Source organism: Pteronotus mesoamericanus, unplaced genomic scaffold (genome assembly GCF_021234165.1).
Source record: "Pteronotus mesoamericanus isolate MK-2021 breed Mesoamerican mustached bat unplaced genomic scaffold, CSHL_Meso_final contig_179, whole genome shotgun sequence".
Taxonomy (NCBI): Eukaryota; Metazoa; Chordata; class Mammalia; order Chiroptera; family Mormoopidae; genus Pteronotus; species Pteronotus mesoamericanus.
Genome location: NW_026555075.1, coordinates 76201 through 144552, shown reverse-complemented (window position 1 = coordinate 144552; position 68352 = coordinate 76201). Strand labels below are relative to the sequence as shown.

The following is a 68352-nucleotide window of genomic DNA, read 5'->3' as shown; positions in this document are numbered from 1 at the left end:
TCAAAGACATGAAAAAAAGTGAAAGGATCGGCTCTCTTCCTGTTTGTCTCTCTTTTATCAGAGAAAATTATCTTTCCTCGATACTCAACAGGTTTCCGTTTACATCTCAATGTTCAGTTTGAGTCACATGTCCAGCTACTCATGGCCATGAAGGCTGAAAACTAAAATCCATCATTTAGCCCCTTTGGTGGAAAGAGGACTCTGTCATGGAAAGAGGGCTCTGTCAGCAAGGAGAAGATCAGCTTAACAAAAACTGGGATCAGGGCTCAGGGATCAGCTGGGACCACACTGCCCAGGACAGGCGGCAAGACTCCTTCCGACCATGATGAGTTGCTACAACTGTTCCTCACCTCCCTTAGCCTTCCATGGTCTTCACCCCATGGATTGTTCATGAGGAAAACAGGCTCTGTTGTTCCAAACTATAATTGCTTGTAAACAGCATTTACATTTTACAAAAACTACAAAATACCTAGGAGTAGAAAAATTTTTATGAGAAATTTACAGGGCATAATTTTTCAATGCAAATTCAAGTTGAAGAGCTACATATATTTGCATAAATATAGGAACATACTATGTTTTTAGATATAAAACTGAATATTGTAAGGATATCAATTTATCACAAATAAATATATAGGTTTAACATGCTCCTATTTTTTAAACCCCATGGAATTTTTGGAGGAATCACAATAAGATTCAAAACTCATCTAGAAAAATGATTGAAAGTGTCAAAGAAAATTCATTAACCAATTCTTAAAAAACATTTTTATCTTGGAGGGATCCCACTCGAAACCATTACCCTTTGTGGTAAGAAAACTTCTCTGAAGTTTGGAAATTCCTTAAGTGTTACCAAAGCTTTTCCTTTTGATAAATTAAAGTAAAATGAAGCTCAACACTACTTTTGTTTAATTGAAAAAATAGAGTACTATCTCATTTTTAGAAAATGGTTTCATCTGTCCGTTCATTTCTGTGCGGGACACTGTTCCAGATGTAAGAATGAGTAGTGAACAGTACAAGCCTAAACCCCTGCCCCATCTTTCCACCTCTCTAGCTACCCAACGATTTTACATCTACTTACATGCACTAATGGATGGTAGGATTTTGTTTGATTTGTTCTTTTCTCTGTTGTATTTCTCTGAACTGCTTCATTGTTTAATTATAACTGTCATCTGTGTCCTCCAGGAAGCTGATGTCAAAGTGAAGCCAAAGGTGCCAGAGATTTGTTGAGAAAGACGATGCCTGTGAAAAATAAAGGGGAAAGGAAGCAGAAGAATCTCACTGTCAGAACGACGGCTGTGAAAGGAGGGGCAGCAGGAAGGAAGATGGGGGAGAATGAGCTCCAGACTGTGGCGCAGCCCTGAGGGAGTTTCACACAATCCAACAGGGGGCTCCCACACACAGATCGCTCACCCAGGGGTCCTGCGTCAGCAGACATGGCCCGGCCTCGTGCCCCCGCTGTGCTCAGTTATTGGTTGGGAGCTGCCTGGAAAGAGAGTGGTCTGGGCTCAAACACCAGCTGTGGCAGATCCTGAGGGCGTTGCAGCTGGGCTCACAGCTGGCCAGTGAGCTCCCTCCTGCCGTGAGGGCCAGGCAGGGCCTCCATGACTGTCACACTAACGATGCAAGATGTCTGCCTTTAGAAGTCATTTCTTATGTGTGGGCTTGAAGTTTCATTAGAACCAAAGTATCCCTAGTGGAATGAAAAAATAAATCTGTATATAAATTTTTTAAGAAATCATTTCTTAAAAAAAAGAAAAGTTTCCTAGCAGAAATAGGTCTGCTTTATTTTCTGCCAAATTTAAGAGCTATGAAAGAAAACACAAACTGAACTATAAAACATTTTATAATTTCTATGTCTATAAAAGAACAATAAACAGAATTAAGAGCAAGTAACCAAGCTGGGGAAAACATTTGAAATAAATATGACAGGCAAGTTAAGAGTCTTTTAGCTGGAAAGAATTCATACAATTGATTTAAAAAAAAAACCCAAAAAACAAAAACATTTGGATTCCAATCAAAATAACAGGTAAAAGCATAATTGGACAAATCTCAAAGAAGAAGATACAAAATAAATAAATTTGAATGTTTTTAACCTCACCAGTAATTAAAATTAAGTAATTTTAAACAAGACTTTTTTAACCTATGAAATTAACAGAAGTTTAAAAAAATTGTATTACTCAGTACTTGTGAGAGTATGGTGAAGTAAGTTATTCTTACACATTTCTGGAGATGGTGTAAATTGATGATAATTATGGAGCTCTTATTTTCCTTTAAAAGAATATGTGCTAAGGAAATGACTTTAAATAGAAAAAAGGCTTAAGGCACAAAAAGATTATTTCAGTCAGGACTCTTGATTATGAGAAATTCTGCTCAAGCGGCTTAAACCAAAAAGGGAAAATTACACGTTCATGTAAACAAACCATCAAACCATGAAAAGCAGGGTTTAGAGCAGGCCTCAGGGTAAGAACTCCACAGCATCTCTCTCTCCCCCCCCCCTCCACTGCTTCACACACACACACACACACACACACACACACACACACACACACACACACATCCATACTCCTCAGCATCTGATGTGTTTTGGCCTCGTTCTTGTAGCTCTGAGAGAAAAACAAAACAAAAACAATGGTGTACACATTAATTCTTAAGTATTGAAAGATTGTTTATCCCAACCACAATCAAAGTGTTTAAAAAGAGCTCAGGTACAGTCTCTACACGGTGTAGGAAAGGCAGCAACTGTCTTTGGGGCCACATCCTCACAGCTTGTGATCCGAAGGAAATGAGACTCTGCCCTGCCCAGCCCATCACAGAAGCAGCTCAGGGCCTGTTTTCCCTGTTTGCCCCCTCCTTCAGTAAACCACCACCTGCAGTCTCATTTCAGATCCTCGTAGTTTCTCTACTAGACCGTCTGTACTGGCTCCTAACAGGTCTCACAATTGCCATGACAACCCCTACCCCACACCCACATGCCACACGCCCCCATTGATCCATCCTGCACACTGTCGCCAGTGTTAGTAGCTTTTTTTTTTTCCTAAAACACAAGTCTGATTGGGTCACCCTTTTGCATCAACTTTTCACGGTGCTTGCTTTCAAGATGAAGTCCATATTCCTTGGCTCGGCCCACGGGGCTGCATGGCCTCATTCACCATTCTCCTCTCCCTCTGCTCTTTGACATATACGTTCTAGCAGACACTGCTATTTGCAAGTATCTCTGTTCTTGTACATACTGTTTTACAAGCCACTGCTGGGACAGCAAGGCCAGCCCCAGGCCACCTTGCCTGCGTTCCACAGCAGGGGCCTTTTGCTTTCTGCCTTGGGGCTTCTTTAACCTGGAGGAGGAGGATGTCCGTGAGAACCGTCTTAGATGACGAAACAAGGAGGTCCTTAGACTGAGGCGGCTCCCATGGCATGGGGGCCTGCTAAGTAAACAAAGTCTACACCTGTAAATATGCTTGAGCTTATAAAATCCAATCCTAAGGACAACCAATCACAGTCAATCAAATAATTTCTTTGCTTTATTTTTGCATCTCCTTGATAAATATCTCTCCCCACCGCCTACTGGCAAAGCGCTCCTAACCACTTCCAGTTTGGCATTGGCAGATTCTAATCAATTTTGGGGCAAATAAACTCAAAATTTTAAATGTGCCTCAGTTTATTTTTTAACAGTGCTCCATTCTCAAGCAGCCACCAGCCAAAAGCCCACACAAACCAAATCCTACGTTGCCACCCTTGACTAAAAGAAGATCAGAGAGAACAAATTTGAAGACACACTTCATAAAGCTCCTCAGAAGGTCCCACAGGATGGCATCAGCCACCTACACCAGTGCCACCCTCAGTGGCCATATCCATGCAGTGGCTGCTTCTCCCCGTTTCACTTCCTGTGGGGTTGCATTCACAAATAAGCAGCCCATACTCAAATCTTTGTCTCGGGATCTGCTTTGGGAAAACCCAGGCTAGACACGAAGCTATGTTCAGGTCAACAATTTCCTGAAGGGACATAATCTGACCTAATCAAGATGGAAAATCCAAAGCCTGAGGAAAGAAGAAAGGTTCTTCAATGAAAAAACAACAGCCTGGTCCCAATATCTAATTCCAGCTCAGCTTGAACTGGTGCCCCAAGAAGCTCGATCTCACAGCAGTCTGCACTCAAAGCAGCAGTCCAGCGTTGATGAGAACGGGCCACGCCCTCAATCTGACAGACTCAGGGCAGGCCAGCATGGTGGCCTTACAAACTCAGAGACTTGTAAGTAACCACATAAGATGGCCTGAAATTAAAACTTTCCAGTTAAAAGTAGTTCCTGGCAGGTCGTCCTGTGCTAGGGCAGTTTCTTCCCTGACAAAAGTCAATCTTTATCTTAACGGAGCCTGTCCATTGTCTTTTTGCATCTAGGACAAACATACCTTTGGAACGTCAGGGTCATTTTCGTCCCTCCCCACCCTCCACCTCTCAGGGCACAACCTCCCACCGGAGCAGAGACACAAATCCCCTCATCGATATCTTTATCGAGTTCATTGTTGAGTGCTGACTATCCCATACCCACCTACGTAAAAGGAGTATGTATCTATTTTTTTTACTTTTTATCCAATTCCAGAAGTTTCCCTGCTTTACTTTCTCCTACCTCCCTAATCTACCACCGATGGATTTCATGTAAACCACTCAGACCTCCTCCTTTCAACGTAATGTGTAAAATAAACCGCAGAACGGCCCTTCTTCAGAGCATTTTCTCAATCCATTGAGATTTGCTTCCCAGCAATTGTCATCAGTTTGGCTCAAATAAAATCATAAACATTCTTACAGGTTTGGATGTTTCTTATGTTAACTCCAGCAACCAAAGCAATGCCAATAAAATGATTGCTCTCAAATCATTTCTCTCAAAAAGCACCAAGGACAGAGAAATATATATTTAATACAAAACAAAACACAATTTTTTAAAAACCCTCTCTCATCTCCGCCATTTTCAGTGTCCTCCACATTGAAAAGAACTGCTCTTCAAGTTCACGTTCTCTCTCCTTTACCTTTTAATTATAAAGCTCCTCAGAAAAAGACGAAGTTATAATGTTCTGGACTTTCCTTTCTTCCCTCTATTTTCCCTCTTTCTTCTTTCCTGTTAGTAAATATTGGCCTTTTATCATAAAAATACCCTCAACCCATCTCTTCTATGTTCTATTTTTCTACCACCATCCCAATTCTGCCTCCCAGAGCCCAGAAACCAATCTGGCAAACAGCCCCCCTCAGCTGTCAGAGGAAAAAGAGAGGTGGGAGCTGCTGGACTCAGGATTCTCTTCAGTGTGTAAAAGAGGCTGAGAACAAACTTCAATACATTTGTTCCTAGTTACGCAATACACGGGCTACAAGGGCAAGCACGTTTCCAGGTTCCTCATTCCTCTGCAAAGACAAGAAAAGAGATGAATGAAGTAAACAGCCTTCCAAGATTGACGTTAACCCAGGAATTTTCATAGTCCATGTGCCATCTATCTACCTACACTTTTGCAGTCTGTTTTATACAATATTTTTTTATGTTTGTTAAATTTCTTAACATATCTTTGTGACTGGGAATTGTCTGAGAGTAGGGAATATCCTATGCAGCAATATTCCAATGACACTAATAGGAGGCAAGGGAAATTAATAGAAGATTAGCTGGATCACAGCGCTATGAACACTGGAAATCAGATTATAATCCCATGTTTTTGGTGAGCCTAAACTCAGGGCCAACCTGATTATGGAGCTATGATCACTGGACACTCCCAGCTCACCTCTGCCACACAGGGGTGTTCCCAGGTCAGGATGTGTGCTGTGCGAAAGAGAACTAACCAGGGTCTCTTTTCCTATCTTCTCCCTTCTCCAAGGACAAAAAAATCTCCTTGGTCAAGTCTGGTGCTCTCCTGGAGCCAGGGTGGCCAAGAGTGGATGTGGTTTGGGAATCACTTTCACAAAGGACATCGACTGGAGGAGGTTGTTCAGAGAACCAAGAGATACATTAATGGGTTTGAAGAAAGATGTGCATTGTCTATGACTTTATGCTTAAAGTTTATAAATCTCTACACTGTTTAGCTATATATTAAATAATTAATCTACACTGCCTGAGTACACTATGAAACAATAATTTAATAAATCCTTTAATTATCTTCTGAGTAGTGATGGGGAACTCAAGTGTTAAAGATTTTTGCTTCAGTCATAGTTAATAGGCTCAAGTGATTAATGCATGTGAAAAGCTGTTATTCCAGGAACTGGAATACATGACCTACGTGACTCCCAGGGGGTCTGCAAGCCGTGGAGATGGTATCCGAGCCATTGTGATCCAGTAAGGGAATGTCCATGAGGCAGATAAAGAATTGTTGATCAACAGATAAAGAAGTATTAGGAAAATGGCTGCTGAACTGCAACTCTTATCCAATTAACCTTTTTTCAAACCCCTTACCTATCCTTTCTTCTCCTTATGAAAATGTCAGCTCAAGATGAGATATTAAGATGGTTTTTGAAGGTACACATGCCACTGTCTTCTCAGATCACCAGCATCTGAATAAAGTGCCCATAAAGATTCAATTCTTGTCTCTACTTATTGGTTCTGGTAGTGACACATAGCATGAATGCTGACTTTTCCAGTTTTAGTAGCACAATTATAGTGCATTGTGTTGTATGTGTTCAAGTATTAATTACTTCAATGTAAGCAATAACACAATTTTTCTAAGTCTCTTTTGCATTTCTTTATTTCTTTTATTAAGTGGGAATAACTTGAGTCTCCCAAATTTTGAGCAGTCCTAGGTCAAGTAGCTCTTATCTGGACATTATGTCATTAGAGATGAACTTCATAGATCTCTACACTGTTAAGCTATGTGATTAGCAAATGAGATAAAATTAAACAACTGTTGCCTGACTGCCTACTCTTTGAAAGGCACTGGGGAAAAGTGAAAAAATAATAGACATCATTCATGCCCATATAGAGGAGACACAAACTTTCCTCTACCCTCATGGTTGTCTTGGCTGGTCTAATAATCAAATAGGTATGATAGATTAGCAAGAGAAAATAGCCAAATGTAATGTATACATATGTATGGGAACCCTGTGTATATGAGAGAGTCAGAGACCCCCCCGCTACATGAGAGGTTCAAAGGTAGAAAGGGTGATCTGCCCTGACCAGTGTGGCTCATTTGGTTGGGTGTCATCCAGCAAACCAAAAGGTCACCAGTTCGATTACTGGTCAGGACACATGCAGAGGTTGTGTGTTTGGTCCCCGGTCAGGGTACATGCGAGAGGCAGCCAGCCAATCGATGTTTCTCTCTCACATCAATGTTTCTCTCTCTCTCTTTCTCCCTCCCTTCTCTTCTCTATAAAAATAAATTTAAAAAATCATTTTCTTAAAAAAAAAGGGGGATCCAGGAATATAAGACATTCTGCTCTAAGGTTGAGGTAATGTACCTTGGGGGCTTCAAAGGGTCATTGTAGGATGGTAAGAAGAGCAGATGTTTAGAAAATGAAAGTTTGTCCTGTTCTATAGACAGATCAAAAGAGGTTCTCTCTGATAATATCCCATTACGGGCAGGGGCCCTGATTAACCTTCTTCCTGGTAGTCAAGGGAGGGGCAGGAGTTTCTCCTGAGCCTGAAGCTAAAGTTGCCCTTAACTCAAAACAATCTACATACCACAGAAGCATGTCTGGGGGTGACTAGCCCTGAACCCCAACACCCTCAAGGAGTTTACATTCCAGAGAGGCAGATGGACCCCAGTCATAACATCACATAATTAATCTAATATTACACACATGATAAGTTGCAGTAGGGGAATTTGATTTTGGTGGGAATCATCAAGGACAGAGATTAAACAGATATCTAAGTGGGGAATACAATTAGAGCAGGGAAAAGTGGCAGGAGCAGGAAAGCCGTGCTGAGAGGCAGCAGTGCAGGTTTGAAGCTTTGAAAGATAGCCTGAGCGGAGAGGCCGAGAGAACAGGGTCAAGATGAGGCTGATGGAAGATCACTTTGAATATCCAGGGCCATTTCTGTTTTTGATGTTGCTTTTGTTTTGAGGTGTGGTCATCTCACTTGCCCACCATTTTCAAGCCCCACCCAGAATACCACTGTCTCCTCCCATATCGAAATTCCACTTCTCAGAGCTCAGCTGGAACCTAAACTTTCCAGGATAAATCAAGCTAATCATTTATTGCCCTTGAAATAGGACTGTCTTGCTGTGCTTCAGATTTTGAACAGCAATAAAACAGAGAAAAGCAACAAGTTTGAGCCAAAGGAAGAGAATTCAAGCAAAAATATTAAAATGAATTTAAAGAAGTGGACAGAAAATAAGGAAATACACCCACACAGGAAATTTTTAAAAGTTTTTCCAGATAAGGGGACTTTTCATTTATTCAGAACAACAGCTTTGAGTTATCAGGGGAGTTTCACATACAAACATTGCAATGCATGCCAAGGGATGTGGTGTAAAGATGGATTATAAGAAAGAAACTAAAGTAAAAAAAAACAAGCGTCAAAATCTGGCTCTTTTAGAAGATTTGAAAAAATAGACAAAACCCTGACAAATTGGTAAAGAAATAAAAAGAGAAAGCATAAATAGACAATATTAGAAGTAAAAAGGGAGCATTAATATAAATACAACAAAGGCTTTTTTAAATTGATTTGAGAGAGAGAGAAACAACAATTTGTTGCTTCTTGTGTGTGCCCTGACTGGGGATCGAACCCACAACCTTGGTGTATGGGAATGATGCTAACTAATGGAGCTACCCAGACAGATGATACAACAAAGATTTTTTTTAAATAAGAGAATACTAAGAACAACTTTTTGGCAATAAATCTGATAATACAGTAAGTAAATAATTGACTAGAAAAAATATAATTCATCAAAACTAATTCAATAAGAAAATAGTCAGTTAGAGAATATATAACTGGAATTAGGCAAAGAGAGTAGACTTAACCTCAAATAATTCAGTGCCAGTTAGGGAAAATGACAGAAAAGGTATTCAGGAATTCCTAGTGCAGCAAAATGGGTCTTTCCCCCCTGCTTCTACCAACTGCCCATCCGTAATACACAAAAAGAAGACAGTAACCGGGATGATCCATGACTGAGGCAGATTTTTTTCCCCGCACTAATATCTTGTTGGCCTGCCAGTTTGCCAGAAATTTCCACCCATAACATTAAGCTGGGGTGTGCATGGTAACTGACCTAAAGCATTATGCAGGCAGTTCTGAATCCTTTTGGTCTACAGGGCATTTTTGAACACCACTGGCATACTTGAAAGAAGCCTTCAGACAGTACTAAACCAAATACCAATAATGACAATCATACTACAGTGTGACATGTCACTGTGACTGTCAAAGCAGCCACAGTTAGGATTGTCACCCTTCAGCACTCTACCTGTGATCTGTTACAGATTTTTAAAGCAATGACTCCCTCTCACATCCAAGCAGCAGAAGCCCTTCCTCTGGCACCAGCTTACACTTTCTCTTATCTCTCTCACATCGTACTGGCGGCAAGTGTTATTGCCATTGTCACACAACCCCCTCAGCCTATTCCAGTGGTCAGACAGTATACAAATATCTATCTATCTATCTCTATATCAATCTATCTCTAGATATAGAGATAGATAGATAGATAATTCCAAGAGAAATTATTGTTACACATTAGTGAAAATTGAACAATTCCCCCTACCTCCTTGTGAAGGGTTCAACTCATACCCCATATACCTGCTGATGACTACTATGAGCTGCATGCAAGCCAACACGCACCCAGAACTTCATTTCCCAAAGTGTGGCTTATGTCTTACTGGGGGGTCAAAGAGACAACTGTACACAGAATTTTTCCCATTTTAATAGTTATACATTTATCTTTAATACAGGGTCCAGCAGATGTAACACCTGCTTGAGTGTGGTTGGTAAGGTAATAAAAAGGGTGTAATAATAGTTTTAACTTGAACATTTCACCTAAAATGTCATATGGTCATAGGGTGTGCTTGAGTGTGATATTGTTATGTTATAGAATTACATGCTTATGAATTTGTAATAAAAGATTTTATAATAAAAAGGGGCGTTGTTTGTGTCAGACCCTACCCAGTAAATATAGGAAGAAATATAACTAGTACCTCAAACCTGGATTTTTATACATATTATTACTTAAAATAATTTATATTGACCTATCCAACAATTTATATATTTAAATTTACATAGCAAGTGATAATAGTGTGTGTTGTTTAAGAATTTGGTAAAAATCATGAAGATGGCATATGAGCAATGAAGTTCAAGAAACTGGTTTATCTGTTTCACTCATTAAAGCTCAATATTACGCAGCAGAGAGTAAAGACCACAGGGAAGGTTAACACATTACAGTAATGTACTTTCTCATAAATGAACTCATGTGACCACCCCTATATGATGAGCTGGGAGAGAAATGAGGCGTAATTAGAGTAACTGAGACTCAAGGAGGATAAACAACGTATGCATATCATTCAGTCACTTGGCTCTCCCAATTCCCTGTAGACATCAGTGGTGAGCACACCGTTAGATGGTGTGTAGACCATCTTCTGCGTGGTTCAGCTCTTTCCATTGAGCCACATATCTAACCCCCACACACCTATACCCAAGAGACAAAGCGGCAATAGGGGGCCCAGAGAACTAAGGAGCACTGTCAGAAGATGGAGGAGCTACAAAATGAGGTTCTCCGAAAATGACACTTGTCTATCTCATAATTCTGCCTTAGGCTGGTGGAGCTTAGAAATATGCCTTTATGCAGGATTATGATGTGAGTAACAAGTCCAAAATCAGTTCTCTCTTAAATTCCTAGTTCAAGGCAAATTAGCCTCTGTTTTCTCAAAAGAGATTTCAAATGGGGTAACACCGCTGCACAAAGTGGAGTGTTTTTTCAGTTAATGTCCTTTCTGGGCTTTCCGTTCTTCCTTTTAGTTATACAGCCAGTAGGGATTAAATTCTGAGATGAAAACAGCCTTCTGAGGAAGTTCTCCCACTATGCAGGCACCAGAAGGGGAAGCACATTGTCCCTGCCTAGTGAAATAAACTGAAGTTTCTAGGGCATCAAGATAAGAAGTGTTTAGATTTCTGCATCAAAAGATAAATGTGAAGGCCTGGAGAACTTGAGTATGTAAGGGAGAATAATTTAGGTATTCTAAGATATAAACAGGATTTGAATTTATCACACAAAATGGAGAACATTTCCCCCCTTGAAACCAGATCTGTTCTGTGTCTTACTCAGAAATACATTAACTCCAGATCTAGAAGCATAGCAGTACAAGAAACAGAACTGGTTTCTAAACTTAGTTTCCCAGATCTATTTTTGACCTTGAGCATGTTACTTCCCCTCCCTGGTTGGCCAGGTGATCTTTCAGAGGTTCTCTAGTTCCTGCACTGTGTGACTCCAATCAGAATGTTCCTGAGAACAAGAGAGAAGGAAAAATTCAGACTTCATAATCCCAAATGGATACAGCCTCTATAATAATCTACATTTGGGCCAGAACAGGGACCAGAGTGAAAACAGCACCACAAGGGTCCGCTTCAGAGAGCCTCCAGCCCAGTAGCTGACGTTGAATGCAAAGATCTTCACTAGGATCAGCAGTCCAAAGAGCCTCCTCTGGGACCCAGAGAGGACAGGATTTAACAAAATCTCAGGTTCCTAGAACTCGAAAATGAAAGTCAAGTTGCCTGGTCAGAACTGTAACAGTGAGACTCAGGAAATGGGACTTGCTGAAGGACTTGGAAGAGTGACAGTGGCTAGGCTCAATTAGCATGTTCAATCAGCATGGTAGTGCCACTTATAATACTGCCTTAGTCACTAATTTCGCCATTGTCTTGGGTCAGGTTTCCCAAAGGCTGACCCTGAGATGGGGATCTGTGTACAAGTAATTAATTAAGGAAGGGCTGCAAGGAGAAAAGGAGAACAAAGAGAGTGGGGAAGCAGGCCAGGAAAGGGGAAGGGAAGAAGCCAGAAGCCAGGCTGGTGGAGTTCCAGCCGCAGCCTGATCCTGAGGGAAAATTCTGGAAGGTCAGTTCCACCAAAGAATCTGTCCTGACTCAAGGCAAAGGAGCTGGGCTTTCTACTCCTACATTACTGCCTTGTGGCTGCACTGCAGGCATGAAAACTCCCCTGTACTTTCAGCCTGGCAAGTGGCAGGGTTCAGCTGCTCCAGTAGCCCCAGGGTAGTTCCCTCAAGAAGACTGCAGGTTTTTGGTGTTAGGAGTGAAGCCCTCACTGCTCGGCCAGTGTGACACAGTTGATCGGGGCATCGTAACCGAAGGGTTGCAGGTTGGATTCCAGTCAAGGCACATACCTAGGTCATGGGTTCAATCTTCAGTCCAGGCACTTATGGGAGTCAACCAAATGCTATTTCTCTTTCTCCCTTCCTCTCTCTAAAAGCAATGAAATAAAGTCTCAGGTGAGGATTTAAAAAAAAAAGAGTGAAGCCTTCAGAAGCTGAGGATGGAAGCTGTCCCAGAACTGATAAAGGTTGCTGAGAGGACAAGGTGAAACGCCAACAGTGTCCTTGATATCCTTATGTGACAGATGTTTCTCCCCATTCAGAGAATCAACTTATATGGAAAAAAAAACATGGGTTTTGGAGTCAGACCTGGGTTTGAGTTCCAGCTCCATCAGTTATGAGGTCTATGATCTTGAATGGCTCCACTGCTCTGAGTCTCAGTATTTTACATCTTCACAGTTGAATTGATTAACCTCAAATAAACGAAGTGCACTTTAATCTGTTCTAAGATGCACGTATTTTCAATCTGAAAACTAGGATACATCTTGTGACCCTGATTTGCCCGGCAGTAAATCACATCAAAGTCATCCCTGCGTGTGCTTGTGTGAACTCGGCCCTAGCTGCTCATAGCATTGTCACTTGAATTGAGTTATATGCTCTGTTGATAGTTACACGTTTTAATCACCATTTAAAATGACTTAAGAATGTTTGCATTGTGATTCAACATTGATATAATAAGTTTCAATACAAATAGCACAACGGAAAATGGAGACAACAGTAGAATGTGACTTTGGTACAAAAGATGCAAATATTCCATTTAGGAGGAATGACCATACTTATATATATATATATTTTTAGCAACGCAATAAACCAAGCAGAGCCTTTCTAGAACCTAAGAAAGAAAAATAGGTGCCCATAAGTACAAAGCTGCATTATGTTTCATCAAGGAGAAATGCGCAGGTTTGCCTACCATGCAACCAAAGGCCAAGAAATTGCCCATCCTTCAGAATAGATGAAATTTCAAAGTAACGAGAGGCTGGTGTGGCTGACTCGTAATGGCACAGCACCATCATGTGCCATCATTGAGTAAAAAAGTGTTTTTCTTTCTTCCTGGTACATAAAGGTGAGCCTCAGAGTCAATGATGCCTTAGATTTGAAGAAATTCCCTAAATTCCAAACGCCACAGTCACCTTTGGCTGTGACTGGCAATAGCAGTGGCAAGCAGGGCGTGGGGTAAAGGTGCCACCTGGAGAGAGGAGCCAGTAGTGAAAGGCGAGAGCTCGTGTCAGGGCCCTGGGGGGCAGCAAAGAGCTGAAGTGACCAGAAACCTTAATGTATAAAACAGAGTAACTAGAGATGAAACGTGACAAGCAAAGCGTAAGTTCTAGAGCTCACGGCCCTGCCTCTACCCTGCACTCACTAGGGATTTCCTCTCCTCAGGGAGATATAGACAGACATGATAATCCCCACACTGCCCAAGAAGAAAGCCCTGGAATGATCCTGAGGGCCTCGCTGGACCAGGTGTGACCCCCACCCTACTTGCTGCGTGGGGTTCCCGGGGACCAGAGGAGGGCAAGGGAAGGACACCGGGGCAAGGAGAGGGCAAGGGCAGCAGTTGTTTACCAGTTAGTGTGGAACTATCTTAAGGTTTAGAAAATCATCGCAGCCACATTGGTGGTGACTAGTTAAATATTAGCTCTGCCATGACCTGTCTTCTGTCTCTCGTTCTCTGTTTTATGCGAGAGAGCGTACAATGTGCAAAGAGCCGGGCTGTGGAGTCTGCCATGGGCCTGAATCTCTGCTGGATGACCTTAACTAAGCCATTCACTTCTCACTGTCTCAACTTTTTCACGTATCTAATGGAGAAAACACTCAACTTAAATGAAGTAGGGTGGATAGAGTGCTTAAGCATGGGGCCCAGCACGCAGCAAGTCCTCTACAAACTGAAGCCACTGGTATAGTATAGTAATTTGTTTCTCCGCACAAAGGAACCAGGTACTTTGTCCAGTCATAAGTGGATGACTCACTTGAGCTGGGCCCTGTTGAAGATGTGGGCTTTAGAATTTGACTGCTGGTAGCCATTAAAATACAACCACAATGAGAACATCTGGTTTCAATTGAAATTCTAATCCCTGTGTTCTTTGAATTAGTTTAGGGTTTCTTTTTTCTCCCCTCCAAAACAATTGAAAGCTTTGTACTAAATTCACCATTTCTAAGTTGGTTGAAAAAGTTCTTTATTTAAAAATGAATAGGCCCCAGGACAGTGCGGGAGAGAGCTGTCTATCTTGGCCAGTCGCCTTGACATTGTTAGCATCCCACAGTCCACTTGCGTCGTAAAGCAGTTGAGACATTTCTCGCTGACCTTTCTGGCCCTAATTATCTAATGCTGAATAAAGCTTTTATGGAACATATCAGCACAATTTACAATTAATGAGTGAGCTGAGCACTGTCTGTCTCTTTGAAATATACCTTCTTATCCTATTAACGCTCATTTAATGCTATTTGTCACGATTACGTGTATTATTACAGTAAACATGCTTGTAGTTACATCTCTGTGCCTTTGTCTAATTATTTCCTTAATAATTCTTGGAAACAGGATGTCTAGAATAAATGGTATACATATTTTTAATTGAATGTACATATATTGCCCCCCAGAAAGTTTTTACCAATCTACGCTTTTTGCAATACCACACAAAAGTATCTTTCCTCCTGTTCTCTTCAATATTTAAACCTTGCCCAATTTGGTAGATGAAAATGTCATCTTATTGGGTTTTTTAATTTTTTTATATGTTTATTGATTTTAGAGAGAGAGAAACATTGATTGGTTGCCTCCTTCATGCGCCTCATCTCAGGATCGAACCAGCAACCTAGGTATGTGCCCTGACCAGGAATTGAACCCCCGAATTTTGGTATGCAAGACAATGCTCCAAACAACTGAGCCACCCATCCAGGGCTTATCTTCTTGTTTTATTTGCATTTCTTCATTTATTCATTAGTTAAACATCTTTATATTTGCTTATTAACCATATGGATCATTTAGTCTGTTTGAATCTCTTGCTCATTTTTCTATAGACTTGCTGGCATTCTTATTGAGTTATAAGCATTTTTAAAAAAATATATAACAAATGAAGTATTCATAATTATATAGAGAAGGTATTTTAAGGTTTCAGCTATTATAATCTTGTCTGGTAGAAAGTAGTTAAGAGTTATTCTTATGTTTTAGTTTCAAATATATTGTTTGGAGTAAATTCAAGATAATTTTGTACTAGTCAACAAGACCTGGCCACAATATTTTGGTTACTACTTTAGGAATAAATCAAGATAAGACAATGATCTATTAGTTATTAGTCTTTGCTTCTCTGAGCAAGTTTAGGCATGAACCAGTAGACCTTCCCCTTGATGTAACAACCTTGGGGAAGGGAAAAGGAAAAGACGTTGCTGGTACTTCTCTGCTCTGAATCATGAGGGACTATGACAATATTCCCTCGGGAATAGTCATGAGAGACTATTGGTTCACAGCATGAGCGCCTAGAGCACTTGGCAGAGGGCGGCATAGCAGCACTCCCCCACCTGGCTTTGTCCTGAGTGGGGCTGAGCAGGTAAGGCTGGGAGCAGAGAGACAGGAGGCTGAGAGCAGGAATGGCAGTGAAGCAGAAAAGCTAAAGTGAGCCTCCTACGCGCTGGCCAGCTTCTTCCAGCTGTGTGCTGGACGCGGTCAGGCTGTGGACAGAGGGCAGTCCTCGCAGAGCCTCAAAGCCTTGGGAGGGCCCCAGTGGTAGTGACAGAAAATGTGTCCCCTCCTCTGGCAGTTAAGTCACCTTAAGGTAAATCGGTGTATGTGCTAAAGTCATGACTCCTCTCTGGTTTTGTTTCTATGTTGTTATGGAATATATAATTTTGGTTTTATTTTTTATTGCTCATAATTTTTTAAAAATTAATTGAGATATAATTGGCATATAACATTATATTAGTTTCAGGTCTACAACATAATGATTCAATATTTGTATATATTGCAAAATGATCACCACAATGTCTAGTTCCACACATAGTTACACGTTTTTTGTTCTTGTAATAAGGACTTTCAAGATCTACTCTCCTAGCAACTTTCAAATGCACAATGTAGTTATTATTTATAGTCACCATGGTGTACATTATATCCCATTTAATCTGTAATTGGAAGTTTGCTGATAATTTTTTCATCAGTTTATATTGTAATACATGAATCTCCATTCCTTTCTGACTGGATTATAACATCCTTCAAGGTGGAATTTCTTTGTAAAATTCTTAATGTTTAGCAAAGTTTTTAAGTACACAATAAATACACAAATACTTCTATGTACATATCACACAACCTACTAATATATCATGGAATTTTTAAACAGTAAATAATACTATATAAATTAAATATTTTATTACTGAACTATCATTTCATTTCCAGACTTGTAAAATGGGAAGGAAGAAGAGGAAACACATTGGAAGGCAAATGGAAACATGGTATTCGTTCTGGGTCACAGATTTTATAATTGGAGAGGGTCTTAGACATCATGAATATAGTACCTTCATTTATAGAAAAGGAAAATGAGATTCAGAGGCAGGGCGAATCTCTTTTGTTGTTGTTTGCTTAAATAAGATCACAATTTTACAGCATTTTTTTTCACTTATGGAAAATGAACAGTTCCCCATTTCATAAGATAGTCTTCTATGGCATCATTTACAATGATCGTGTGGTATGTTAGCGTAAGACTAGGCCACAGTTTATTTTAACCAGCGCTGGAAAAACATTTTAACTTACAAGAGAAATAATTCTGATGTTAAGTAATAAAAACAAGAACAAGAAAATGAATATTTGGTTTCTTGGTATAAAGACTTAAAAACTAGGTGCACCAGAGTTACCTGGCAGAGGCCACACTGGGATTTGGCTTTGACAGCACGTGATCGGTATGTAGAAGATGATTATCTCGGAATAAAAGGAAACCATGGGGTTCCCCCAGGGTTCCCTCTTTCGTCTTCTCTCTTCTCAGTCCGTGCACAATCTCATTCACTCCTACAGCTTAATTTACTCGAAAAAAATACTAGCAAACGCCAATTTGCTATTATTGGTACATTATGATGTAAGTCCATTCTTCGCCTGGTCTGGCCCTCCTCTCCCTTCATCTGTCATCTCACCTGCACTCCCCAGTCCTGTGCTCCAGCCACTGTCACCTTCCCACCTCCCACTTATTCTCCAGGTGACTTGCAAGTGCTGATCACTTTGCTAGCAAGCCCGTCCCCCATGCCTCATATGCCTGTCTTTCACTCAGCTCAGATACTATTTCACTCAAAGGCCTTTCATAACATTATACCAACTCCCACCTGGAGAAGGGCCAACCCCACTCAACGCTCTTCCACACTGTGTGCAACCTGTGCTCTCTCTCCAGGACTCATCCCATGGAATCGTAATGCTCTTCCTTTGTCCTTCTCACTCACTTGACTGTAAATCCTTAAGGATACTGGGATCCTCAGCATCTTGTACATGTCTGGTACAAAGTAAATTGCTCAATGAATATTTAGCGAATAAACTTGAAACTAGTCTTTTAAATTTCTCACATCATTTCATTCTTTGGCTCCCTCTTGAACCAAGTGCAAACATCCCTACCTGGTTTTCAATGTTGCAGTGGGCCCATCCAATAACCCTATTCCCCTCCACTCCTGGCACATACCCTCCCTCAACTGGACAATCTGCAATTCATCCCTGACCCCCAACCCCCTCATTCCCACCTCTAAGCTGCTCGCTAGCCTGGGTGGTCCTCCTCATAGCCAACATTCAAGGACAAAGTCAAGATCTTCCTCCTACTTGAAGTTGTCCGTGATGACTCTTTTCAGTTTGTTCATTTAGCAATTATACAGACCTTTTTCTAAGACAGTCTGATTTCAAGTACTTGGTTAGTAATCTTTGATTTGTGTTCTGATATTCTGTTTGTAAACCATGGACACTATGTTCACACTGCCCTCTTGTACTCTTATGGAATTTTACTGACGATTAGCACATGCCTATTTTCTAATTTCACTCTATTTTGTAAATATATAATATACAAATAATTATAATTTCTGGTTCACTTATTGCTTCATGGGTTTATCAGATCTTCCCATCTAACCATGTCTTCCCTGGGGAAATGCATTTCCTTGTATCCTGTTATTGTTCCATGAAACTGCTAGAATAGTGTTACACACATAATCAACAATAAATTATCTTAATTGATTTTAGTTAGTTAAAACATTTTTCTAGCCCTGGTTGGGTAGCTCAGTTGGTTAGAGCATTGTCCTGATATGCCAAGTTTGCGGGTTCAATCCCCGGTCAAGGCACATACAAGAATCAACCAGTGAATGCATAAATAAGTAGAATAACAAATCAATGCTTTTCTGTATCTCAAATCAATAATTAAATTTTTTTAATTTTCTAAATGATTTACAGTTATTGAATATTGTGAGATAATAATATTACAAAATGCTATAAAGGAAAAATTTATCCATTCATCCTACCCCACTAACAGGATTTATACTCATTCTAAATCAATGAAAGCCAAACTAATGGGGTTTTACTCTATTTCAGAATCAAAGAGTCCTACAATAGGAAGGGAACTCAGAACTATCTAATCGAACACACCACTTCAATAGCCAGATCCCCTCCCACAGCTCCACCGTGGAGCTTTGCCACAAAACACGCAGTGACAGGGAGACCCCCTCTTTCTAAAGGCAGCTCAGTTAGAAAGTGCTTCCTTATGCTGACACAAAATTGAGTTCCCTACAACTTCCTCCCACTCATCCTAGTACTACCCTTTGGGACCAAACAGAACAAGCCTAATTCTTCCGCATGGCAGGCAGCACTTGCGTTACTTGGAGACAGTTATGTCGGCCTCTCCCAGCCTCCCCCCGGCCCCACCCTCTCTAGACTAAATCTCCAAATTCCTCATATGGTGGCCATTGTGGCTGTTCCCTTGCCATATGTGTTGGGGCTTTTTTTCCATGTTCAAGAATGTTTATTCATTGTCTGCAATAGCAAAAAAGTGGAAGCAACACAAATTTTTCTCAATAGGGAACTAGTTAAATAAATTGTAGAATATTCATAAATAAAATTCAGCACTGTGGGGTTTTTTTTCCTGAATACGATCCAGTCTGTCCACATTCCTCATAGGGCGGGCCCGCAATACTCCTGATTAGGGGTTGCAAATCCAGATACTTCTCTAGACCAGACCCTAACTAAAGGTAAGTGGGTGGCTACAGCCCAGGGTAAACAGGTGAGGAGCGGTAGAGGCTGGATTTAAGCCCTGACTTAAGGCTTTCATATTAAAAACTTGCGATTTACAAGCGCTGGCCAAATGGCATTGGGGCATGTGAGTCACATTTGCCCTTCTGAGCCACCAGTTATCTGACTAAGGTGAAGCTAACTGTCTCCTCCCTGATACTAAGAAGCAGCTGACATTATATTATACTAATTATTATGAGTTTGTGAATATATAATATTATACATAATATTTTGTCATATGTACATTCTACATAATATATTTATAAATAATAGCTGTATATTATAATTGTGATTTGTATATATGCATTATATAATTTATATATTTTTATATATGTTGAATTTTACCTGAGACCTGTGATCCTGGAAAAACAATTGAGGTTAAGAAGCCTCCCCTCTGGACATGCAGATGGCCAATAAACATATGAAAAGATGCTCAGGATGACTAATCACCAGAAAAATGCAAGTTAAAACCACAATGAGATATCACCTCACACCTGTCGCAATGGCCATCATCAATAAATCAACAAACAGCAAGTGCTGGTGAGGATGGGGAGAAAGGAGAACCTCTGCGCAACTGTTGGGGAGAACGCAGACTGGTGCAGCCGCTGCAGAAAGCAGTATGGAAAAACCTCAAAAAAAATTAAAATGGAACTGCCTTTTGAGCCAACAATCCCACTTCAGGGAACATATCCAAAGAAGCCCAAAGCACTAATTTGAAAAAATATATGTACCCCATGAATATAATGAATTTTATATTCATTAAAGCATTGCTTACAATAGCCAAGATCTGGAAACAGCCCAAGTGCCCAACAGCAGATGAGTGGATAAAAAGGCTGTGTTATATTTACACAATGGGCTCTGGCTGGTGCAGCTCAGTGGACTGAAAGCCTACAAACATTTACACAATGGAATACTACTCGGCCATAAAAAAGAGGGAAATTGTAACCTTTCGTGACAGCATGAATGGGCCTGGAAATTATTATGCTGAGTGAAATAAGCCAGTCAGAGAAAGACAAATACCACATGATCTCACTTATCTGTGGACTCTAATGAACAAAGTACTTTCCCAAACAAAATAGAAAGAGAAACAGAGACTGACAGCTATCAGAGGGAGGAGTGATGAGAGATGGGTAGAAGAACATGAAGCAATTAAGCAAAAAGCACATCTATACAACACATAGACAAAGACAACAGTGTGGTGACAGCCAGAGGAAGAGGCAGGTGAGGGGAGGTGGAGGGCAGCCAAGGGGGCATAAACAGGAGCCGAAAGAGACTTGACTTTGGGCAATGGGCGCATGACGTAGTATGCAGACAATGTTTTGCTGAGTTGTAGAATTGAAACTTGTATGATTTTGTTAACCAATGTTACCTCAATAAATTCAATTTAAAAAAAAAAAACAACCCTCCCCTCTGTGTTCTGGAAGGCAGTTTAAGAAAGAACTACCTTTCCCCTTATGACTTTGGTAAGACTCAAGGATGCACCCCTTGTTAACAAGGCCAAACAAAATGTGAGACGTAGGCAGGGCCCAGGTCATGTACGGCCCAGAAGGCCATCATAAAGACTTTGGATTTCATCAAAGTATGAGTAGAAGCCACTAGAGGACTGAGAACAGGAGAACGACAAGGTCTACATTTTATTTTGAAGGATCACTGCAGCTGTTGTGGAGAGAACAGATTGAATATACTGAGGGGGACCATGGAAGGCATGATTTTTTTGTGTGCCTTTGTTACCTCTTTTACAACTCCGGAAAGAACCTTTTTAGAGTTTTTAAATATTTCAGCACCAATGAAATGGATAGGATTAGTCGAGTGTCCAATCAAAGATGCATGAGCTTTAGAATAGTTGCTTCAGAAGTTATTGTAAAGTTCACCCACCCATGAAATGTGAAATGCTTAGGTTGAAAATTACTTCCAGCTGTTCATGAAGATATATGCACCAGAAAACCAACGCAGTTCTGCGCAGGGCAGAACCCCGGAGGCAAGCAGCTGGCGTTAGTCTTAACAATGCTTCTTTTCAGAAAGTAGGTGCCAATGACCATTTCAAAGAAAGCTACGTAGAAACTATAAGGCTATCAAGTCAGAGGTAAAGAAGAAAGGATAAATAATGTAGTAAAAATTTCTGCCTTTTAAGATATGCTTTGGGTACTGTTACCAGTAAAAATTACACGTGTAAATGTGTTGAACTGGAACCCTACTGTACGATACACACTGCAAGTGATCACACAAAACCACCACCTTCCGCCTTATTAACAAAACGCTGATTTGGTTCAGAGAAGCGATGTACCCACATTCAGGTGGATCAAAATTGGTCTAAACTAATCCTAATAATCCTTGCTTGCTTTTCCACCTTTCTATGCAAGTGGAGGTGGCCATATGACCACTTCTGGCTGACGAGTCCTACCAGACATCTGCTTGGAAGCACGGTCTGAGAGAGCTTTAGCTTTCCTGATAGAAAGGGTTGGGCGCAACTGGCCTCACCTTCCCCCCTTCTTCCTACTTCGTATGTGAGCATGTTGGCTACTATGTGATGTACTACAGCTATGAGGGAAAGGCCAAGATTTACCAGGATGCTGGCCACCCTCGTTAGCCACCAAACCAACATCATCAGACTCCCACTTCCAGACTTCTCATTAAGTAAGAAACTGATACTCATGTGTCTATGTCTCTGTAAACTGGGCTTTCTATTACTTGTGGTCAAATACATTTTTAACTGAGACCCTTTAAATCACCAGTATTCTAGGGAAATAAAATAGCTATCATCATCACTTATAATCTCAAGTGAACATAATACACCTGTCCATGTTCAACACGCATTGGGAAAGCTGACTCATACTAATTAAGCCCCTTCAGAATATCATCAGAGAGCATCTATCCTGATTCTCCAGACTTTTCTTAGATTTGTTTTGGCTTAATTTTTTTTTTTAATATCTATTGGGAAAGATAGCTAATAATAGTGGGAGTTTACTGCCAGGCTGGATAGGGAGTGAAGAGATGGACAAACCCAAGAATGAACTTTCATTTGCTGTGACTAGGCTGGCGAGTTCAGGTGCCAGTACTCTGACAGCAACCAGTCATACACCAGCCCCCGTCTATGCGTGGAATTCCGAGTCAGATTTTAGATGTGACGAAAGAACCTCCAGGACAAGAACATCCACTTTGATTAGCTCAGAACTGGGGTGAAGTAGTGCAGAAACTTATGAATATAAAACATGTGTTACATATGCTCTAGTGTCTCTTGTGCCTAGTGAATAACACTCAGGAAGCATTCTGGTGGGCATATTACCTATTAGCATTTGATTTCTTTTACCTGGTTGATGTTGAAGATAAAGAGGTACACCTTGGTTCAAAGACTGCTTTTCCTCTTGGTTTCCCCTTCCCTTCCTTCCTTCCTTCCTTCCTTTCCGTCCTTCCCTTCCAGCATCCGCAAAGCATTTCACTTCCTGACTGTGTATCACACAGTGCTCTCACGACTCCCGTTACTTTTTCAACTTCCAGCCCCTCTTTCCACCCTCACTCCTAAATGTAAAATAAAACAAAATGAAAAAAAGGAAACCAGTTGGAATTTATTTTCCCTCTCTGTAGCAGATGTTAAATTTTTAAATGAGAAGATATTAAAAGAGCTTCTTTTTATCACAGAGCAACACCCCCCCACCCCCCGCCCCGTCCCCACTCGCAGCTGCATCTGAAGCCCCAGCCTCAGGAGGAAACCTTGCTGATTTTTTCTTGAGGGTGCGGACAGAGGACTGCAGAGCTTGGCTCTGGCTCTGCAGTTTCCCAGCACAGGCCTCAGGCAAGACCCAATCTCTCTGGGTCTCAGTTTACTCATCTGAGGGGGATTAAAGAAAAGAATCTTTGAAGTTGTTCCAGCTCCGAAAGAGTCAATGGAGTGCCTCAAAAATTAGAATGTAAAAACCACTGACCATTTTTATGAGAAACATCACTTTCCCTCTTTTTCAGTTCCTTTTCTCTATAATCAGGGGTTGGCTCATTAATTTGGTTTTATGAGAGGCTTGTTGCTAATCTCAGTTGATTGGAATGAAAGCTCTGTGTTAAAGTAGATGTTTGAGAAGCTGTCCCTTTAATTCAGATATGTGGTTTTAATCTGTTCAGAGAGCTTCACATGACAGATACATATCAGTACTTCTCTGCATTTCCTCCCCCCATTCCATTTCTCTCTCTCTTTCTCCCATACACACCCACACATTTATGATCTTTTTAGCTAATTCAGTTTTCTAAACTGAGGTCAAGAATCTTTAGACTACCATCCTGCCTATCAGCTCCCTCTGAGTCACAAATGTCCACCTTGTTTTCTTTATTCACACTCTGATAAATGACTTTATCTCACAACCATCAGGTTGCAGATCCTTATGGATGGAACTTCTTGAGTTCCAAGCAGGTGCCTTTGTAGACAACCTAGATCCTTCCTTACAATAGTGAAGGATCTGGGAAAGAAAATGAAGGGTTAGAAAAAACTTTCTTTGCTCTTTCTCCTTAAGGACTAGAGTTGTAAACAAGAGCCCTTTCACACGGAGTCAAGGCCACCGCAGTGCAGTGATCCAAGCAAGATCCAAGTTCACGCGACTCCTCTTCTTCTTAACTCCAGAAAACACCTGAGGCCAATTTACTTAAGACTTATTTAAATTTTACAGCTCAGTTTTACAGCATCTTGAACCTCTGATTCTCCTCAATTTTGTCATATTTATACAAATGACAGGTGATTTTGCTATTAAGCTGCCTAAAGAACAGAAACATTTGTTGAAGAGAAATACAAGAAGCCAAGGAACATGGGCTTGGTTCACATTTCTCACCATAATCTCCCCAAAATATCTAGCACTTTTTTTTCTTCTTCCTTGTGAGAAAGCTTAAAGCTTTCAGGAGTCACATGGTTTTCATTTCCTGGCCTCCCCCCACGCCCCTCAAACACCCACACACACACAAAGTCCTCATCCGCTGTTTGCGGACTCAAGATGCTGTCACTTGTACATTTTTCACTGAAGCAAATGAGGCATAAAAAGTCAATGCTCTGCATTGCATATCAGCTAAAATAATACACGGCTGCCCGTTGGGGTGATGTGTTCCCTTGGTTTGTACTAACCTGTATGTTTGTTCAAACCTTCACAGCTTACAAAGCACTTCCACATGTGAATTTCGGAGCCCTCACCCTAGGCCGAAGGACACACCCTTCCCTTCACCTTACTGAAGGGCAAATGGCTGTAGGAAGAGGTGAGGTGACTGGCCAAGAGCACATAAGCCATCGGCAGACCCAGGACTCAAACTCTGGCCTCTGACACTGAATCCAGAGTTTATTTTTCTCCCCCACAGCTATAAACTGTGCAAGGTTCTCTTAGATTCGCGACATGCACGAATCAAGGCCTGACTAGGCATTGCTGGAGTCCGGAAAAGGCGGCCTTGGAAGATGCCCTCCGAAGGGTGCTGAGAACTCACTCTGTGGAGCCAGACAGCTTATGTATGAATCTGGGCTCTGCCTCCTAACAGCCGTGTAACATTGCGTAATTGCTGGGGGATTCTCTCACATGGTGCTTCATGTGATCGCCCCTGTGTGAATGTTGTCCGTAGAGGTCTTCAGTGCAGCCGTTGAGGGAATTACTTGACCTCCTTGTCACTCAGTAGTCCCATCTGAGAAATGGGCATGATGATACCTACTTTTAAGGCTATTGTGGCAACTGAATAGCATAAAGCATATAAAGAATATATAAAGTCTGGCAAAATAACAGATACCCCCAAAATGCTCTGTCCCTTTTGAAGACTATCCCCCTCATCCTCACCTCCTTGATTATGGCTCCACCCATTTCCCTTTCTGTGGAAATGTCTGCCTCCAGGGAAATTCTTCCCTGCGTATCCTCCACAGTATCTCTTACTCCCCTGGCCAGGACGCCCCGTAATTGCCGCTGTGGCGGTCTGCCATGAACAATGCAGGCGGCCAGCAAGCCCGGGACATCCCATCTCTGAGTCTCATCTAACTCATCTGCTAGGAGAGGTTTCTTAATATCTGTCTTGTCCCTTAAGAAAACTGCTATCTCTACCAACAGGGTGAATCAGGTGAGGCTGCTATGCAAATGAATAAAAAAGGTAAAGTCAATGTAAGAGGCCCTGAGTTATCATTAAAAGAAATGGCCAGGCTCTTATTAATTGCCAAGAACCCTGTTTTAAAAGCTGCCTCTGAGAAATACAAACAGAACCTAACAGACAGGGATGGGGAACAGAGGTCTGACCACCAGCACCATAAAAAGGTGGAGCGCCCTGTGTAACAAAGGCGTTACGGCAGTGCGGAAAGCGGGACAGGAGGCCACTGGTGCGGAACCAGGATTTCAAGATTAAGAGGGGGAATGGCATCAGAGAACGTTAGAATTCCCTGTTGCCTTCTTCTCTATTCCTGGTTTCATGCTGGACATGTGAGCTGAAACCAGACCCAGCCCATCCACATGTCTCTTATCTATGCCAACCCACCACGCACCGCATGAAATCGTACCTGCTTTCTTTCCCTTGCTCTCCTTTGTACAATTTTAAATAATGGAACATTAACAGAGTTAATGTACACCCAAAGGTTAGGCGTGGTATAGCATATGCCTAGAGTGATTATGTTTCTGAGTATGAATGCCTCACCTGTGTGTATTTACAAGTAGATGTGATATACAACTTAGAAACTCCCCGGAGAACTTGCATGTGATGAGGCCAAAGGAGTTCATTCAATTTCAAACACATATGCTGGGTACCTGCCTGCCCCCTGCCAGGCCCTGCACTGGACGCTGGATTTAGAAAGATACATGGGGCATGAAACTGGCCCCCAAGGACTCAGGCCATCTCGGAGTGGGGAGGGATGATTTAGGCTCTGGCCACTTGCTTTAGTTATTATCTCAGTTGTTTTTATTAGTTTTTTTTTCTTATTTACTCTGTCATTGTTTTCCCCCAAGGTGGGTAAATGGAAGCTAGAGCCAGCACCTGGCAGTTATTTGTAAATCTTGACACCCTCCCTAATATCAGCTGGAAAGATCTCATGCCCTAGCATCATTTTACAAGTTGCTGGGAGAAAAAAATAAGTACCCACCTCTTTTAAGACTTTGTAATTGTGAAATAATAGAAATATATATGTATTTTAAACCTCACCTGAGGATATATTTGATTTGGGGGAGAGAGAGAGTGAGAAACATTGAAGTGAGACACATCCATCCATTATCTCCCATTTGTAGCCCAACCAGGCAACAAACCCATGGCCCTCGGTGGACAGGACAACACTCCAACCGACTGAGCCACCTGGACAGGGTTAGAAGTATCTTTTTTTAACCTCTTACCTCAATTCCTGGCACAGAGCTCCTGAATTCATTGGAATTTTCTGGCTGATAGGAGCCTCTTTTGTTCTAACGAGGCAGGCGAAGAAGCTCAGTAGGCTCCTGGAGGGGGACTGGGTCAGAAAGAACAAGCCTTGATTAGAAGCTGGGAAATTTCAGCCCCATCCCCCACCCTCCAGGAAGGGGGAAGGGGCTGTAAATGGAGTTAATGATCAATCACACCCATGTGATGAAGCCTCCACAACAGTTCCAAATATATGGGGCTGAGGAGGTGCTGAGTGGCACACGTGTAGAGAATACGGAAGCTCCGTGTCCCTTCCCACACACACGCCTCGCCCTATGCATCTCTCCCATCTGGGTGTTCATCTGTGTCCTTTATTATATCCTCTTACAATAAATTGATAAATGTGCTTCCCTGCGTTCTTTGAGCTATTCTAGCAAATTATCAAACCCAAGGAGCGGGGCATGGGAACCTCAATTTATAGCCAGTTTGTCAAAAGTAGATAACAATATGGGACTGGAATTATAGAACATGAAGCTGGTGTCACAGAAGATTGCTTGGTGGGGGAAACCAACAACACATTTGGTGACCAGAAGTGTCATAAGTGAAGTGCTCTGTGTGAATAATAAAGGAGAAACACACAAGAGGAAAAATGAGTTTTTCTTAGTAATAAAGTGAGAGAGATGACTATTTGCATTAAAAAATATGCTTGAGACACCTTCAAAGATTAAATTAATAAGAGTCAGCCTTTCCCTCAAAGTCTTTATTCTACAGAGAGGTTTGTGAGACATCAGGGCTGGTTTCTGCCGAAAATTGTTGAGTCGGGCTCTAAAGGTTTACAAGCCACCGGTTAAGGGGCCAGCCTTTGTTTTCATGGGCTCTGCTGCCCCCTGTCAGACACTGCGAATGTTACAGGAAATAGAATTTTTGGAGCAAAGCTTTTCACAGAACAGAGTTTGTATGCTTTCCTCAATCACATGATGAAATAGGATATTCTCACCCCTTGCGAATTAAAACCAAAGAACTGCTTGCTTAAAAATGTGCCCGCTTGCTTTGCTGCCTAGAAGTTTTCGCACAACAGTAATAATCACAGCGGTAATTATCTGAAATAATTCAGGGAGGCTGCCACTCAGTGAGTCCCTCGACCCTGAGCAGCAGACAAGCGCTGGGCCCGGCCCTCAGCCGACACCTTTCACAGACCACTGACGAAGACACACGAGCAAACGGGCGACTTCAACATGAAGGGAGGTGGGGCCTGTGGGTACCCGCTGCTGGGGGAGCACCCCGATGCAGCGCCTGAGCCAGTAGGTTCCAAATGCAGCCAAAGGAGCTCATGCTCAAAGACAGAGCTCCTGCCAAGTGCAGAAGGAAGTGAAGGGCTTTTTCAGATGGTGACAACTATTTGTGCCTGGGCAAGGAAGCCCAGAAGAGGGTGACAAGTTCAGGCCACAGCAAGAGAGGAATAGAGTTACATGGGGGGCTTACCGCTAGCAGGCCCGCTGCCGCTCCTCCGCCTGACGACTGATGGGCCCTTTCCTCGCACTGCCTCAGAGTGTGGCCAGGTTAGAGGTCAAGACAAAAGAAAGCAAAAGGGCTTCCTGAGGGGCCAGTTAAGCAAAAAATCCAACCAGCAATTGCCCTGTGTTCTGCATACCTGCCATTTACATCCACAAGAAATATTTTGTTAAATAACTAAGGACAGCATTTTAAGACTTGAGTCGGGAAAGGAGCCATTAAGTAGCTAGTAAAGATTTTACACAAAATCAGAGCTATGGTTCACAAGAAAACATTTTTGAAAACCACTAAGGGGGAAAAAACAAAACAAAACAAAAAAAGCAGTGATCGTCTATGTATGGGATTTGAAAACTTGACTATGAGAGATACTTAAAAGTTAGTGCTTACTGTCCCTGTTTCTTCTCAGTGCCAGGCATATCGCTTCACCTCACAGAAGCAGTCTTGTCTTGCTGAGGATATACATGCACCAAGGCATTAATCATTTACAGTTTTTCATTATTTATCTCATTTTCATTTAGTGCAATGTCTTTCAATGAGTCATGTTTTCCCTTTGAACAAGGCTTTGGGCAAAATTTTTCCAGTTTTTTCTTTCCCTTTAGTTCACTCTCTGTCAAACATTAAGTATACATTTATTTCTATTCCCTATAATAAGGTTTTCCATTTTCCTGGCCTCCTGGTGACATCTTTGATGTTATTGGTCCAGTAGGTCCTAAAGAATTTTGGTAAGAAAATGACACCCTTCCAAAAAGTGATGTATTTCACATTAATCCAGAACAACAGGGTCAAAAACTAATTTCAATAGTTAAGAGAGTTAAAAATAGCACTGAATACATGGATCAGTGAAAAGAGTATCAGCCTGGAGTCAGACCAGCCGTAGTTCAAATAATGGCACCACCACTTAATGTCTCTGAGCCTTAATTTTCTCCTCTGTACAATAAACATAATAAATGTCTACTTCCGAACACTGTTGTAGGAAAGAAATGAGAAAATAGATGTTAAAGTATTTTGGAAATTATAACACACTAATCAAATTAAGGCATGTTGTCAAGTTGCTTCCTGAATGGATGCAGGTTTCATAATTTTTCATTTTGAACACCAAAGTTCTAACCATTACAACCGCCTTTATTTGCCCGTATCACCCTGTTTCCGGACCTTGACAAAAATCAGGAGTGATTCTCTTCTCTCTCCTAGGCCCCAGTTAATTAAGTGATTCTTGGCAAAGCTAGCAAGACAAAAATCTCAGCACACAGGAAAACTGCCATTGCATTCAAAAAGGATTTTCCTTCATGTCCTTTTCTTTGAAAAATTCAATATAGTGTTCAGTAACCGTTAGCTATCATTCATCGCTTTCCTCTCCAGGCTGCTCCCGGCCACCCCGCCCCTCCCTTGCCCAGAAGTGCGCATCCTTTGGGGCCCTTGAAGACGGAGGGAGAACTCAGGAAGGCCACAGGCTGCACTCACAACTGCATCAAAGGGGCCCAGTAATAACATTTCTTAGAGATCATTGATAATGTTCACATCTAATTACAAGCTTTTTTTTTCCTTATTTGAGCACAAAGAGGCTATCTTTGTCATCTAAGAAAAATACTAAAGAGTAGGAACCATGTATAATTCTGGAGACAGAAAAAGAATCATTAGAATTTGCAGAGCATTAGTGGCTCCTGTTTCCTTACCTTATGATCCCTTGGGGTAGCTGGCCAGAGCTCCAGAAACAAAGCTGACGGCTCATCCATCCCAACTCTTCACGTGAAAAATGTCTAGGAAGCCCCTCAGCCTGCAAGTCAAATTAGCCATGGTCTTCTGGAAGAAGGTTTACTATTAACCATTTCCTCCTGAAAAATACAAACTATCCTAGATCCCTCTGTCATATGAAAAATCATTTTTCTAACAGCCTCCAGACCCCTAAAGATTACACTTTTCGGGAAGGAAGCAGAGAAACAAGTAATTTGGAGAACACAAAACCAGCTTGATACCGATTCCTCCCACAATTGGCCCATATTCTTCTGCAGTGGTTGGCTAGCATTGAGGCAGTGACTAGCAGGCCCACAGCATCACATTTAAGGAGACGGGAGAAAGATTTGGGTGGGAACCATGATTTAGTCAGTCTGCGTGTTAGCTCTGAACTAATTCTGCTCTGGATTAAGGAAATGAACTAAGGATATTGATCTTCCTGCAGCACAGTTCAGTTCATGCCATTTCCCTACTTTAAAACCTTCAATAAATATTTGCTGTATAAATGAATATTGAATAGTCAGTGGTTACCTATAAAGTTTAAAAAATGGCTTTGGAAGCTTTTCATAAACTGAAGCCAAAGTACATTTCATTTATTCATTTGTTCCATAAATAGGTCGGGAACCTAGTACAGAAGGAACTAGGTACCTGGTGCTGGAGGTTCAGATTTGAAGACATCAGATACTGGCCGTAAATTCTTGGGGCTACCTACATCTGATCTTTTACTATTTCTTATCACTAGGGGCCCACCAGCTCCCACTTTCTTATACAACCCATGCTAACTTATCAAAGCTCTTCATCCTCCCCTTCCAATACCATTACATGCGAGTAGAACTTTTTCTCAAAAGTTCAAATGTGTTCTCCTCTCCAAGCTGTCTCCTAACCACACTTCCTCCCCTCCCTTTCCTACATGAAGGAAGCTCTCTCCTCTGAACTGAGAACCTGGCCTGCAGCTTTATTTTGGCATTATATCCTCTGTTACTTTGATATTTTTCTCTATCTTTCAAGGAAGGGCCTTTTCAACTATGCTTAGAGCAGCTGACATTGTAATAGTTGGCACTTAGTGAATAGCTGTCAAATGAATGAACAAATAAATGAAGTCCTCATGCTTTAAATAGTAGATATTTTGTTTACACCTTGAGAATACATTTCACAAATCTCCTTCTGACGTCATAAACTCAAAAGCCAAATACATCATTTGTTCAAGATTATATAATGCCATAAAATTGTAAAAAAAAAAAAAAAAAAGTAAAATGCCTCTCAGAAAATGATGTATTAGACTGCATCTCTCATTAGTTAAGTATGTAAGACAGAATCATATCACTGTCTTAGGAGAAATAAAATTTGAGGAGCTTCTAACCACTGCCGCCAGTTCCTTGTAAAATAATTGAAGTCTTTAAGGGCAAATCCATGCTATCGACCTTTAACTGCACTCACACCAAAGCCCTAACTCTCTCGCTCCTGCTGCTGCACTGCCGGTCAATCCACCCAAATACCTTCTCCATCCATCCAGGCTGTTGGGCAATACAAAAGAAGGCTCTGCAATCTCTTGGGATTATCAAGCAATCCTTAATGTCCCTAATGAGTTCCTTCTCTTATGCCCGCAAATTTATTTCCAAAATGCTGCTTCTCAAGCCACTTACCAATCTCCACCCCCTCTAATTTCAGCGGTGATGACAGATGTCTTCTCCCTCATAATAAAAAACAATAAGCTATATTGACAGCAACAGCTGTTACATTTATTAAGCACTATGCTTAAACATTTTGTGTTATAAGCACTATCTCAGTTAATCTTCACAAGAACCACCACTTATTAAAGGAAGTACTATTATTATCAAAAATTCCATAAATTCAGGAACTGAAGCATAGAGAGGTCAAGTTAACTTGCTCAAGGTCACAAAGCCACTAAGTGGTATATCCAGGTTATAAATCCAGGACTTGAATTTATAACCAGCCTGGTTATGACAAACTTGAGAGTCAACTGGTAAGCCCGTATTATGACTCCCTGTTCTCTTCTCTTGGGGCACAGTAAAAGCAGGAAGATTCTCAACAGGCTGCCTGACTCCGATCCCCATCCATATTATACTGGCCTCAACAGAGTGAGCCTCTTCCTCTTCTGTCCAAGGTTCTTCTGCAACCAATGTCAGTTAAGTAGGAGGACAAGCAATATGGATATATACCTATAAGGTTTATTAACTATTCAATAAACTGACCTAACCAAGTGTTCAGTTCAGGCTGCACTAACAATACCATAGATTGGATGGCTTAAACAAACATTTATTCCTCACAGTTCTGGAGGCTGGGGAGTCCAAGATCAAGGTACCAGCAAGATCCATTGTCTGGTGAGGGCCTGTCTGCTTCCTGGTTTACAGTTGGCCACCTTCTCATTGTATCCTGACAGGTAAGAGAGAGACCAGCGCTCACATTTCTTTACACGGGCATTAACCCCATCATGAGGGCTCCCAGAGGACTCACTTCCTAATAGCCGTCACATTGGGGATTAAGGTTTCAACATACGAATTTTTGAGGATGCATTCAAGACATACTATAGTCTTATGGTAAAAATTCAATGTACTTCATGCAATCAAAATTTATCCTTTTTTCCCCTCTCTTGATTTAACCCAGGTCTCAGCAAAGTACCATCCTAGGGGTGTTCTGACCACCCGTTTGTATCTGTATCTATAGGTCCCCTTGCTTCCACACCTTCTACTTCCGAAACTTTTATTACCGTATCATTGCCCTACTGGAATGGAGTGGCACCCTAGACTACCACGTCTCAAACTTCGATGTATATATAAATCACCTGGATATTTATTTAAATGCAGATCCTTGTTGAGTAGGTCTGGGGTGTTGCCTAATTGCTTTATTTCTAAAAAGCTCCAGACGACATGAATGCTGATTGCCTGACCATACTTTGAGTAGCAAATGGCCCACATAAACAGTTCTTCCTTGGTGATCATGCTGGTGCTAAGAGATTTTCTTTCCTAATGTGTAAAATTATATTCTGTGCTGTGTGATGAAACTATAAAAAGCATCCAGTTGCATATTACACATTACACGTATTACATACTACAGACACCAAGTGTTACACTTTACCAGGCTTCCACTTTGAATTTTCTGTAGAAGTCTGATTTTCCTCATGTAGGTCTACTTGTTTCTAAAGTAGCGGTAAAACTATTTTTGTATGTTGATATTGCCTGACATATTCATAGACAAATTTTTCAGCATGCCTACATCCTACCACATTCTCTTCCTTATGGACTGAGAAAGCAGCTTCTCTTCCTATCCAAAAGAATCCCTCATGTGTCCTGACTTCCACTTCTACCTCATCAAAAATGTATTCGAACCATTTTCTGCTTTCCTCAGCAGCCTCCTTTTTCTAGTCCTAAACTCCTTTGCAGTAACAGCAATACAAATTGTTTCATGAAATTACGCTCTTTAAAAACAGCAAATGTAGCCAAATTGTTGAATTTAAGTGGCTATACAGGCGCTTCTTTTCCCAATACTAGAAAAAAATTTGGGGCGAATTAGACATAGGAACAATTAACAATATACCCTATTTATAAGTTTCTTCCTAGCACAAAGGTATTTCAGGATAACACTTCAGAGTGAATCCCCTCCAAAGCCTCACTCACTTACATGTTAAAATCTCCAAAGAATTGTATTAAGCCAGAAAAAAAAAGCCTATTTGACATATGACATGCAAGCTGCCCTTTTAGATTTTAAAATATATTAAGAATTTAGGTTTTCCAGCACAGACACTAGAATGTCACTGACCTACTCATTTACTTATACTCTGTCCTGCCTCTCAATCTTGCCTGCCTTGGAAATCTAAATTCTCTATCACGTCACCTTAGATTCTATGGCTTCCTATCCACATTTTAAAAAAAGGGTCTCCGTGTCCGGCCTGTCGTCCTCCAGCCGTACCACACCCACCCCCCCGACAACCAGGGCCCTTCACTGCATTCCAAGTGGAGAGAACCGAGCCACGGGTGCCGTCCCTGGACTAGCACTTGGTTCCTACCGTGCCCCAAGATGCCAAGACCAGGCAGCAGTTAATATCTTCCGTGTTTTTCTAAAAAGATGTATTTATTTTTAGAAAGAGGGGAAGGAAGAGGAAACATCAGTGTAAAAAACATCCATCATTGCCTCCCGCACACCCAAACGAGGAGCTGGCTCCCAACCCAGGTGTGTGCCCCCCCCCCCCGTAACCTTAGTTTGCAAGTGAAGCCCAACCCACGGAGCCCGGCCAGCCAGGGCCCCCGTTTTCAGCTTGCATTCCCCATGACTGCTGCAGAGCTTCACCCAGTGTAGGTTTCAGTATCTGTGAAACATTATTTCTAGTTGCTTCCTGGGCAACTACTGCCTAAATGAAATGTTTTATCGTGCTTTAAGTGTATCCGACTTATGTGAGTGCTGCTTTTAAAATAGCCTCAGGTAAGGCTGCTGAGAGATTTTCGCCCCCCACACAGTACCTGGAGGCATTTCTGGTTGCCACAAGTGCAGCAGGGATGCACCTGGCATCTAGGGGGTAGAGATCGGCGATGCTGCTCAACACCCTGCAGCTCCCACAGCAGCACCCGCACCATGAGGCGTGTTTGGCCTAAAACGTCAGTAATGCCAAGGTTGACAAACCCTGTGAAAATTGCAGTCTCTGCTCCTTTTAAGTTCTGGGAATTTAAGAGGCATTAGAAACCAAAGAACCAAACTCAACCTATATGGCTTCAATTATCTTCTTCAGTTTCTTATTTAATAAAGTTCTTTGGTTTTTCAACATTAAGTTCCCTTGTTTGGAAAACAACCAAAAGAGGTAGTATTATTAAAATGGCACAACCACAACAGAGTATAATGTGATAGTAATAGAGTCCACTAAGATTAAAAACTGGTCTAAAGACTTTAGATATAATAAGTTTTATTCATTTGGTGGTACTTGATGCTCACATGGCACCATACAACAAATTTTAAAAATACAATATGAAAAAAATCGAACAGCCAAAGAGATCAATTCCATTAGAGGGCCCACAGAAAAACCAACAAAAGCCCACAGGAAAAACCCACCCACTGTCCCCTTAAGAACATTAATTTCTTTCTGCTTAAGTTTGGCTTTAAGGAACACCAAAAGAAAGTGCAAAAGAAGTCTTTGAAAGATAGTTAAAACTTCACATAGCGTCTTTCACGTATCACAAAATGCTTTCCTTATTCAAATAATAAGCATATAAACTAATTCAAATATCTGTGAGCCTCTATTTGGTCCCAACTATTAAGGTCATAGCCTTCAGATTTCCTTCGTCTCACTCTTTTCGAACTATCTGCCTTGGTAAGAAGTCCCTTAAGGTGACTAGTAATCTCTTGCTCTGCAACTGCCTCTGCAAAGCACTGATAGTCCCCATAAAGAGCACAGGCCCAAGAAAACTCAAGTTTTTTAAGTACCTGCAGTGAAAATATAATTCAATTTTCCCAAGACTGGTTTAAAATCAAATTTTGGCTTTGAAATCTGCTTCTTCCATTTTCATGATTAGTCATTACTGGAGGTCATCTGACAGCAGCTGTAGACAACAGCGAGATTTAAAGTTGCACGGGGACTACCGTTAAAAAAAACTAAGAACAATCATTTTGGAAACTGCATTTTAGTACACACTGATGTGTTTTCACAAAGTTTTGTTACACAAGGAACAATAAGGAGTTACAAGTCCTTCCTGAAGAGTCAACTAATGCTCAGTAGCAAAGAAGTTAGCTGATTACAAACTGTTTCTCATGGAAGCCTTCAAAATGGGAGGCCCTGAAGTGTTAGCAGTTCAAGGACCAAAGTTCCTAGTTCCAGTAGAGTGATTTTACTTACAGTGGCAGAGTCATCCTACGCACATGCTGCTGCACAGTCTTATTTCCCGTTAGAGTTCACAGAAGTACTATCACAGGGAGACAAAACAGAACAGCCATGGTAGTAAAAGGACTAAAATTAAGAAAGCCTTGGCCAGAAAATTAGGAAGAGCTAAAATATATACTTAAAATATTTGCCAAAAAATACTAATGACTGCCTAAATGCTTGGTTCCTCTAGAATTTAATGGTATTTCAGTTTATGCTAGATGCCTACACATCAATTTATCTAATTACTAAATGAAAAATTAAGCAAACATAAACAATTTAGCTGCTACAATTGTCTATTGCAGTACACAGTATATAACTAGAAGTCTTTCCCCTTTTCCATTATACTGCATTTCTTAAGGGCAAGGGGCAGGTCAAAGGCACCTTTGCATCCCCTACACTAAGCACAGTGGCTGGTACTCAGTAGGTGCTTGGCAGGTATTACTGAATACATTGTTTAGTGGCTTTTGACATGGAAAAGAGCCCCAAAACTGTCTTATTTTACTAGCATTACTTAGGTAGCCTCACTCCCAACAGATAGAAAGCAGTTTTGAAACAGATACCTTCCTCATTTTCTAAACAGACTAGTCAAGATTTGGACATGACTTGAATCACTTCCCTTAAACATGTTCATAAAGCATTTTGAGAAATCAAGAGATGAAAGGCGCTATGTAAGTGCAAAATAATATTCAAGACAGTCCAGCAAAGGTGATATATTTCCCACGGTGATGGAACGGTTGTGCTAGTTTGAGATGAACACCCCCAAAGCTACTCTTCTCATTGTCATTATCAAGAGAACAATGAAATTTTGACAGACACCATCACTTTTTCTAGTTTATACCTGCTTTCTATAAACCAGGTGACAGAAAATGAAATTAAGCCACTTATTCTACACAAACCAATACTTTATCAAAGTTCCGCATTTTACAAGTCATGTTCAAAAAACACACACAAGTTAGCATTTTGTACACAAATGTTTATTTCTCAAACATTCCCTTTAAACACAAGGAATGAATTCTAAATCTTCATAAAGATGAATTAAAAATGAAATTCCTCCAGTATAGTATGTGTAATCACTGTGTTCTTGGTCACTACTGGCATTTACTGTTTAACATCAAAAACAAAGACAGGTTACTTAAAAATCATGCTACTGGATTTCTAGCTCTTCCTCTATGACCAGTTCTACGCTGATCTGCAATGTTTAAAAGTTTACATCACCAAATCGAAGCAAGTTTAAAGTGTGAAATAGCTGTGCATTAAACACAAAATAAACAATAAAATTATAAGATATAGTCAAGTTCGTAACGAATATAGGTATTCTTATCATCATTGTAGATTCTTGGGTAATGTGCTATGAGAGCATCCTGTGAACCAATGTAGATGGAGTTGTAAATTTTCCAATACACATCTCTGACCTTCCGGGCTGGGTGAAACAAACCCTAGAATAATGAAAAGATTACATTATTTCCATTTTTAAAAACATACATAACCTTAACACAACTAACAAACAAACCATAAATATATGATTCCTCCCTTGAAGACGGGAAAAAAACCCAAATCCTGACAACTGCACAAAGCTGCAGTGAGCAAAGGCAAAAATCTAATTCCCCCTTCCCCTACAACTATTTTCCCGTACAACACAATATACGTTACTGAAAACTGGGAACAGTGACTTCATTCAACTAAATTACTTTTTTCATTGAGCAATCTTTTAAAAATCTTTAACCTACCTGTAAACAATACTGTAACATTCTACATGGTCCAATAGCGACTCTCAAGCCCTCCAGGGCTCCCATAACGGCCTGAATTACATGGGGCGATGTCTCAAACACATTGGGCCATACATAGTTCAACAAGTGATTCAGTGAATCTTCACAACCAAATCCATAAACCCCAAGTGACATGTGTTGTACAACTGCACTAGCGGTCTGTCTGTGTACAAGGTCCCTGCAATGGAAAAAAAATTCTTTGTTAAAATACACTCTTAGTTTTACAAGAAATATTTGCCAGCCCGTTAGAAATTACATTCAGTACATGGAAGAGACAGTGTCATCCTCACACCTGTAGCTCATATAGAATGCCTTTAGAATGACTAACGGGAAAAGATTAATTCTACTTGAGAACTTTCAATGACTCAAACCTCATTATGGCTCGAAAATAAGCCATAATTTAGAAATTAGAAATTTTTTCTAAATAAACTTTTGCAAGGAATATGCAATTAGAAATATTGTTTTCTAATAAACTTTTGCAAGGAATATGATCAAGAGAGCTCCATGCAGTGTACATTTTAGTATGTTATGAAAGAGAAGTTGTATGACTCTTAATATTTAAAAAGTAAATACTGGTATCCAATAGATAACTAAATTATTATAAAATTAAATCCCTGCCCTCATGCATTTTAAGTTTCATTTAAGTATACAATTGGAGGAGAGCAAGAGAAAGACCAATAATTTTTTTTCAAACCTACAAAAAACAGGAACCATCATCTCCCATGTCAACTGAATTTGTAACAAATCACTGAATTATTCATTTCATAACTACTCAACTGAGTGTAAACATCAGATAACAGGTTTGTGATGAGTATAAAAATGAGTTCACACTCTTTGCCCTAAAAGATAGTAAGAGTACCTTCAAGATCAGTACTTGAACTTATTAGTATCCTTATTTCTTAGTTACTACAATTATGTTTACTCTATTAAGCTTCACAGCAAGGCAGTATTCCTCATTAATAAGTTTCCCAACTCAAATACTGTTTCTTTTCTAATTTTTGATGGCTTTATCACCCTCAGCTACTTTGTACACACAACATAATTTTCAATTGCAGGTCACACACATCAATGACACACTACGATGTACAGTCACTGAAGAATATGGAGTATGATTTACTCCTACTTTACTGGGCTCCAGCTAGGCAGGTTTTTATAGAGCATGTTTCTTATTCTGTCCCCATGCCTTTACAAGTTACTTGTGGTAACTTGCTAAATGCTGTTAAGACTCCATTTTGAAAGATTATTAATGAGTATACAGACTTGAATCTGTAAACAAAAGTATGCAATGGGCTTTAATTTGAGAAACTTAGTTTCCTAAAAAATAGAGGCAATGAAACATTTGAACCCTGAACTCTCTCCCTTACATGTTCTTTAGTTACTTTTGTGTTTAAAAACTATGCTAGTCCAGATGGTTGAAGGTATCGGGAAGCTTCTGTAAAATAACTTAGGCAGTAGGGTGCCAATGGGTTACCATGTGAAAACTTGGAGCATAAAATGGGAACGAGGCGGCTCTGGCAGGCTATGGTCAGCAGTTCAAAAGCCTAACAGAAATCTTTGCTTCACCTGCAGTAACAAAAGCTAAAAAACTAAAATTTCTTTGCCACACCACTAAAATGCTCATCATTTCCTCTATTTCTTAACTTTAATTTTTAAAACAAAAGTTGATCAATTACTGGTTTTCAATATGTATTCAGTCTAATAGACATGAAAGAGAATTTAAAAGGTGAGGAGCACTGTAGCATGTATTATCTAAAGGTAACAATAGTCGTATTTACAGCTTACTAAAAATTCAAGCCAGCATTCCCGTTTTTTAACTGCAACACAGTAGATCACATAATAATTATTTCCATAAAATAAAGCAAGAATTATAAGTATATTCTTGCATTTCATTCGAGCCACTTACCTATCCATTAAAGCATCCTCAAGTAATGGTGTGACAGCGTAAATGTAGTCCTTCCCCATTTCACCAATATATTCAAACAAGAAGGAAAGTGATTTTAACACTCCATTTTGAACATTTAGTTCAGGAACTCTGTATTCATTCATTAGGGCAGGTAGTACTGTGAAGGGTGAGCATGTTTCAGCAACAATAGCTATTGCTACAGTGGTACAAACTCTGTTCTGCCTTTCCTGAACTTTGAGGTTGTTTAAAAGTGTAGCCAATACATCATGAGGGCTGAAAAAAAATAAATGTCAGAAAACTGTTAGATCACAAGTCAAAACTTTTTTTCAGAAGGAAAAAAAAATGCAAAGAAATGAAAGCTTATTATAAGTAATCACTGGGAAATTAGTAATTTTAGGATAAAATGCAGTACTTTCAAGCCACCAGCATTAGTTCTACTTAAGAATTTTGTTTAAATTAAAATGTCCATTTAAAGAGAAAATTTAAATGGATTCACTTTCAAATGTAATTTTCAATCTTTAGTAAATTTCCTGAAATATAAAGAAATTTAATTAAATGTTTAGATTGATTATTTGAGTGTTTAAACTATGACCTATGGCCACTAGAGCAAGGAACCCTTATGGAAGCACCCAAACTGAGGCCTCCCATGCCACAGCACACAGAGCCTGCTTTCCTTTTCTTACCTTTCTTCCCCCCACCTTCACTACATCTATTCTCCTTCAAGCATTATTTTACCACACAGTTAAAGGGCTACAGAGGCTAAACATTACCACAACAGCTATTAATTGTGAATTTCTTGACTATATTAATGCTAACTAGATATAACTGCTATCAAAAAGGGTGGTAGGAAGACTTTATCTAATTAATCTTACTTTAGTTATGTTTTACCTTGAGAATTTTGTTATTAAGACATATGTAGTATCTCATTTTTCGACAGTAACTGTAGTTTAGTTCTGACAGAATGGAAGCAAATAACCATAGATTTATTAATAAAATAGCTGTAATTCAGTTGTTCGTGGATTTTTATAAAAATATTTAGAAACACATAAAACACTAACATGAGCTTTGAATTATGCTGATTTTTAAATTAAGAACTGGCATTAATATTTCAAGCAATATTCTAAAAAGGACCAACAAAATCTTAAAATTATCTTGAGAATGATAGTTTCCCTCTCTAAAAATATCTGGTGTGATTAAATTCAGAAATCTCCCATCTATTTTTTTCTATTTAAAATTTAAGAAAACATTTTAATAACTGAACGTCAGTGGTTAAATGAAGTGCTTTCACAACTGCTTTATTCACACCATGCCTTTAAAGAAATTCCTACAGAAATAGAAGCATTTTTCAATACCACAATGGGTTTGTTACAAAGTACATATGGAAGTAAAAAGTACTCACCCAATGGCCTTTGCAATATAACCGAATGTGTTGACTGTGGCTCTACGAATAGCTTTTTTGTGAGCTTTCAAGAGCTCCAAAAGTTCAAAGCAAATCCTCATCCATTCCCTTGCTGACACATATTCAGCTCCCCTAATTAAAAAAAAAAAAGTTAATTTGTGAGTGTTTTAAAAAGCAAATTCACTTCTCAAAATACGACCATCAACTCACCTTAAGCATTAAATAAAAATATTACCACCCAAATTGAAATTTCACTGAAAATACTAATACTGGGTAACCTGAACATATATACTTACATTAGCAACATTAAACAAATTATAAAAATAAAAAGTGGTTCAATATGAAAACCAATAATGCTTATAAAAATGTTTAATCTGCTTACCTGTCAGCAATACGTCCAACAAGATCAATACAATTCTCCTGTACTTTTTCATGCCTGTTCTTTAGGATAGGAGTGAGTCTAGGCAGCAGATCTTTAATTGGTGGGGTCATCTTATGCATACCTATTTAATAGAAGCCAACATACTATCAATCAACATTTGAACTGCAACCTTCGTTCATTTTACCTTTTACTTAGCAGTGTAACATATATGACTAGGCATAAATATAAACTTACAGCTGCCTATGCAAAGAAAAAGCCCCAGATTCTGACCAGACTTAGGATTGTTAACTCTTTATTAACAACTTCTGATTATGCATAGAAATGAAAGAAATTAGTGAAGTGATTTAAAGAATGATGGATATTCAACAACAAAAAAAGTTTTATTTGGTTCTGAAATGTATTTGTACACTGACATTTAAATATGGGGACAGCTTATGTTCCGGCCATACACAACAATGTAAGCCAGAGGCAGACATGTAAATTAAAGTAAAATTTTCCAGAAAAGGGCCCCCTTACCCTTTAACTGCAAAACAAACAGATCTCCAGTCTCCCTGCAATGCAGGGCATACTTGGATGGTATTTACACCTATGAAGAGAGAAAAAAGGAGGCAGCTGGCAGGGGCTCTTGCTCTAACTAGAATTGCTTGCTCTGATTCTCTCTCCATTGCTTTTCCCATGTTTCCCTGACCAACAATATGGTTTACAAACTCCCTGCAAACTAGAGCCCCACAAGTGGCCAAGTTACTAATTGTTGGCCAAATAGCTATCTTTAAGTGTAGAGGAGAGGGCTGAGTTGGGGATTATATGTAAATGCAATGGTAAAAGATCTCTTATATTGTATAAAAACCCCTTACTGAAAGTAAACAGTGGCTCTCACAGCCAGCTATTATGACCTCCTGCTAGGTTATTTCCGCCCCTCTAACCCCTGCAAAAGTTCTTTTTCCAACAGTCATGCTCAATTATAAGGAAGGATTAAACACAAGAGACCATTTGTTTGTTTCATCGTAATGACAGTAAAGAATAAAAGCTTTGCTCTCCATATGCAAGAGCATTTTAATATACTTGTTTTTATTTTGGGTTAGAACACTAAATGGATAGTTTTTAAAAACTAGATATAAATAAAAACAAGACAACGTGAGCAATTCATTTTTCTCCCTGGTTATGTTCCTAAAACTTGACAAAGCAAAGAGAAAAACTTGCCATAATCACTCATTAATTCAAGGTTGAATAAAAATATATTTTGTCCTAAATTAAAACTGCAGAGTTGTTCCCCTGTGCCCCCGCCCCCCACGAATATATTTCAGGCGGGACAGTTTTTGAGTTGTGACTACTACTACCTCTTTTGCAGGTCCTAAACTTGCCCTCTTTTTCTCTTTTAAAGCAGTACATGGGTTTTGGGAAATAAGACTATGGAGACATCCCCTGACTTAACTGTAATTTTGAAGTACTTAAAAAAAAAAAGTATCAGAAATCATTACTCAACTGCTAAATACGAGTCTATTATTTTCCTTGAAAAAGAATTTTTTAAGTTAAAAACCAAAACAAAAAAATTCTTACATGACCAGCAAATACCATACCTATTACATTTACAATGGCCTTCAGTGCTCCAAGGATGCTGCCCAATACTTCAGGGTACTCTTCACCCAAATACTCATACAAAACAACACCCAAGTGCCCCATCAACTTTTCCTGTAATTAAAAAAAATAATATTAAAAGATTACTGCTCATATTAAACTAGCTGGTAAAGAATTAAGAATCTGACATCAAAATTTACCTCTTGACAAGTCTTCATGACAACAGCAGTACGAGAGATCAAGTCAGCTGCCTGTTGCCTAACTTTTGCTGATTTGTTATTTAAACGCCACAAAACTGTACCACAGATCTGAGGCAAGTAAGGCTTAACCCGTTTGCCAAGAGCATTGACCACTGTGCCAAACCCATTCAACATTACTGAGTCCTAAAAAACAAACAAAAAAACTACATTTAATTTTTTTAAAACGACATTGGGAACTAGAATTCAATTTGTGGCTGAAAGGTTGAAATATATTAATACTCAGTTTTTCAACAAAATAATCTAAAACCTTGAGGCAAGAGTATTTCCTCATAGTTGAGAGGACATGAGCATCTTAAAAGTTATTTCAAAGTCAACTAATATTTAGTAATAATATTTGCTTGAGCAAGTAACGTGCTTTTTTACACTACAAAAGTCACTGGCAACTTGTCCTAATTAGTATCATTACCTCTGTAGTCTGTTCCTGGAAAGCATAAAGAATACCATCAATCAATTGTTCTTCAAGTTTATGATCAATATCTGCTGCTCCCAAGTTGCCCATAATTTTCTCGATTGTTTCCATCACCATTTTTCTGTACTGTTCAGCTTCATCTTTCAGATCATCCACAATCCTGGATATAATTTCTGCTGCACCTACTTTGTTTGCCAACTCCACAGTAGTATCAACTAACTAAAAAAGGAAAAACAACTACTGAATTTATTGTTCTTCAAAGAAAACAGACATCATGAAAAGGAAAACTTTCTAAAAATACTATTCAGCTAGTAAGCATGCTGAGAACAATCAACTCTTATTTTTAAAACTTTAAGAGAAAAGTAACCAAAAAATTTTAAATGAGTCTACATCAAAGTGATTTAAGGTAAGGTTATATTCATGCTTCACCTAGACAGATCATGCATTTTATTTACTAGACAAAGACATTAATTCATAGTTGGGTAGGTATCCTCGAATGCAAAATCAAAATGGAAGTTAACTGACTCACTAAAACACATCTCATTTCACAATTAAGCACATTATACAAACAATGAGGTAATCAGGGCAAAAAATAATATGTAACACGCATTTAAACTGACTAAAGAATTAGTTAAAAGGATTTCTGAAAATATTTTTTTACAATAAAAGCTTACCTGTCGGTAATTTCTTCTATCTAAAGCCATTCTGTGTTGCCAAAAGTGTTTAAAAAAAGGAGGAAGAATCTCTGTTTTAATGTAGTTTGCTTCTACACCATCTGTTCCACAACACTGCTTTACCACCTATAAAAGGTCAAAGAATAATCATAAACAAAGTCTTGGTTTAATATACAAAATTGTTTTATAATGCTTTAAAATTCTCTTTGAATCATAAAACACACCCAATTTATATTAAAAATCTGGAACAACAATAATTTAGGACAATTACCTTCAGCACAATTTTCTTCATTTCTTCATCAGGAGATTGAAATTCTCTAATAAGGATTAACATCACTTCTCTAGTATAGTAGTTGGCATATTCTGCATCCATGAGAGGAATAAGATACCCAATAGCCTTTAAAAAGGCAGCCAGACCCTATTTTAAAATAAACATATATATACTTAGTAAACTGGATTTAAGTTGCCTTAGCTTCAGTGAGTAAAAAAATAAATCTAAATCTAAATTGGTGGATCTACCTTTCCTCTGTGCTGGCGGATACCCTTCCATAGAGGCTTTAACACAGAATCAAAAGATTCGATGCCATAAGGAGTTGCTGCTTCAGCCAAGGCAGCAATGGCCAAAGCACTAATGGTCCGAACTTTCTGCTGCTCATCCACAAGACCTATAATACCAAGTACAGGTTTTAACTAAGCAAAATATTACCTAACTTCCACAATATCCAGAGTCTAGCAATGTAATCTAATTGCACAATCTGTTCACATTAGACAAAATTAGGCAAAAACCATAACAATACAGCCCAATCAGCAGATAATATTACAAATTCCATCAAAAGTTATATGGTGTTTATGTGGTTAAAGCCCTTCCATTTATCTCTCCGAATCAGTAGCCTAAATTTCAGGACACCTGGCTTATAAAAGACAAAGTTATATAACAACTTACCATGTTCAATGATTTCAACTAAACTTCTCAGATGTGGCAAGATGGCACAGCCCATAAGAATAGCTATCTGTTGTACAATCTTAATACCAGTGTGCCTGGCTTGCCAGGACTTCTTGCTTTTACAAACAGCCTTTAAGAAGGGCAATAATGAAGGAATGCCCAGGGCAGAAGCTACAACAGCAAAAGCTCTGGCTGTTGTATTACGAACATATTCATCCATATTATCTATATCAGGTCTCATGGTAGAAATCATAGTAGCCAGACCAGCAGCCTAAAAAGTCAAGTAAAAAGGACAGTCATGAGTTAGTACCATTAACCTTCAACCATTTCCTTGTACAATCAAATAATCCCATCAATGGATATAAAACTTTCTTCTCTAAAAATAAAATGCAAATACCTTTGCCAAATTAGAAATAATCTCTCTGCCTTCCACTCTAGCATAGTAATCTTCATCAATCAACAATGGTTCAATCACCACAAGGATCTGAAAAAGAGTTATTTTTCACACCAATTACTGATGCTATCTCATGTAATAGAACTAAATACATATAGAAAAAATTGTATTATGACATGTCATTTACATAATCTAAAAATACAAATATACAAAAATTCATTTTATTAAATTTCTAATTACCAGGACAAATTTATTAATCAAGAGACAAATTAAGAATTTTAATTGCAATTTCAAACCCCATACAATGTTAAAAATTTGGAAGAACTGTTAACCATATAGACTAACAGTTAAAATTTTGTTTAAAAGAATTTATATATCTGTCTGCACTTTATAATTCTAATCCGTAACTGCCACGGTCAAAAAAAAAAGTGTCCTTAACACTAAATGACATGTATAGAATCATAATTTCCTCATCCTAATCTAGTATCAATAAAGCAAATGAAAAAGTGAGTAATATAAGCCTATTTTAATAAAGAGAGCAAAATGTTACATCTATATATACACAAGTTTATTTATGTGCGATGCATGCTTGTGCAAAGAAAAAGGTCTGAGAAGACGTGAATTTACCATTGATAACTGAGTGTCTCCAAGCAGGTAAAATTGCCCTTTTTATTGTGAACATAAAGCATCAGTTACTACTTTTTTTAGAATTTTTAAGTTGCACAAATACGTAAGTTGGTAAAAATCCACTAATTCCTTTCATATTAAAAACATCAAATTATTAGAAACACTACTTGAGAATAACAAACCTTGTGCACATATGGTCGAACTAAGTCATCAAGTTTGTATAATATTCTATCAATAACTTTCACAAGTAAATGACGTTCTTGATCCTCAAGTGTAGGAGACATCAGTAGAGGAAGAATCTGGTTAAACAAAGGACCAGCTCCAAATTCACGAGCTTTATCAGTAATCTGACGCAATGCAGCCTGGGGGGGAAAAAAAGAGTATGTTTCTTTGTAATTAAGCTTTGTGAACAAGTCATTTATTTCATGATTTTCTGTAACAATCATTTAGTGTACACTTTACTTTTTACACAGGGTAAAAGCTGAAAGTTAATTCCCATTTAAAATTACTTGAAAGCTTAAATTCCTATGACAGAAGTTGAATGTTTCAGTTAAAAAAAAGCAGTAAACGATGGAGCCACTGGGGTTTATACAGCTCCTTCACTCCCTCTAAAGAATGCCCATCAAGCCACATATGATACTATTACAATTCCTCACATAATTACACTAAGTATGTTAAGAGTCTTCAGCATGTTTCGAAGGCCTTGAAACAAACAAACAAACAAAAAAAAGAATCTCCTTCTCAACATTCCTATTAGGAAAAAATTCCTTGATTAAAAAATTTAAGTCCTTCATAGTACACATCTTTTTTTCCCTCATACTATGTGCCTGGTAAAACTCAAGAGGATAATTATAAATTTCTAAACATAAAATTATAATTAACATGATGATTTAATGAACTGGTATTTATTTACCTTTCTCATTGGAGGTGTTCCATTCTTAATTTTTAAAAGCAACTTCATTATTTTTCTCTCTTTTTGTTCTTCTGGACTAAGTGTTGATTCATCAACATCAACCTAATAGAGTAAAAAGAAAATAATTTAAAGGTAAGCTGAGTCATTATGGTTTGTAATTCCTAAATAAAAAGTTATGTTATTTCTGCTATTATCACTTACCAGGAGTTTATCGAAGTACTGAATATCGTCAGGTTTTAAAAAGGGAAGATTTCCAGATGGTTGGTCATTAACACTTTTCATAGTTCTATCTTCAGTTTGCATGTGGAAACCAGTCATACCACCCAAAGGTGTTGGAGTTGCTGTCAGCTTTCGAGCTGGAGTTCGAATAGGAACATAACCAGCTGGAGGAGGGAGTACCTAATACAGTTAAAAGACAGTTTAGGATTTTCTTGACTTGATAAACTAAGAAATAACATGATGAATAATATTTGCACTTAAAATATTTTACAGTTTATTAGGTAGGAAGCTTTTTGCTTAGAGACAGGAATGTACCACCAATCCCATTTTTCTATCTTGATTATAAGTTTAAAATATATATGACAAATATTCCTATCTTTCATCTGCCTATGAAATTTAAGTGATTAGGAGTGTGGGAAAATTAGGAGCAGATAATGAAGCAGATTATAAAATTCTTATCACTTTCAAACAATCTATATAAGCATGTTGGTTTCATTTTAACAATAAAGATCACATAAAAATCTCTGTACCAAAAAGCAAATCTTATTAAATCACTTCACAAAAACCAGTTACATGCATACAAACTGAAACCAAAATATTTACCAAAGCCCTATTTTTTTTACTTATTCAAGTAGTGTGTACTGTAAAAGTACATATAAGCAAAATACAAATAATACAAATAAGTAAAAATACAAATAAGTAAAAAAATCTCATTGAAGATTCACTAAGGAGGGTTTTTCTCTATCAATATTAGGGAAATCAGTGACAGCAATTGAGAACACAGGCAGTTAATAGTAGGCCCACCACTACTGACACAGGCATAGCTACAGAATGTTATAAAGTAGAAATTCATGAATACTTGAAACAAACACATTAATACAGACCTAGTAAGAGAAAAAATACACACAAACTTAAAAAGCAATAGGCATTGGCAGAAAGGGCTCTGTAAATGCCATCAGATGACTTAGGTTCCTGCCCTGGCTATGACAATACCATCTATTAGGCCCAGACTACCTTCAGACTAGCATATGGTCCCCGAGTCCCAGGTACCTAGAAAATTTTATAGTTCAAAATAAACTTCAAATTGATATAGTAAAGAGAGAATACTCTTTGTGTTCACTGGCAATCCATGAACTTACTAGATACGCAACATCTTGTGAAGCACCAAGTTAAATAATGATTAACCTAAAGTAAGCTTAATCCTGGGACTACTGATAAACTGAAGCAGCAGCTATCTCATACTCGAAAGGGAGCACTTCTCAAAGTATATGGTCCTGGAAGTCCCTGAGATCTCTCACCTTCCAAAAGTAATAAAATGCTTCGTGTCATTTATTTTTCATTCCTATTACGTTTTGAAACAGATATATACTTGGAAATAACTAAAAGAATGGAATGGCAGTAGTAAATACAGGCAAGACCAGTGCAAACGTGACTTGTAAATTTCTTAAAAGGCATTTAAAATAAAATATGCACCCTAAAAACCAACACAGTCACATTCCATGTTATTACCTTATATCCTTCTGGGAACATAGCATCTAACTCTTCATCAGAAAGTGGGCGATTTCTCTCATCAATTTCCCTCTCCCACCGCCAAGCCTGAAGCTGTTCAGGAGTCATACTCATTATGTGACCTACCAAAAAAACAAATTTCTGTAACAATCTGTAGTGCGAGTATTTATCATTACGTAGATCCTTAGGATATAAGACAGTTAAGAACTTCTACCTGGAGTAGGGGTGGCCATGTTCATGGCTGGTGTGCCAATTGGTGTTTTTCCAGGGGTCAGAACAGGAGTGCTTCCTCCCATCTGACTAGCTGGTGTTTCATCCCAACGTGACTTTCTTTTACTGGCTCCAGGAGTGGGTGTTTCACCAATTGAATCTCCACCTCTATCTGTTCGAGGTGTCTCGGCCCATCCACTTCCATGCCCAGGAGTATCTTTAAAGAAAAAAAGTGTGTAAGCCTATAATTTTAACTGCTGTCAAAAATTTACTTTTTATTTTCAAACAGCTAACATATTCAAGCTGATCAAGTTCAAAAACCGGATATTCCTAAAATGGAGGCCCATTTTAGGTTTAAATGTTTCGTATTTATCCCCCCTTCACTATTTTTTGTTTCTTTTCAACTGATTACAGAAACAATACATAGCAAACATTAAGGAACAGAAAAAGCATTTTTGTAACCACCCATAACATCAGAACCTAGAGACAGCCATTTTATGTCTATCGAGCCACTTTTCATTTCTCCATGCAGCTGAGACTGCTCTGCTTCTTTCATCCATTACACGTTAAATACTCTCCTTTACCGTTAAAAATTCTTTATAAAAGTTTAATATAGCAGATGTACTATTAAATCTTAACTTGCTGCAGCTCTCATAAACAGCATTAAATGGTTTACACAAAAAAATAAGATTTAAACAAATTTATACAGACAAAGTAGAATAGTGCTTACAAAGGGCTGGGAAGTGACAAAAATGGGGAGTTATTATTTCATGGGTATAGAGCTTGTTTGGGATGATTAAATAGTGGTGATGGTTGCACAACACTGAATGTTCCTAATGCCACTGAATTGGTTAATATGGTAATTTCACATATTGTGTATTTCACTATAATAAAAAACAAGAGGTTATAAAACATAGTATATAAAACTTTACTTCCTAATGTTTTACTACTAAAATAAATTTTATACCCCTTCAAGAAGGGAAAAGAATTAGGCATATGATCTGCTGCTCAGTTATTTGTCCCTAAAGCAGCTCGTTACTTGCCTATCTAGCCAGGATTAGAAAGAACAGATTTCGGTCTATAAATATGCCATTAATGAAGTCAACGTTTCACCCAAATAAATGCCCAGACTCCATAAAAAGTACCTCTTTCTGTTTTGGGGGTCTCGTCCCATCTGTTTTTACGAGCGCTGGAAGTTGCACCTCCATGGCCTGGTGTCGCATGACCTGGTGTATCACCCCGTCCAGGAGTAGCAGCTCCCGCTGGTGTGTGACTCGGTGTAGGATCCCATATTTTCGAGCCCGGGGTTGCTCCAGGAGTCTCACTTCCCTTTGCACGACCTGGTGTCTCATCCCATCTTAAAGAAGGTGTATGTCCAGGGGTCTTAACAGAACAAAAACATTTTATTTCACACATCTACACACCTACATAAATATAACTGGAAAATTTCTGTTAAAAAATTTTAAACATGATTTAACTTGTATGTGGAATCTAATGAATAAAATAAACAAAATAGAACCACTCATAGATACAGAGAACAGACTGAAAGTTCTAAGTGGGGAGGGTTGGGGGGCTGGGTAAAGGGAGTAAGCGAAAACAAAAGCTCACAGACACATACTGTGGTACGGTGATTACCAGTGGGAAAGGGGGAGTGGGGGCAGGTAGAAGGTGGTAAAGGGGAAATAAATGGTAATGGAAGGAGGCTTGATTTTGAGTGGTAAACACACAATATACAGATGATGCATTATAGAATTGTACACTTGAAACCTATAATTTTATTAACCAATGTTACTCCAATAAGTTCAATAAAAATTAAAAATAAGCAAATAAATGCTTTAGTTCTGCTCCTTATAATTAGATCGGATTATCCTGTTTAAGATATACCTATTTTCTAACAAACATGTTTACCACTAAATACAATCTAAAGTCTTAAAGTCTTTGGAGCAGTAAAAAAAGCCCTGGTTTTTAAAAAATTGTATTTTGAGTAGGGATCTTAGTTTTGGCATTACTAACTCCATAACTTTAGGGCAGTCACTAAGGTTTCCCTGTACAGACCTGTAACCAAAGAATTTCAGCTTTAGTCTTACCAGCAGTGCTCAAACGCGGGCTTAGAGACATATGCCCATTGAATTCTCACTAATACTATTTTTGTGTTTTTGTTCAATTCTGTGTTTATTTGATTAATATAAGAATGTTTTGGATCACTTGGGTAATTATAACTACATAGTGCCACATGATTGCAATCTTTAAGATGAATTTATATTTACAACCACATTTGCAGTATCACTCAAATGTGGTTGTAAATTGATGCTGGCAGAATCAATGAAAAAAGGTTTAAGTAATCAAAGGTTCCAAGGCAGTTCAAATAGAGACTAAGTAGTAGGTGATATAGGGCATGAGCTAAGCACACAATAGCAAAGAACCTTCACAGTGCAGACAATACCATATCAAAACAGTAGGTGATTTAGGGTAATAAAAAGAATTTGTATTTAATTTATGACGCATAAATATACTATAACATGGATGTCCATCCTTTTGGCATCTCTGGGCCACAATGGAAGAGCTCTCTTGGGCCACACGTTAGATACATTGTGACACATAATCACAAAAAAATCTCATAATGTTTTAAGTAAATTCATGATTTTGTGTTGGGCCGCATTCACAGGCACCTTGGGCCACGGGTTGGACACCCTTGATCTACAGGTTTGTAATAGTCTACTTTTATGTATTTGCTTTAAAATTGGATGCTCTTCTATACAATATAAGAGCTCTAGCTAACTTTGTTTGCAATCTTGCATAAATACCATATTAAATTTAAGACTCTATTTCTACATTTAAAAAAATTCTATGTATTACTCAGAGTTGGGAAATTTTCCATTAGGTAAGTAAAGCACATATACTGTTCAAAATCTCCATTTTCAGTTGGCACCTTGATCTTGGTCTTTGAGCCTCCAGAACTGTGAGAAAATAAATGTCTGTTTAAGCCACCCAGAATGTGTTATTCTGTTACAAGAGCAGACTAATACATTTCTTATGGAAAAAAAAATTATAAAAGTAATATTAGAAGTAAAATGAAATCACCTCTGCTTGATCCCAACTCGATAGCTTCTTGGGAGTGGCACCAGGAGTCTGATCAGCTGTTTGATCCCAGCGTCGTTTTCGTTTTGAGGGAGGCTGGGATGCTGCTGCTCCATTGACGACTTTTAATTCTCCAGCTTTAGCTTTTTCTGCTAGTTGTTGCCTAATTTCTCTCTGTGAACATTTGAATAAGCAATGAGTATCTTTAAAACATTTTCAATATATTTTTATATCATTGGTACATTTATATTTAATGTTATTTTATTCTTCATTCACTCTCTTTTCCATGCTACTGGTAGTCCCTGCTTCTTATCTTCCCTCTCCTTCTCTTTATTTCCAGTTTTATACAATGTCTTTCCGCACAACAGAGGAACAAGTACAGAATTTATAACATAGAGCACCCTACTTTATATGGTTAGTGAAGTAAATCTTCAGTCAATGGGGACAAATGAAAATGCTTCCACTGAAAAAGTTTATTTAAAACTCAAATAGCAATTATGTTTAAAACTCAAATAAATAGCAATTTTATGTTTAAAACACAAACAGCAATTATATGTAACAAGAAAGCGAAGTGGTAAAAAGTGAAAATGTTTAAATTATAACTATGCGAATATTATGTATAACATCCTAACAAATCCATTTAACTTTATCCTATGATTTTTTAAGTGTGGTTCCATCATCCCACTTAATCCATATGACAAATTTACTATATATTCATAATAAAGTTATGGAGGCTAAGTTAATATTAAACCAAAATGAAGTGATCTCTGTAGGCCAGTAGGAATTCTTCAGAATTCTCCATTTATAGCCAAACTCAATCTTATGAGAGAATTACATGCTTTTCAAGAAATGATTTCACTACTTGGCTTTCCCTTACACACTAGCTTTAGACACACTATCAATCCTCCCCATAGATGTATTCACTAAAAGATACCCTATTTTTTCGTGTATAATGAGCTTCTGTGTATAATACACAGCCACATTTTTGTGCACATTATACACAATATTATACCCACATAAAATTCTCATCCTTGTTTTTCCCTCAAAAATTTCGGCAAAAAGTGGACATTATACATGGCAAAATATGGTACATATATATGTATATGGCCAAGGGACCAGGGACTAAAAAAAGGATACAGAAAAACAGAAGGTTTAATTTAGGAGGTGGCAGAATTTGGCATAAGTTTTTTTCTCAATTTTTATCAATACTACTGAATTACTTGTGCAGCAAATAAAAAGAAAATATAAGTCTCTCAATCTCAAGTTTCTTTATATTCTTTCACAACCATTTAAAATAAAAAGCAGGTTCATACCTCTTCTTTAGTCAAATGTTGTTCTCGCATTACATCCATGTAAGTCCTAGCATTCATTTTAGGATCAGGGGTTTTCCCTCCTGCAGAAAAGAACAGCAACAGGACAAGAGTACAATAAATAAAAGGTAATTAGGTTCAACTGATTTATCTGCCCTGCTCTAATATTATGTTATTCCATAATCATTTAATTTATTTTTTGATGGAAAACTTTAATAATTATATCTTACTTTTTATTGAGTTTGCTGATCAATTTAACCTGTTTGAACACAAACATATCTACAGCAGTTTAAAACAAATATTTTAATGCATATAAAAGCAAAATGACAGCACAGTTTAGTCTTCAGAAGTGATGGGTTCCTGGGTTGCTAATCCGGAATACGTACACTTTCGTGCCTTTGTCTCCATCAGCAGTTCTGACTTCAAGCAGCAGAATAGAAGCCTAGAAAATTATCTCTTTACCATTAGTAACACTTTGGAAAGATATTTATATTCAAAACATTACCTGTTGCAAGCTGTTAAAATCCTGACTACAAGTAACTATAGCTAGGTAAGTTCTTCATACAATGTTCTAAAACAGTTATAGTTTAGAAAATCTCATTTTTAAAAATACACCTACAATCTTATTCTCATGTCAGGTTACTAAAAAGGGCTTCATGCTTTATAAAGTTTTGTTGACCCAGAAACATTTTTATTTTCTTAGAAAGTACAAATATAAGTGAAAACACATTACTTGAATATATATTACTTTCCACCAGTTATTATGAAGCACATGAAAGAAGTGGTGTACAAAGAGATGTTGGTCTCTTAAAGTTTCAATATTCGTTTTTCAAACTTCAAAATATCTTAAAGAAGCCCAAACAGTATATAACAAGATTCACAGAGGCACACTTCGTTTTAGAAATGTGGTAATTAGCTATACAGTAGTATAGCAACACAATTTAGGAAGATAATAAAATTCCTAAGACATTTCCTATGCTGAAGATCATGCCCAATTGATAGTGTCATTCTTTCTGACACTAGCTCTGATAAGACCTCCTTTGGAATACTTTTTCACCATAATCTAGAGAGGATGTGTTGAACTGCACCCTTAAGAATGCAGACAGGACTGGCATATAGCAGTACTGCTGTAGGAAAGAAATTAAGGACAGTTAGTATGGGCCTGTGAATTCTGACACACATGTTTAAATCAATTACAATTATGCAAGTAAAAAAAGAATATCCCTACTAATTCATGCAGGCTGAAAGTCTAATTTGTAAACCTGCAGCAGAATCTCATTTTAAGAAACAGGCACCTAATTTTGATTTTGAAACTCACTCACCTGAGGAAAGCTTCCATCAGGCTCACTATGCCCCTTGTGCTGACCTGCACTCTAAAATTAGCAAAACAAACTCCAACTATTAAAAATATCAAAGTCTTTGTATACATACTTTTGTTTTAATTTTAAGTATGCTTAATGCAAAGTAGGTGCATTTACTAAACTATATTTAGAGCAATATAGGGGGCTCTAATGTGAGAAACAGTTTCTAAAAAGTAACAGTCCTAAAATCTAGGATTTGGAATGAAAACTTTCAATAATTTGAAAGTATTTTGAGCAGAAAAACATTTGTTCAAAGTATAGAAAGCGTACCCAAAACAAAAGAAAAAGAAAAACCTTTAACCCTTTGCGTTTCTATGGCATTGGCTCATTATTTTCTTGTCCTTCTACCTGGAAAGAAAACTTGTATTATAAAGATGAAGAATATGGCATCTGTGACTTCAACCCAATCTATATACATCTATAATAAGGGGGGGTTTTAAAAAGAAAAGCAAATTCATAAGCATGCCAAAAAAAATCAAAGGGCTAAAGACAACTTAATACAAACAAATTCATGAATACTTAAAGAAAAGTGGGAAAGAATTACCATCTGCAAAAGGATCAAGACGCTCTGGGGAAATTATCATGGTCCGCCTGTGCTTTTTGTATTCATCTTCCCGGTCTGCAATCTTCGGAGGTCGGTGCTCAGCAAATGGATCATACTGAAAAAAGGTATGTTTCACTTAATAACCACTTTATTAAATAATCAAACAGAATATTATAAACAAAAATCAGAACATCATAAAACATTAAAAATGTTTAGTAAGTGCCTACTAATAAAAGAAATATTCTGTATCATTTTATAAATGTTAATATGAAAAAACAGTAACAGAAATAATACCCATATTTCCATAGTTCAATTCTTCACAAAATAATTACCTTTTTAAAATTAAGCATTATTTCTAATTCTCCCACATCAACTCTCCTCAAAACATTCTAATAACTTGACTCAAAGTGGGCTTCCATGGGAATTGAGTTTTCTTTACCTGAATAAACTCTGGTTTTAACAAAGAAAAATAATCACCTGTTCTGTTGACTGTGGTATATCATTAAGCAATGCCACAGGGGCATGATATCCTGGCTTCTTCTGCCCAAGCAAACTTGTAGATGATGAGTAGTCATCGTCATCCTGCAATACAATGTCGCCAAAAAGCCATCAACAAAACGCCAGAATCTTAAAATTAGAAAAATATACTCAGATTCAACATGACATAATAAGATGTAAGTGCAATGTCTGAACCCTTGTTCCTAAAACTTGTACAAATAGGTTTTCTTTTAAACTCAAAAGAAGCTATTAGAGAAATTAGTTTTTATTCCTTTAAAAATATTAAACAAGGAATGCTTTCTGTGGAAGCCAATTAAAATAAAGTAGGTATGAGCTAGAAAAATCTGAGCATTTTGTTTTCTCATAGAAGACATGATGAAATCTGTTTTTCAAATTTGGAAACTATGAACAGTTTATTTAAAACTCCAGTTTCCTTGTTTAACTCATTATTTAAAAAAACATGATTTATCCACAGAAACAAGTAGATTATAGTCAATTTTAAATGTATTTATTTCCCTAGTAGTACGTTTAAACAGAAAAATGTTATATTATTTTACTAATATAAGAAGTACAACAGTGGGTAACTCTCAATATCTTAACACTCATTTAAAAATGAAACAACTGCCCTGACTGATGTGGCTCAGTGGGCTGTGCATCATCCCACAAACCAAAAGGTCACTGGTTTAATTCCCAGTCTGCGCATTTGCCTGGGCTTGTGGGCCAGGTCTCCAGTTGGGGGTATGTGAATGGCAATCAATGGATCAACGTTTCTTTCTTTTTCCCTCTCTCTAAAAATACATAAATAAAATCTTAAAAAAAAAAGAAAAGAAAAGAAACACCTATGTCCCCCTCAGTTTCTCAAACATACAGCCATCACTGTCTCTTACCAGGTCTGACTGGCTTCTAGAAATTTTACCTTTGAGACCTATTTAATTTACTTGTTTAAAAATCTGCCAACTATAGCCCTGGCTGGTATAGCTCAAGGGACTGAACACCAGCCTGCAAACCAAAAGGTTAGTGGTTTGATTCCCAGTCACGGCACATGCCTGGGTTGCCGATGGGATTCCTGGCGGGGGGCATGCGAGACACAACCCATGGATGTTTCTCTCACATGCTGATGCTTGTCTACCTCTTGCTCTCTCCCTTCCATCCTCTCTAAAAATAAATAAAATCTTTTTTAAAAAAATGTGCCAACCATAAAATAAAGTATGGTTTGAATGTCATAAAAATAACAAGTCTGATTATCTATATAAATAAAATGTTACTGAATCACACAAAAATGGATAGCCATTTCACCAAATTTCAATGTTTGAGATGATCTGACAAAATGTAAGCTATGTGGTATATATAAAAAAATACTGTGAGGGATATATTTCAAAATGAGAGGTGGTCATCCTCCAGAATAACTAAAACAGGCACAAAGAGCCCATTAATATCAGTAACGAGAAATAGTCTATTCATATTAAAATGCTAAGGGAAGCAGCGGACAAACAGCATCACGCACAAGTCAGAAATCAGGTCACAAGAACAGATGGCTGTTCACTACGAAGTCACTTCTCACATGGGTTCTCTAGACGGAGCTTCAAGAGGTAACAAAAGGAATTTACAACAGTTAATCATCTGCAGGTGCTTTGCTAAATAAACTAGTTTTACCATAAAGATTCAGAACTGAACACTTCAAAAGTTTCTGAACTTTAGGGAGGAAGAATACTTTCAACAGTTTTATCCTCCAAAAGATAGACCTCCCAATCTCCAACATGTGTCCCCAGATTAAACCAGATGACTCCAAGAGAAAATTCTTTTATATTACTTGCTCTCTACCTCCCCCCGAAAAAACATAAAACCTTGACTCATACACTTTGTACTTACATCTTCAAGTTCAGTTGCAGCAATTGATGTCACATATCCAGCAAATCTGCTGTCACTTCCACCATAAATTTCCTGGTCATAATAACCTGTAGAATCAAGGCCCACTCCTTGAGCTTCATCAAGAGCTGCCTTCTTGCCTTGGATTTCTCGAATCTGTGCTTCGATATCTGCAAAGTTAACACAGACATTAATTTCATTTTCCAGAGCACTCAACACATTTCCCTACTAGGTATTATCTAAATACTAAATACAGAAACTAAAATAATTATACCATATAAGTAGCTGAACTATATAAAGTACTGATTTTTAATACAATTAATATAGCTCTTCCACCTCAACAGAAAATACATACAGAACAGATGCTTACTATTTCATCAACTACAAATTACTCTTATCTTAAGAATGGGTTACCAACCTTTATTAAGTTACTGTTGAATTCTAAAGCTTTCTCCAACTTAAAAAATAATATTGTCGATGTTGACTAGGAACCAAGAACAACAGTCAAGATTATTTAAATGCAACACTAACAGAAATGTAAAAACTGTACTAGGGAGTGTGGCTCTCAAACTTGAATGTGCAAAACTGTCTGCAGATTTTGTTACAGTTCAGTAGGCCTTGATCGGACTGAAGTTTCTATATCCCTAACAAGCTTCCAAGTCATGTCCTAAACAGCAAGTATCACACTCTGAATAGTGAAACAAATAAAGAGTAACGCATAAATTCCTAAGCATGGAATTCAGAACTCTACCGCAGTTTGGCTGCAACCACCATAACACTTCTTAGTTTAATGACTAAGTGTCTGATATCTGGAACTAAAATATCTACCTTCAAGGAAAGGTTCTTTCTCTACTAATACGTTATTTACACTTGTGTGTCTCAGTTTCCTACAACACAGTGTTGTTTTAAAGGATTATCATCACCCCCCAAGCACCATGTTCTATCCACAGGTCTGACATTTAGAAGATGCACATTTGGTGAATGAAGTATCAACCCTTCTCAACTGCTTCCCAAACTTCTCAGTTTTTAATTATGTCACGACAAGGAAAAATAAGAATAATACAATAAACACCCACATACACTTCACTGTGTTCAAGTGTCTGTGTATATAAGAGATAAAGCAAGTATGTACCTTTTCTAAACCATTTAAAACTCCTAATATTTCAACATTTCCAGATCTAGGACATTCTCCTATATAAACAAACACAACAGATTTAACATGCTCAAGAAATTAAACATTAATAGCATTATCATCTAATATATAAATAATCTAGCTTCAAATCTCCCCAACTGACCTAGTAACATCCTTTTCTAGATGTTCTTTTCTTTGATCCACAATGCAAGCAAGAACCAAGCACTGCATTTCACTGTTATGTCTCTAGTCTCTTTGAAATACAGACTAGCCTTCCAACTTTTTTTGTACTTCCTGACTTTAAATTACAAGTTAATTTACAAGTTAATGTTTCACTTTAATTATCTGGATAATTCATAAATTTGGAAAGAAACAAAGTTTCTACTGCCAGTAGATCTGTAGCCTACCAAATAGATGTTTCAATTTTTGCCAGCTCCTTACCTTCAAGTGAATTAGGTCCTTTGATACCAGGGACTTTTAAAAGCTTATGTACTAGCTTTTGAAGATCCAAATGGAAAAAGATGTAAATGCTCACCCCCACCCCAAGCTTAGGGAGAAAACCCTTTGTAGTTCTTCAAGATGGGTGTGGTTTACAGAAGAAAATGTAGTAACAGCACCTAGTGGAAGGCACAAATGGGCCACAGTTCCGTTAAGAGTCGGAGCAAGTCTAGGAAACTCAAAACAATGGAACAGATTTACTATTGAACTAGCAGCCCCAGTTTTTAACTAGATCTCAAAATCTTAGTGTGTCATGGGACCACCATCTCCACAGTTATTTTTCCTGCACAGCTCCCACAAAACTGTTAACATGAGCCCAGGCAGTCAGGGACCTCCACCATAATTACTCACAAATATCCTCACCTGAGCTAGGTGATTCATTTTTTCCTCTTCTCTCTAGTTTTTCTGTCTGAGGTATTTTTCTTTAGTTTTAAAATTGTATTTGCTCCCCACCTCCCCCAGCCCCCCCCCCCCACACATACTTTTCCTCCTGGAACACAGAAGAATCTTGGTTAGCAAAATTGGCTAAGGCATGAATAGAAATCTACTCTTCATTTTTTTCCTTTATGACCATTTCCATTTCTGAAATATTTGAAACTTGGTTTTATAAACCACAAGATGCATATACCACTTTTATGTAAACAGGTTCTTTTAAAGGACACAAACGCTAGGCAGCTGTTTGTAGGTAATTAATTCTGAGGGGGAGTTCATTACTAAATTTATACAGGTTTTATAGCTCAATGTTTATATGCAAACCAAGTATACTGTTTATATATTTGCTTCAAACTATGGATAAAAAGTGGGTTTTGTTTATGTATTATAAACTATAACATTTACACAAACATAGTGATATCCACAAAGTTCAGATAACAGATCCCACAAACTCAGAGCTGTTAAAGATGTGCAATGGGTTACACTGTGTTCATTATATTTTCCCTACACTTTTCTGTATATTATTTCACAATAAAAATGTATTTCCAACCTGTAGAAGTCATTAAAAGTAATTTTCCAAATTTGTCTCTCCCCTATCCATGTCAGCAACGGTTTGCAAAATTCCAGAATCAAATTTTATAAACATTTTACATCTCAGAAAGACAAAAAAAGTTGTCTAACTCCTTATTTTCTAATCTAACACTGAATTATAGCTTCTGGTATGCAGGTGTTCCTGTACTTTTTTTAATTTCTCACTCAAAGACATATTCATTGATTTTTAGAGAGAAGGGGGCGGGGGAAGAGAAAGAGAGACACTCCCCCATCAGCTGCCTTCTGCAGGCACCCCAACTGACCAAGGATCAAACCCACAACCTAGGTATGTTCCCTGACCAGGAATCCAACCAGTGGCCTTGCAGCGTACAGGACCGATGACACTCCAACCAACTGCGACACATGGGCCAGGGTGCCCTGTACTTTCTTAAATACAAACTGACTAAAAATAAGCAAATAGATAATTTCTGACAACAAATGATCAATGCATAAGATTTGTGGGCAAGTTTGAAAAAGAAATGATTGAGAACATACCAAAAAGAATAACCAGAGGCCCAAAATATTAAAGACTTGAGGAGGCAGAGAAAGGAAATGTTTATGCTAATCTTTCCCTGCTTCAATTTTGATCAACACAAATCCTCTGTTTCCACCTAATCCCTTTCAAATTTAGACTCCCTGTAGTTTGACACATTCAAATATAAATAAAAATAAAAATGGATACTGTCTGCTAGTGACTTACTAGACTAGAGACTAGGACCTCCTAGTGGTTACACAAAGGATTGACTGCCAAGAGCTGGCACTCGGAGTCCATCTGAACCCATAAAGACTTCAGTTTTCCTTTTGTTTTGTGTTATCAGTAGTCTGTGCCTTTTTATTACCAAGTAGTATTACATTGTACTGTACTGTGTTTATCCATTCTTTATAGAGCCATTTAGGTTGTCTGAAGTTTGTAGAGATTACAAATAAGGCTGTTGCAAACATTCATGTACAGGCTTTTGTGAGCACACAAATTTTAATATCACTTGGGTAATAAACTAAAAATAGAATTGCTGGGTCTTATCATAAGTATATGTTTAATGTAAGAAACTTAGAAAGTCCTTTTGATGTGCAGAGGAGAATTGAACTGTTCTGTATAACAGAGGAAGAATAAATATGAGATGAAATGGAGAAGAGAAATTAACAAGTAGAAAAACTGAGGGGAGATTAGTAAAATTCCAGTTCTATGGTGTTAAAGAAAAGGAAGTCTGGAGGTAGAAATAATTAATGTGGATTTGTAAATTTTATTTTCTGGATGAAAGCCTTACTTCTGTTGTCCCCAGCCCCCCTGTTTAATAAAACGGAGATACAGTAGAACTCCGTTACTGATGATGCTGAACCCTTAAAAAGAAAACAGGGATTCCCTATCTTGACAGTAGGTTTGGAATCCTAAAATTGAAGTTATGGGTAGTCCTTCAAATCTCCAGAGTTGGAATAGTCTGGAAGTGGTTTTAAAAAGTCTTAAGAGAAGAAACCAAAGTACTAGTTTAACATTAGATTTATATTTATCAAAGAACCTCACTAAAGGAAAAACCTTGGGGGTGAATTGTCATGGGTATTCTATTTTAAGGTGCATGTATCATTAGGACTCAAAACCATTTCAAGTAGAAGTTAAGCTTATTAGAAAACTGAGAGCATATTCATGGCCATTAAAATTATAATGGGAGAGCCAAATGAATCTGCAAGTCCTGTTACACTTCCTTGCCATGGCTAGTCCAGCCTAAACCTGAACTGAACTGAATTCATTCCTAAAGCCAATAATTTTCTTGGAGCTTCCCTTGCCATAGGCCTCCTGACATCTTATTTGCAGCTGAAGTGGTGGGAGAGGCTAAGAGAGAGTAATCCCAGATGTTTTTATTGCCCCCATGCTTTCTCTCCAGACTGGGAAATTCTACAGGACAAAGGTGCTGTAACAAATGAATTGCGAGGAAAAAGAAAAACAGATGGAGGGGGAACAGAAGATTTAAGGCTATTCGCATCGTATGGACTTTATTTGGAATTTGATTCAAACAAACTAGAAAAAAATGTTTATAAGGCAATTAGCAAAATATAACAGTGAATGAATATTATATTAAAATTTTATATTGCAATAAAATTTTAGAGATACACATTGAAAAATGTGTAGATAAAATGATACATCTAGAATTTGCTTCAAAATAACAGGAAAGGTGGAAGGGACCAGTGCAAAGATTAAACAAAATTGCCCCCAAGTTTATAACTGTTTAAGTTAGGTGATGGGTGCAACATGGGGGGGTTTGCTTCACTACTCCAGTTTTGCTTACACTTGCAGTTCTCAATATAAAGTTCAAAAAATTTAAGCATGGCTTTCTCCTGCTTCGCCCACTTTTTTCACTCTTGGTTCTTCTTCCTCCTAGCCCCTTGCAACAAAGGCCTCTGAGCCCAATGCAACAGAAAATGAATGCTCTCTTCTCCAAAATGGAGTCTTCTGCTACGCATAAACAAAAAACTTTAGCTCTTTTATGAAATATCTTTAACCTCAAAAGTTCCAACTCTCCTGTATCTTTGTCATTTTTTCCTCTTTCCTGGCTTTACTCATCTTGATTAATGTAAAAATCTTCTAAATGTTAAGATATAAACATACATTTTAAAAACTAAATTTGCTCCAATGATCTACAGAAATGTCATTATTCAACTGTAATGCCCCAATTTTTGGAGGGGAATTCTGATCTTAGGAATATTTTCAACTACCAGAGAACAAATCTCTCCTTAAAAGATAAATATTAATTAAGTGTAAATTAATGAATAAATCTGTGAGCCAGACCATTTGAAGTTTCAATTCATTCAAAAAATTATTTCCATTTTTCATTTACTTAAAAATTACTATATTACTTTTAAAACCAGGAAAATGTGATAAATTACAATTACAGATGTGTTAAAATTATAATTTTCTTATAAATACAAAAGATGTTTTATCTGTGAGTTCTGTCTGACATCAAACAACAGTACAGCAGAACTGGGGTCTTTGAAAAGATGGGGAACAAATACTACGTGCATTCTAAACCTAGACATAAACAGAGATTAACCACCACTGGTCACACCTTATACAATCAAATTCTGTCCCTCTACTGATTCCCCATTCTGTGCCTTTTATTTCTATGCCTCAGATATTGTTAAGTCCAGCTTGTAGCATTTCCTCCTCTTTGATGCAATTTTATTCCTCACTTTTGTTTGGGTTATTTGCAAGCTTTTAATCGCTATTCATTTCATATTACAGAGGTACAGCCTTTGGATGGTAACTACTCACTGACACCTTTTAGTCCAAGTTCCTAAGTGTCATCTACTCTGCACCAGCCAGATGCAAGTGGTGAGCAAGATTTCTCAAATGTGAGACTTCTGAAAGACATTCAGAAAAATATCCCAACTTTCAGCCTTTTCCTTAAACAAAAACTCAACAGGACAACTAACTATACTAGTAAATTATTTTACTTAATACTACAGATATCAATTCCTAAACAATGAACTCCCAATCAATATAAATTAAGTGAATTCCTAAAAAATTCTGAAGAAAAAATCCTTTTCAAAATCTTTAAGCAACCTTTTTTTCCTATTTTTTACTAGCAACATTCATAATGAAGTCTACAAAGCCCCAGCTGGTGTGGCTCAGTTGGTTGGGCGTCATCCCGCGAACTGAAAGGTCACTGTTCAATTCCACTGAAAGGTCACTGTTCAATTCCCAATCCAGTCAGGGCACATGCCTGTGTTGCAGGTTCGGTCCCCGGTCTGGGTGCATATGGAAGCCAACCAATGTTTGACTCCTTCTCTTTCTCCCTCCCTCCCCTCCCTCCTTTCCGGGGAAGGGGAGGAAGGGTGTACAAAGCAGTAACTATCTGTATACAGGAAAATAAAAATATCAGAAGATACAGAAAAAAAAAAAACAAAACTATTCCAAACATTCTGCAAGCAAATAATTAGGGGGTAAAAAACTTTTCAGCTTTGTGATGCCAAAGAATATCTATTCGATAGTGGCAAAACAAGCCAAGGGAATTTTTGGATAATCCATATTCCTCTTTTCAAAACGAGAGTGTTCCCTCATTTGCCAAAGTCAGCAGTATCTGAAGAACTGCTGGATAGCAAGATTATGTACACTAATAATTGTACACACTTGACACAATCTAACATGCAGAAAGGTCCAAAAGATTGTATTGCATTTGAATAAGCCTAGCTTTTTTTATACTTCAATCATGGAAAGCATAACCCACACTGACCAAAGTAAAAGATAATCAGATTGGTTAAAGAGAATGTTAAGGGATGATCCTAATAGAAATATTTAAAGGAACAGGTAAGGAAAAAAAATTATCAGTTTGGCTCAATGATGGGAAGTAATAGCCTGTGAAAACCACATAGGAAGGTACAACGATAAACTACTCCAGCTCGAATACAGTATTATTTACCTCACAAGACTAGAGTACAAACTACTGATGCAGTACGCCCTGGCCTGTGTGGCTCAGGTGGTTGGGTGGTAATTCCATTAACCCAAAGGTCACAGGTTTGATTCCAGTCAGGGCACACGCCTGGGTTGCAGGTTCCGTCATTTTCGAAAGGCAACCAATTCATGAGTCTCTCCCTCTCGCTCTCTTCCCCTCTCACTAAAATCAATAAGCATGTCCTCAGGTGAGGATAAAAATATAAAAAATAAAAAATAAAAATTGCCCTCACCAATGTGGCAGCCGATTGATGTTTCTTTCACACATTCATGTTTCTCCCCCCTCCCCTTAGAACAAAAGAAATCTTTTAAAAAATAAATTAGAAAATATAACAAAGAAATATTTTTACTAACAATGTCATTTAGGATGAAAAGGGTATATAAGTTTATTTAAACAATAGGGTGACGGACAGCTCTAAATCAAACACAAAACATGGCCCTGACTGGTGTGGCTCAGTGGGTTGCCTGTCCTCCGGTGGACAGTTTGATTCCCAGTCAGGGCACAGGCCTGGGTGGCAAGCCAGGGGGCGTGAGAGGGCATCTGATACATGTTTCTCTCCCTCTCATACTCCCTCCCTTCCCCTCTCTCTAAAAATAAATAAATTTAAAATCTAAAAAAAAAAAAAATTTAAGCATGCATTACACATTTAAGTGGCTCCAGTGAGCTTCAAATTCAAGTCCTCCTCTCAACCACCTCAACTGCTTAAGGAAGAATGGTTGCTCTTACTGCATGTAAGTCATCCTTGGTACCACAATGACTTTTCTAAAATAGAGATTAACTTGTTACCTGGGCGACAAAGGATGGCACTTCCGTAGGCATTGGAAAGCCAAAGTCAAACCTAGCTCAGCATTCAAAGCCTGCTCTAGTTTGATGCTAAGCGAATACTTTTTCCTCTCAACGAGTGGTTTTCAATACATGAGTAAGTTCTACTTCCCACGCATCTCAGCCAAACAAATGTATCCAAACCTACCCAGTAGTTCAAAGGACATTTTAAGTGTTCCCTTTCTGTAAAACTCCTTAAATACTTCCAGTACATACTAATCTCAAATATTCAGCACCCATTATGCACCAGGTATTGAGAGATACAAAGGTACCAATCTTGCACACAATTTCAAAGTGGAAGAGAAAACTTTAACACAGTATAATACTCTTAAGTAATATAATAAAGATTTATAGAGTCCTTTTGTAGCTAGCATTAAAAATAAACAAAACAAACAAAAAACACCTATCTCTTCTCCAGGATATCAGAGATGGCTTAAAGTGAAAACAGAGATTGGCCATGAAGGACCAAAGTTCCTCATGACAATGACAAGGGAGCAAGAAACTATGTAAATACTATGTGTGTTTCTACTAAACATTTATCACCCTGTCTATATGCCACAGTGATGAACATGGTCTTGTATATAGACAGTGCTCAGATTTTAAACTGAATGTTCTAACACTTACGGCATCAGTAAAAGCATAAACCCAAATAAAATAGCAATTTTGGCCAATAAATTTTAATTTTCTATAGCCCAAAGCTTTTAACTGGGTTTCCAAAATGCAGGAAAACTAATCACAACTTTCAATTCCTGTGCAAAAGTACCTTATGATGAAGATACCAATAAACTAGTCAGGGCTATAAAATGCCCCAAATGAATCTACTCCTGAAAGGAAAAAAAAAAAAAAAGGCAACATCCTTACATTTTCTAATCATTCTGCGAAAGGAATGGTTGAGATAGTCCAAAAATAGAAAAATAAGTGCCTATATACACTTCTGGGTTAAAAGAGTGTTTAAAGCTTAAATACCTAACATAAAGAATATTCGAGTCACTGGCAACTCATTAGCATGTTTCATAAACAGCAAAAAGCTGGACTTCAGTTCCTATGAGTGACACAACTATTCAATGCCATTCACATTCTGGTCCTAATCAATCTTTCCTGATTCATATGCTTTTTTTCCTGCCACAGTCCACTACTCCAACTCCTTTCACGACTCCCTGCCTAGGCACAAAACGCTCTCTGGCTCAAATGTCCTCCCCTAATTTAACACGGATGATCCTTCTGACCAAGGACAAGTTATCTCCTCTACGAAAGAGCTCTAGGCGTAAATTAATCACTCCGTTATCCATGTTCCAAGAACATGCTGCTTATACTTCTATTTAAGCATTCATTTGTCTCATAAAAGACTGAAAATGTATACACATCTATTTCCCCAGCAGACTGCAAAACTTTTGATGGCCTTACTCTTTTATTACCTCTCACAAATATCCAGCCAGGAACCCAGAATCAACGTGTGAAATAAAAGTGACTCTCTTGAAGCCTCGTGTGTGACGGAAATTTCAGATTCCAAGTCACACAACAAGGATTGCAGCTCCAATTCCCCATGCCTCACCTTTTCTAAAAAGTGACCCTATTTCCTGTCATTTCTAGATGCTCCCTAATGAACTCTAGTCTATTCCCAACATTTTTCCTAATTTTGTATACTCCGTAGTCCATAAAACGATCAACTACCTCGAAAGCTTTGTCCACTAATAAAAGAGGTCTTTTCCCTCTCCCAACAATAATCAGTCTCCGAAGAAAAAGATTATACTAAAAGTAATCAAAGGAGGAAAAACACACCAGATTTTACTCCCAATTCATTTCGTACCAAAAAAAAAAAAAGTTATCTTAGACGCGCGAAAACACAGATTAGTCAAGGTTAAGAGTAATGGGCCTCGGTTTTACTACACTCGATTTAGGGCTGCTCGAAAAGCCGCTGCCTTATTTCAGGTGTTTTTCTGACTCTCCTGTGCACAAACTATGCCGACGACAGTTCCCAGGGACAAGTGAGACTTTGCGCCCACGCCCTTTCCCCGATCCCTTGTCCTAAAATCCTCCTTAGCCAGCCGTTTAAACAAGGCTCTATGGTGAGAGAAGAGAAGCAAAGCTAAAGTAGCAGCACCCAAACACGGAACAAAGAGCCTGTCGGGGGTGTAAAAGTAGGACGCCATTACGTGGGGCAGTGGCCTGCGCGGCTGGCGCCGAAGAAACGACCTGGGCTCTGAAGCGCAGGCTAGGTCCCCACAAAAGAAATCACAGAAAGAGGCAGAAACCTATGAGGACAGACTTTTAGCAGGCTGGGCAGCGGGAAAGACATGTAACCAGTGGAAAACCGCTTACCTTCGTGAGTCTTGGCAATCTTCGCCATTTTGTCCACTCGAACACACAGACGGAACTGGCGCTCCCAAGAACTTCCGCTCGTCCCCGCTGCCACGGAGAAAAATAGCTATGGGCTGATCTCTGCGCATGTGCTAAGCGGGAACGCGCTTCATCAAGTGACACGTGACAGAGCAGCTCCCTAGATGAAATAGAGAGGTGCATTGTGGGGGGGGCGGGGAGGAGCCAGGATTGGGGCCTGAGGGTGTTTTCGTGGCAATCCGGAAAAGGACTGGTTAAGTAAGCCATGTTACCTTTAAGTGAGTCCCTGCGGTGGGGGAAATTAGAATCCACGAGGGTAGTTAAGTACAGTCACTGCAAAAAACA

The 68352-nt window shown here is 38.4% G+C and overlaps 1 protein-coding gene across 4 annotated transcripts; it reads right to left on the bottom strand.

The window, feature by feature from the left end:
- Window positions 1-34974: 34974 nt before the first annotated feature.
- On the bottom strand, window positions 34975-68086 carry SF3B1 (splicing factor 3b subunit 1). 4 transcript variants are annotated; one of them, XR_008528591.1, is made up of 26 exons: window positions 67990-68086; window positions 57757-57923; window positions 55867-55971; window positions 55390-55504; window positions 53488-53567; window positions 52178-52348; window positions 50242-50479; window positions 49101-49313; window positions 48887-49008; window positions 47360-47557; window positions 47159-47260; window positions 46428-46607; window positions 45622-45708; window positions 45225-45495; window positions 44801-44946; window positions 44553-44699; window positions 44282-44407; window positions 43605-43826; window positions 43139-43321; window positions 42941-43052; window positions 41364-41484; window positions 40982-41113; window positions 39583-39855; window positions 37641-37857; window positions 35887-37349; window positions 34975-35593 (listed from the first exon to the last, which is right to left on the bottom strand). XR_008528591.1 is itself a non-coding variant. In XM_054566693.1 (25 exons), exons 1-25 carry the CDS (start codon window positions 68015-68017, stop codon window positions 37191-37193), a joined length of 3915 nt encoding a protein of 1304 aa, XP_054422668.1. In that variant the 5' UTR covers window positions 68018-68086; the 3' UTR covers window positions 34975-37190. The 4 variants fall into 4 exon arrangements, 2 of the variants coding, with proteins under 2 accessions (XP_054422668.1, XP_054422669.1); XM_054566693.1 differs by having other exon boundaries at window positions 34975-37349; XR_008528592.1 differs by lacking the exons at window positions 34975-35593; window positions 35887-37349; window positions 37641-37857; window positions 39583-39855 and adding an exon at window positions 41880-41949 and having other exon boundaries at window positions 41088-41113.
- Between the last annotated feature and the right edge of the window lie 266 nt (window positions 68087-68352).

Bases quoted from the DNA above. Each gene is read 5' to 3' on its own strand.
- SF3B1 (XM_054566693.1), bottom strand. From the start codon at position 68,017: ATGGCGAAGATTGCCAAGACTCACGAAG. The intron at 41,114-41,363 runs GTAAGCAGATTA...TTTTTTAATTAG, and splicing joins GTTGGACGTATTGCTGACAG to GGGAGCTGAATATGTGTCAG. The intron at 39,856-40,981 runs GTGAGTACTTTT...ATTTTTTTTCAG, and splicing joins TATATTGCAAAGGCCATTGG to CCCTCATGATGTATTGGCTA.